General features: G+C 39.0%; 2 protein-coding genes and 1 long non-coding RNA gene across 10 annotated transcripts; 1 reads left to right on the top strand and 2 right to left on the bottom strand.

Moving 5' to 3' along the window:
* Positions 13,388-14,803, bottom strand: LOC109236141. 2 transcript variants are annotated; one of them, XR_002069452.1, is made up of 4 exons: positions 14,457-14,803; positions 14,267-14,366; positions 14,019-14,102; positions 13,388-13,675 (listed from the first exon to the last, which is right to left on the bottom strand). It is a non-coding gene; the product is annotated as an uncharacterized LOC109236141 (long non-coding RNA). The 2 variants fall into 2 exon arrangements; XR_002069451.1 differs by lacking the exon at positions 14,019-14,102.
* Positions 25,110-52,448, top strand: LOC109235150. 7 transcript variants are annotated; one of them, XM_019401125.1, is made up of 26 exons: positions 25,111-25,602; positions 26,104-26,216; positions 26,337-26,463; positions 26,765-26,863; positions 26,936-27,004; positions 27,104-27,238; positions 27,309-27,377; positions 28,107-28,165; positions 28,305-28,464; positions 28,881-29,045; positions 29,267-29,351; positions 30,207-30,443; positions 30,533-30,627; positions 30,733-30,775; positions 42,907-43,064; positions 44,510-44,620; positions 44,921-44,989; positions 45,101-45,244; positions 46,651-46,725; positions 46,809-46,985; positions 47,111-47,196; positions 48,738-48,792; positions 50,119-50,244; positions 50,361-50,474; positions 51,749-51,865; positions 51,953-52,448. In XM_019401125.1, the coding sequence occupies exons 1-26, from the start codon at positions 25,486-25,488 to the stop codon at positions 52,016-52,018; spliced, it is 2,871 nt and encodes a 956-aa protein (XP_019256670.1). In that variant the 5' UTR covers positions 25,111-25,485; the 3' UTR covers positions 52,019-52,448. The 7 variants fall into 7 exon arrangements, with proteins under 7 accessions (XP_019256673.1, XP_019256675.1, XP_019256674.1 ...); XM_019401124.1 differs by having other exon boundaries at positions 30,527-30,627; XM_019401126.1 differs by lacking the exon at positions 25,111-25,602 and having other exon boundaries at positions 26,126-26,216; positions 26,342-26,463; positions 30,527-30,627.
* On the bottom strand, positions 53,570-60,115 carry LOC109235149 (probable sulfate transporter 3.3). The gene is made up of 13 exons (XM_019401123.1): positions 59,248-60,115; positions 58,868-58,916; positions 58,566-58,773; positions 57,822-57,993; positions 57,042-57,107; positions 56,428-56,541; positions 56,210-56,326; positions 55,525-55,651; positions 54,997-55,283; positions 54,629-54,819; positions 54,434-54,522; positions 54,033-54,109; positions 53,570-53,913 (listed from the first exon to the last, which is right to left on the bottom strand). Exons 1-13 carry the CDS (start codon positions 59,536-59,538, stop codon positions 53,755-53,757), a joined length of 1,947 nt encoding a protein of 648 aa, XP_019256668.1. The 5' UTR covers positions 59,539-60,115; the 3' UTR covers positions 53,570-53,754.

The following is a 72,089-nucleotide window of genomic DNA, read 5'->3' as shown; positions in this document are numbered from 1 at the left end:
TTATCGTGAATGAGGCGTGGAAGCATTCTGACTTTTTGTGCAAAAATTATATTCTTAGCGGTCTGGAGGATAATTTGTATAACGTTTACAGTAATGTAGAGACGTCTAAAGAACTGTGGAATGTGCTTGAAAAGAAATACAAAATCGAAGATGCCGGGATGAAGAAATTCGTTGCCGCAAAATTTTTGGACTACAAAATGGTAGATAGCAAGTCTGTTATTGACCAAGTCCAGGAATTGCAAGTGATTATTCATGATCTACTTGCTGAAGGTATATCTCAAATGAATACTGATGTTGAAAGTAAAATTTTAGTATTTTTACTAACGAAATTTTCATTTAAGGTCTTGTCATCAATGAAGCATTCCAAGTAGCAGCAATAATTGAGAAGTTGCCTCCATTGTGGAAAGACTTCAAAAATTATTTGAAACACAAACGAAAGGAGATGTCCCTTGAAGATCTCATTGTTCTATTGAGAATCGAAGAGGACAATAAAGCTGCTGAAAGGAGAGGCAGTGGAAATTCAACAATAATGGGAGCAAATATTGTTGAAGATAACAAAAAGAGAAAGAAGGCTTTTGGTCCGAATACAACCCAAGCAAGAAGCGGTTTAGTAGAAACTGCTACAACTGTGGGAAAACCGGACACAAATCTACTGAGTGTCGTGCTCCGAAGGAAGACAAGAAAAGGGGTCAAGCAAACATGGTAGAAAAACATGATGATGTTGATGACTTGTGTGCCATGCTTTCTGAATGCAACTTGGTGGGCAATCCTAAGGAGTGGTGGATTGATTCTGGAGCCACCCGCCATGTTTGTGCTGTAAGAGAAGCATTTTCCACATATGCTCCTGTTGGACCCGAAGAGACACTCTCTATGGGAAATGCTGCAACGGCCAAGATTGAAGGATGTGGAAAGATATTTCTGAAAATGACTTCCGACAAAGTGGTAACTTTGAACAACGTCCTTCATGTTCCCGAGATTAGGAAGAATTTAGTCTCTGCTGGACTTCTTGTAAAGCACGATTTCAAGTGCGTCTTTGTATATGACAAGGTAGTGCTAAGTAAGAATGAAATGTTTGTAGGAAAAGGTTACCTTACTGAGGGCCTTTTCAAGCTCAATGTAATTGTTGTTGACAATAATAATAAGACTTCAGATTCTTCTTACTTACTTGAGTCAAATGATCTATGGCATGTACGTTTGGGTCATGTCAATTATAAAACCTTGCGAAAAATGATTAACTAGGAAATATTGCCTAAGTTTGAATGCGAAAAATCAACATGTCAAATATGTGTGGAATCTAAGTATGTTAAACATCCTTATAAGTCGGTTGAAAGGAATTCAAATCCTTTAGACTTAATTCACACAGATATTTGTGACATGAAGTCAATATCATCTCGCGGTGGAAAGAAGTATTTCATAACTTTTATTGACGACAGTACTCGATATTGCTATGTTTACTTTCTTAATAGTAAAGATGAAGCAATAGACGCATTCAGGAAATATAAAAATGAAGTTGAAGCACAACTTAACAAGAAAGACAAAATGATAAGAAGTGATAGGGGTGGTGAATATGAATCTCCTTTTGAAGAAATATGTCTAGTGTAACACCCCGTAAATTTGACTTAGGAGTGAATGTGTAAATGAGTGGTAAGATTATATTTTGAACATGTGAAGTCCCATAGGAATGATTATGGGTAAAATAGTTGTTTCAAAATCACGATGGAAAGAGAGGTGCATAAGATTTGACAAAAATCGACTAAGTTTGCAGAAGTTCTGTCTTCCATTAAGTTTTAGTGAAAATGTGTAAGGAATTGAGGAAAACTCAAACATGAAAGTTGTAGGCCTTTGAAATAGCTTTCCAAAGATATATTATAGAGCCCCAACAGACCTCTGTGCAAAAAGTTACGTGCGTTTTACGGAACAGTACGCACATGCGCGCCCGGTAGCGCGCCCATTAGCGCGGCCGCGCTAATTTTAAGGCAATGTTGCTGCCATTTAGCGTGGTCAGTAGCGCGGGCAAACCTCCAGTAGCGCGGGCGCTAGTGGGGGGTCGTTTTAAAGCTATATTTCGTCCCCCACAGCCCCAAACATAAAAACTTGCTCTAGAAAGGGGAACTCTCAAAAACCTTACTCCTTAAGGGTCCTTCCACCACCCAAGGTAAGTTCTAATGGCGATTCTAAGATAATTTCAATTTCCCAACATCTTATTAACATGGGTAAACCCTCCATATCATTAGATATTCGATTGGGTCATCATTGTTGAGAGAAGGAAGACTAGAACTCGAATTCAAGGGTTTGAACTTCGAAAAGGTAATGTCTTCACCCTCTAATTGATTCTAGCATTGGTTTAATGATTATAAACCCTAGTTCATGAGATATGAGTTGATGGGTTTGATAGAAAAGCATGAACGATTATAGATTTGGGGTGTTAAGTGTTGATTATTGGTTAAGGGTGTTGTCTAGCTTATGGGTGATAAAGAATAATATCGATTACAACCATTTGAGACTTTAGAATTTATCTAGGGGCAAGGAAATGGGTTTTTGGGTGTAGAGACACCATTAATAAGGACTATGAAGCTTTATTTTCACCAAGTGTTTGATGAAATGCTTAAGTGACCAAAACATGAGCATTATAGCTAATATGGAATCCCTTTGACTTGTATTGCTATAGATTAAAGTTGAAAGGGTTGACAAACGTTGTATTACGCTCAAGAGCCGGAAGTTAAGGTATGTAAGGCTAACTCTTTACGTTTGGGAATGTCTATGATTCTACCTACGTCATATTCATTATGACCCTTACCGGTTTCCTCAGAAAGTAACTATGACCTAGTTCCCTGAATAGTAGTAGAACTTTTATTCTCTGGATGGCATAGTCTTATAATTATTGGATATTCTATGAGTCTCAGTTATGACAGATCAACTTATTATGAATATTCATCTCAGTCTAATCCTATTCACTATTACAGTATCATGTCACTTGGTATGGCTCTTTATTTCAGTATCATTTATTACAGTATGATTCTCAGTTCTTGATTCTAAATTCCTGAATGTTGAACACTTGTATTTGGGCCTGAGGCCGCAATTTATGCTTTATGCATCTTTGGGCCTGAGGCCGCAGTTATGTATACGTATACTTGGGCCCGAGGCCGCAGTTGTGCACATATATATATATTGGGCCTGAGGTCGCAGTTTAATANAGGTTCCACAAAGATGTATCATGATCTTAAGGAGGTTTATTGGTGGAAAGATACGAAAAAGAATATAGCAGATTTCGTGGCTAAGTGTCCAAATTGCCAGAAGGTGAAAGTCGAACACCAGAGACCTGGCGGTTTAACTCAGAATATAGAAATTCCCATTTGGAAATGGGAGATGATAAACATGGACTTCATAACCGGTCTACCTCGCTCGTTCCGGAAGCATGATTCGATTTGGGTGATTGTAGACCGACTTACCAAGTCAGCTCACTTCTTGCCAGTAAAGGCTACAGATTTGGTCGAGGATTATGCCAAGTTGTATATCAAAGAAATTGTCCGATTGCATGGGACTCCCTTGTCCATTATCTCAGATCGTGGTGCTCAGTTCACATCAAACTTTTGGAAATCCTTTCAGAAGGGATTGGGCACAAGGGTGAACCTCAGCACCGCTTTTCATCCTCAGACTGATGGACAGGCGGAACGCACCATTCAGACTCTGGAGGATATGTTGAGGGCGTGTGTTATTGATTTTAAAGGTAACTGGGACGATCATCTACCTCTCATTGAGTTTGCTTACAATAATAGCTATCACTCTAGTATCAAGATGGCACCGTACGAAGCTCTGTACGGGCGAAGGTGTAGATCGCCAATTGGTTGGTTCGAAGTCGGAGAAGCGGAGTTGTTAGGACCCGATTTGGTCTATCAGGCTATGGAGAAAGTCAACTTAATACAAAGGCATTTGAAGACGGCTCAAAGTCGCCAAAAGTCTTATTCGGACGTGCGGCGTAGGGACTTAGAGTTCCAAGTTGATGATTGGGTGTTTCTAAAAGTATCGCCCATGAAAGGCGTTATGAGGTTTGGGAAGAAGGGGAAACTTAACCCCCGCTATATTGGTCCATATAGAATCTTGCGAAGGATCGGACATGTGCCTTATGAGTTAGAATTGCCACAAGAACTAGCGGCTGTACACCCAGTATTTCATGTGTCCATGTTGAAGAAATTCATGGGAGACCCGTCACTTGTGGTTCCTACAGAGGTTATATGGGTTAAAGACAGCCTATCTTATGAAGAAATTCCAGTGGCTATTCTTGATCGTCAAATTCGCAAGCTCAGAACTAAAGAAATTGCTTCAGTAAAAGTGCTTTAGAGGAATCAAAATATTGAAGAGGCTACATGGGAAGCCGAGGAGGACATGAAGTCCAGATATCCCCATCTCTTTGAAGGGCAAAAGGAAAATGTGGAAGGTAATTGACCTTTCCATTCAGTTCTTATATTATAATCTCCATGTTCTTCAGTATTTGCTCAGCTTAGTATTTAGTGATCACGTGCTCATTCAGTTTGATAAACATGTATTCATGATATTTCAATATTCGCATATCACCATCACACCCGTTTAATGTTCATAGATAGTCGTAGTTGCAACCAGGACCATTATTCGAGGACGAATGATCCCAAGGGGGAGATAATGTAACACCCCGTAAATTCGGCTTAGGAGTGAATGTGTAAATGAGTGGTAAGATTATATTTTGAACATGTGAAGTCCCATCGGGATGATTATGGATAAAATAGTTGTTTCAAAATCAAGATGGAAAGAGAGGTGCATAAGATTTGACAAAAATCGACTAAGTTTGCAGGATATCTGTCTTCCATCAAGTTTTAGTGAAAATGTGTTAGGAATTAGGGAAGACACAAAACATGAAAGTTGTAGGCCTTTAAAATATCGTTCCAACAATATATTATAGAGCCCCAACGGACCTCTGTGCAAAAAGTTATGTGTGTTTTACAGAACAGTACGCACATGCGCGCCTGGTAGCGCGCCCATTAGCGCGGCCGCGCTAATTTTGAGGCAGTGTTGCTGCCATTTAGCGCGGTCAGTAGCGTGGGCAAACCTCCAGTAGCACGGGCGCGCTAGTGGGGGGTCGTTTTAAAGCTATATTTCGTCCCCAACAGCCCCAAAACATAAAAACTTGCTCTAGAAAGGGGAACTCTCAAAAACCTAACTCCTTAAGGGTCCTTCCACCACCCAAGGTAAGTTCTAATGGCGATTCTAAGTTAATTTCAATTTTCCAACATCTTATTAACATGGGTAAACCCTCCATATCATTAGATATTCGATTGGGTCATCATTGTTGAGAGAAGGAAGACTAGAACTCGAAATTCAAGGGTTTGAACTTCGAAAAGGTAATGTCTTCACCCTCTAATTGATTCTAGCATTGGTTTAATGATTATAAACCCTAGTTCATGAGATATGAGTTGATGGGTTTGATAGAAAAGCATGAACGATTATAGATTTGGGGTGTTGAGTGTTGATTATTGGTTAAGGGTGTTGTCTAGCTTATGGGTGATAAAGAATAATATCGATTACAACCATTTGAGACTTTAGAATTTATCTAGGGGCAAGGAAATGGGTTGTTGGGTGTAGAGACTCCATTAATAAGGACTACAAAGCTTTATTTTCACCAAGTGTTTGATGAAATGCTTAAGTGACCAAAACATGAGCATTATAGCTAATGTGGAATCCCTTTGACTTGTATTGCTATAGATTAAAGTTGAAAGGGTTAACAAACGTTGTATTACGCTCAAGAGCCGGAAGTTAAGGTATGTAAGGCTGACTCTTTACGTTTGGGAATGTCTATGATTCTACCTACGTCATATTCATTATGACCCTTACCGGTTTCCTCAGAAAGTAACTATGACCTAGTTCCCTGAATAGTAGTAGAACTTCTATTCTCTGAATGGCATAGTTTTATAATTATTGGATATTCTATGAGTCTCAGTTATGACAGATCAACTTATTATGACTATTCATCTCAGTCTAATCCTATTCACTATTACAGTATCATGTCACTTGGTATGGCTCTTTATTTCAGTATCATTTATTACAGTATGATTCTCAGTTCCTGATTCTAAATTCCTGAATGTTGAACACTTGTATTTGGGCCTGAGACCGCAGTTTATGCTTTATGCATCTTTGGGCCTGAGGCCGCAGTTATGTATACGTATACTTGGGCCCGAGGCCGCAGTTGTGCACATATATATATATTGGGCCTGAGGTCGCAGTTTAATATTCAGTTAAACAGGTTGTTCATCATTCAGGAGAGGGAGTATTCACATCCTCACTTCCTTGTTCAGTTATCAGTTTATCAGCTAGCAGTTCAGTTTCAGTTCCAGTATTTACAGCTCTTTTGTTCAGCATCTATGATATTTCAGTCGGACCTTTTAGCAGATTATCATGTTTTACATTTACCTCTAGCTTATAGTTATACCATATGTTGATCCACCCATACAGTTGGTTCGCTCGGTCACATGCAGTCAGGCACCGAGTGCCGTGTTACGCCCAGGCCATGGTTCGAGGCGTGACATCTAGAATATAGAATTATTCATCAAACAACAGCCCCTTACACTCCCCAATCCAATGGGATTGCGGAAAGGAAGAATCGTTCATTAAAGGAGATGATGAACGCATTGTTGATAAGTTTTGGTTTGCCGCCGAACTTGTGGGGGAAGCCGTTCTTACGGCTAACCAGATACTAAATAGAGTACCCCATAGCAAAACACACTCCATTCCATATGAAAAATGGAAAGAAAGAAAGCCCAACTTGAATTATTTGAAAGTGTGGGGGTGTTTGGCAAAAGTGCAAGTTCCTAAACCCAAAAGGGTAAAAATTGGACCGAAAACAGTTGATTGTGTTTTCATAGGATATGCAATCAATAGTAAAGCATATCGATTTCTGGTTCATAAATCAGAAAATCCCGACATTCATAATAATACGGTTATAGAATCAGATAATGCTGAGTTCTTTGAAAATATATATCCGTATAGAAAGGAATGTGAGTCGAGTGGTGAAGGATCTAAACGACCTCAGGAAGAAACAAAAGAAAGTAAATTTAATCAGGAGAATCCAAGACGTAGTAAACGTCAAAGAACGTCTACTTCGTTTGGATCAGATTTTGTGGCTTTCTTATTGGAAAATGAGCCTCGAACATTTAAAGAAGCTATGTCTTCTTCGGAATCGTTGTTCTGGAAAGAGGCAGTCAATAGTGAAATAGAATCCATATTGAACAACCATACATGGGAATTGGTTGATCTTCCTCCTGGAAATAAACCTTTGGGTTGTAAATGGATTTTTAAAAGAAAAATGAAAGATGATGGCACTATTGATAAGTTTAAGGCAAGACTTGTTGTCAAAGGATATAGACAACGAGAAGGTCTTGACTACTTTGATACATATTCTCCAATAATGAGAATTACGTCCATATGAATGCTAGTAGCTTTAGCTGCAGTTTATGGTCTTGAAATTCATCAAATGGACGTAAAGACAGCCTTCTTAAATGGAGATTTGGAGGAAGAAATCTACATGGAACAACCTGAAGGGTTTGTGGTTCCAGGAAAAGAAAAGAAGGTATGTAGACTTGTTAAGTCCCTCTACGGACTAAAACAAGCACCCAAACAATGGCATGCGAAATTTGACCAAACACTGTTGTCAAATGGTTTTAAGATAAATGAATATGATAAATGTGTGTACATTAAAAATGTTCCAAATCACATAGTCATTATTTGCCTATATGTGGATGATATGTTGATAATGAGTAATGACATTGCCAACATAAATGCGACTAAGCGTATGCTAACTAGCAAATTTGATATGAAAGACTTGGGAGTTGCGGATTTAATTCTGGGGATTAAGATCCAAAAGACTCCTCAAGTTCTGGCATTGTCACAATCTCATTATATTAAGACAGTACTTAAAAAATTCAAGCACTTGGGCTTAAAAGTTGCAAAGACTCCCATTGACGTGAATCTTGCATTAGCAAAGAACAAAGGCCAAAACATATCACAATTGGATTATGCTCGTGTGTTGGAATGCTTAATGTACATCATGAATTGTACACGACCAGATATAGCTTGTGCTATAAGTAAACTGAGTCAATACACGAGCAATCCAGGTCAATCTCATTGGATGGCAATGAAACGAGTTTTGGGATATTTAGAACATACCCAAAACTTTGATTTGCACTACAGTAAATATCTTGCGGTGATTGAAGGATATTGTGATGCAAATTGGATCACCAGTTCAACTGATTCGAAGTCCACAAGTGGATACGTATTCACTATTGGTGGAGGAGCGGTATCTTGGAAGTTGTCCGAACAAACCTGTATTGCCCGCTCTACAATGGAGGCTGAGTTCATAGCCTTAGATAAAGCCGGTGAAGAAGCTGAATGGCTCCGAAATTTCTTGGAAGACATTCCATTTTGGCCCAAACTGTTGGCACCAATATGCATACATTGCGATAGTCAAGCGGCAATTGGAAGGGCTGGGAGCGTTATGTATAACGGTAAATCTCGTCATATACGACGAAGACAGAAAACCGTTAGGCAATTACTCTCTAGAGGAATTAACACAATTGACTATGTAAAATCAAGTGATAATGTTTCGGATCCACTTACAAAAGGTCTAACTAGAGAGGTAGTTGAGAAATCATCGAGGGGAATGGGACTATGGCCGAGAACAAGTCATTGTGGCGGTAACTCTACCTAGAAGACTGGAGATCCCAAGATCTAGGTTCAAGGAGATCAAACAAAGTCATTAATGACAGTTCAACATTGTCAACAAAATTTTGGTCCATTCTCGTGATGAGACAATGTTCAGTACCAAGGATAAAGCATTAAGGCTTTTTAATGATTTCTAAATTTGATACGTGGTATATCAAATAGTGTATCTACAGGATAACACGTTTAGGAATCACCTATGTAAGTGTGAAGTGTTAGCCGCTTCAAGGAGAATTCTGCAAGGTCAATTCTCTACGCACTTATGAAACCAGGCGGTGTTCATGGCTGAAACGAACACAATAATGAGAACCAAAGACTGTTAAGGGTTGATTGTGTGACTTATGGTTGTCTAGGTATACACTAAAGTTCGACGGTTCAAAGATATCAAATCTACCGATTGACCGAGTATATCCTATATAAGTTCACTACGGAAAGTTCAAAGGGAAACCTACTTATCCAGATGCAATTAATTCTTGTTTGCGAATCACACAAGTTTTTCATGCATACTTCCGTGATACAGTCATTCCCCATTCATGTGGGGGATTGTTGAGTTTAATTTTAATATGAAAAGGTATTAAAAAGAGGGTGAATGGGAAATGGAGGGAAATTTTTGAGTAAAATTTTAAGTTTCCCTCTCCTTTTAATGAGACATTGTCCCTCATTGGTAGAGGAAAAGAATTTTGGTGGGTGTCAGCTCAATACTCAGCTACTCATGTTAGTCCAATACTTAGATATTCATGCCAGCTTAGTACTCAGATTACTCAAATATTCGTGCCAGTTCAATATTCATATATCCATGTTAGTTCAGTATTCACATATCCATGGCAGACCAATATTCACTTAATGCAGTAGTCATTCAGTTCAGTATCACAACAGTTCAGTAATCATGTATTCATTCAATTCAGTATACAAGTGTTAATAAGAGTTCATGCTTCCACCAGACCCGTTTAAGGTCCGGAGTTAGTAGAAGTTACAGTCAGGACAATCATTCGAGGACGAATGATCCCAAAAGGGAGATAATGTAACACCCCGTACATTCGGACTAGGTGTGGATATGTTAAAAAGTGCACTTCATGTAGCTCTTAAAGAGTTAAGAAGAAGGCAAGCCTCGCGTCGACGTCGCTCGGCTCGGCTCGGCTCGGCTACGGCTTCGACTTCGGCTTCGGATTCGGATTCGGATTCGGATTCAGATTTGAATTTGGTCAAATGATCGATTGATTGATTAATTTTTTGGACCAAATTTAGTTGTTAATAGTGAATATTAACGTGATATAATCCGTGTTTGTAACGGATGTTAATAGTGCTCCTCCCACCAAGCAAGTGCTTCCTCCACCATGGAGGGTGACGGGTCTCTCCTGACTGCTATAAATATGAGCAACAGTTGGAGTGAAAAAATACTGAAAACTTGAAAGATATCCTCTTCAGTAAGAACTCAACATCGGCTATAGATTGCATTCCTTCCTCTCAGAATTTCCATTCGACTTCTGAGTTTCCTCCCTTGTTCTGCATTGTTTTAAAGTTCAAACAAAGCAACCGTAAGTGTGATTTGCTGCCGAACTTTGTGTTCGCTGAAACATTGAAGTTTGAAGTACCGCTACACCAGTGTGTAATTCGTTCTATCCTGGGAGGAAATAATCCATAATCTTGGGTACTAGGAGGGGATTAAATTCCTTAAGGAAACACTGTGAATTCAGTGGGCTCGAATTAATTACTGTCTCATTTATATTTACGTCTATACGCTAACGTTCTTTTCTCCAGTATTATTATTTACAAATACAGGTTAATTAACAAGATTAAAAGGTTAACACTTCCAGCATATTATGCTGGACTAGTATACTTTGCTGGCTCCAGTATAATATACTGAAGACTGGAGCACCGGTACTCTAAACTCCAGTATATTATGCTAGACCGGTATATTATGCTGGATTATTTTTTTGGATTTTGAACAGTGCTTTCGTTCAGAATTATCTTTCTATGAAAAGCGGCTAAATTTCGATTACTTTTGGAACTCTAGCTATTTTTTAATGACCACTTGTAAATCTGGCTATTTTTGAATTTCTCCCGACCTTTTTGGAGTTTTAATGGGATTCTTTTGACAACTACGTTTGAATAAGAGGCGGAATTATAATTTGAAGTTTTAGAATTTAAATTTTTATCTCTTTTAAGTTATTGATTTTAACTAATAACTGAATATATTAAATAAATCTCTTAAGACAAATACATCATTAGGGTCGGCCGAACCCCCACTATAAACGCTATCTCTACCCTTGTCTTTGATGCTATTTGTTTTGACAAGTTGATTTCGACATTACCAGGAGGCTTTAAATAATGGCACGTCAACCACATCTTCCTTGTTTTTTCTATGGTAAAAATCTTTTTTAATTTAAAATTACGTAATAAAGGTATACTTTGAGAAGTAGATAATAAATCTATCCACTCTAATCATTGGATAGTAATAGCTTATTTGGATGGTTGTTACCTATTATATTATATTGTTACTTTAAATATAAGGTTTGTTTCGATTGTTACTTAAATTATACTGTATCGTATCGTTAAATCAGTCGTTAGGTAATGATGAAAAGTATCACTTTATGGAACGACGGATATGGTGTAGTGACGTCGTAACCTTGCTTTTTTCTCTCTTCTTGCCCTTCTTATCATAGGCGGATCTAGGATTTTTATAACATCGGTGCATCACTAAAAAATAAAAAAAAAATTAAAGTATTAAGTGAGAATTGATCACAATTCCTCTAGGTAAATACCTTAGCATTCAACCAAGTGCACCATTTAACCTTTTTTGGAGCATGGGTGCCAGCAGGTAATATTTGATCAGTTCTAAAAAATATGTACATAAAATACCTAATTTGGCGGAAAGACCATGGGTTCACGTACCCCATACACTAGGCTATAGATCTGCCCCTACTTCTTATTATTAAATAATCATATTTATTCTTAACCTACCTTTTTTATATAATAATTCTATTATGTATCCTATTTTTTTAGTGATATTGCAAGTTTAGTTTTCATGTTGTTGGTACGTGATATCATAAAATGACCCAAACGATACAATTTATCCAAATATTGTATTTATCAAACAATACATTATATATAATAATAATAATAATAATAATAATAATAATAATAATAATAATAATAATAATAATAATAATAATAATAATAATAATAAAATACCCTATAAAACGGCATGTAACAATCCAAACAAGTTGTAAAGTACCGAGGACAAGTGGAATATAAGAATATCACACCTAGAGTTTGAATTTGCAATCTATAATAATTCTTTAACTCCCTTTGTTGTTGCATTGTAACTTTTCCTGTGCGAATGGGATTCAATAATTTATATAGGAAGAATAATTATTTTTGCTCTACTCATATAGTAGTACTCCAATAATTTTTCGATGAAGAGACCATTCAATTAAAACCCATTGCACCCGTACCTCCACCCTTATAAAGTAAAGAGGTTATTTTAAACTCCATAGCAATTAAATAATACTTCTGTTAAATTCAGGGTATATGTAACAAACTAGTAAATTTGTTCTTGCTTCGCGCGGTTATAAAATATCTCATCGAATTCTTTAAAATATTAAAGATATTTTAACAACTCTTGTTGTCTCAAAATATAAATCGATTAGATTTCAAATTTTAATTCGTCTTTACTACTCACCTAAATCTCATATAGATATTTGCTATGACTATGGAGATTGTTAGTAAAGTTTCTGAGCCTAATCGCACAAGAATATTCAAGGGGCTTAAGCTCATTAATAATCATATGGAAAAGCAACGGTATTAAAAGTCATACTCATCAAACTAACTAATAACAATAATTTCCGTAAGAGAACACAAAATGTACAAATGACATGATTGCATAACTTGAAAACAATTTTAAAATGTTGATAAATACATCAAAATCATTGATCCACGAAAAAAATGACAAAAAGGAGAATTTGGTACCAAGCTAAGGACTTGTTACTTATCACAAAAAAAATGCACCTCATTAGCGTATTCAGTCGTCGTCAAATAGAAATATAATAAGGTATAATAACACTTTTCAATTCTATTTTAATAGTTTGGATTGTCCAAAAAATATGATCATATTTTCTCTACTTAGATCCTACACTCTCTAGATTTTTATTTAAAGAAAAGGTCCACCGACTTGATGCAGTTTCAAAAGTAATATTATTTTCTACATAATTCAAATTGTTTCTCAATATTTGATTATTATGAGACCATTTTGATGGAAGAAAGATTTATGACTTTCAAAATGTTACTTTTACTTGAACGTTTTCAAGTATAATTAAATTTCAACTCTTACCTTAATATTATTCCCCAAATAAAATGAGATGGCTCAATTGGGACATAGTAGTAAACTACATTGTTCAATAAATTTGGCATAAGGAATAACTACGATACTTTATCACATCTATAACAAACTTAGCCCGCAGTAGGACAACAAAAATGATATAGGACATCCATATATCAAAATCGTCAAAATCTAATAGAAACCTGCAAAGTTCAATTGATTGAGAAAGTAATAAGACTATTCCTTTTTCTTGATGTACATCATTTTGTTATGGTTCAAGTACTACTATTTAAATAAAGAAAAGCCATACAATATTCTGACAAACGCTTCTCCTAACATACATATTAAAAATAAATAAAAATAAAGCAGCTCGTGTTATTTACAAAAAAGTAAAAAGTAATTCTTAAGATAAACAAATGACAATTACATCACACTAAAGAGGATGTGCAATACAATTCAATATCTATCTTAGACATACATATTCTAACTAACTAACTGACCAGGAGACAATAGCGTTATCTTCCCCTTTTTGGTCTTTCAAAGTATCAGACTATAATTCTTCAAGAATAGTTCATCATGTTGATCCAACCATTTGAGAAAACCACACCCCAGGCCCTACGACAAAACTCGAACAAATTCAAGAAAACTGATTAGAAAACTTTTCAGTTGGAGCATCAATAGAATTCAACAACAAAAATCCAGATAAAACTTCGTGAATAAAGATTTCTGAAACACCAATTAAATGTACATGTAATATCATTAAGCATAAACATAATTAAGATTCTAGTTATCAATATTGCATACAGCCATTCATCTTTTATCAACTTGATGAACCTTACGATATGCAAATTCCACACAAAATGAAACTACTAACTACCGGTAAAAATTATTATTACAGAATAAAGAAAACAATAACTGAGTTTTTTTCTTAAAATTGAATATAAGAAACTGACGATACAGTGGCTCGTGGGCGTTGTAAGATTTAGGTCTCAATTGCATTATGACCTCATTATTAAGCTTTCTTAACCAAAGATGGTGACATCTACAAAACAAAATAATTCAAAATCAACAAAATATCAATAAAGTTGTAATTAGTTCGCTATAGAAAAAAAAAGAGAAGAAAATTGAATGCTTAGAACAATATCATATACTACAATGGTTACAAAATATTTTTATAATTACGTTACGATAAAAAAGGATATTCACCTCAACAGTGCCTGGGGTAATGAATGGATACACACGATATAATTTCGTTTGGCTATTAATTATCAAAGGTCGATCATCATATGTAGAACCAAAAAAAAGCCTGTATAAGAGGGAAGAAAAGAGAAAACCATTTATTAACGTCCGAAACATTGACAGGTAAAAAGATACACAAAATACAAGGGCTTCATACCTCACACAGATGCAGTCATACTCGATGGTAATCAAACACTTACCAGTGAAGTACGGGTCCATGGAAGGAAACTTGTGGATTTGGAGGAAAAAGATTTAATTTACCGCTAAAAATGAGAGAAGGAAGACGATGAGATGTGTTATTATGCAAAAACATTTACCTCTGGTGGGAATAGAAAAAGGTGCAATGTGTGGAAGATATGTGTATTAAGAACGAGCATTCACCACGGAGAAGCCGAAGAGGCGTAATTAATGTGGTTATAATTGTGGTCACTGTTGGCTTTTTAAAATTTATTTAGAGCACTTAGATAAGAGGAAAAAGGGCAAAAACCTAAGAAAATAGATAAATAGAAGTACTGGCTTATGAGATATGCCACGTCCCTCATTCAAAGCCCAGCTTTATTATATATATATATAGATAGGGCGGATGGAGTAGCTCGTCCGTTCCTACAATCAAGTAAATTGTATTTTTTTTTTGTCTCAATTTATGTGGCGGAGCTCGGATTCAGAGAGTCAAACTTCTTAATTTTAATTATGAATTCGGACACAAAATTTTTAAGTTTTTTAAAATAAAATTTATATATTTGAAAATTACGTAAAAGTACTATAAAATACATTAACAATTAAAATATCTAAAAGACATTTAAGAAAATATTGTAAAAAACTCGTTTGACCGTCGAAATTATAAATTGGGACGGAGGGAGTAACAAACTGTAAAGTCAAAGTTGTTTCCTTTGAGTTTGAGCCAAATGTGTGGGAATTGGGAGTTCAAACTGATTAGTTTAGTCTCTTCAACTTTTCAAAGAGCATTATAAATTAGTCTCTCCCATGATGTTTTATTTGAGATTGATTGGATACCTCATATAAAGTATTGATTTGACCTGTGCATAGTATAAAGTTGTACAATATTAAAATAAAGGTTAGTAAAAGATTAGTTTAACAGTGAAATAAATTGTCTAGGAACTATTTGACCAGATATGGAGTTTAAGAAGAAGAAAAAAGAACTTTTGAACTTGTGATATAAAATGAGGCACATACGTTTTGTATGGCTATAAATCATTGCAGGAAGGTAAATTATTTTCAAATGTAGAAAGTGATCATTCTTTTTGGCACGGATTAAAGAGAAAATAGGTTCATATAAATTGTATGGATGAATTCATTTATGAGACATTCCAAAAAAAAAAATTAATTTTTTAGCAACTAACTATTTTATATTACCAAGTGGAAAATATGTACAACTCATTCAAAAAACAAAACATGCAATTATGAGAGCGATCCTAAAATTTTGTTGTGTCTTGAAGATCCTTGCATTTTTTTTCTTGCTAAATGTCGTATACACCTCTCATCCTATAAATCTCTTGGCTAGTAGTTTTCCCTTTTCCATGCTTGATTGCCCATGTCACCTCAGTCTGCCAGTCATTAGTATTCTGCTAATCCCTTGAGATATCTAAACTTGAACTTCGATTAGTACATGTTGATTTAGTAGAATTTTTTTGATGAACTTCGACTGGCCTAAATTTTCGTAAGTTCATTGGAGACGGTTAGTGACCAGTACTTATTCCTTTATCATGATTTTCGGTTTCATTTTATAGCGTTTTGTGGTCATGCAATACGAATTTATGATTATATCTACTTTTTTATATGTATTAGTGCATGTTAATTTTGTAAAAAAATAAATTGACGGACTCTGATTTGCATGAAATTTTGTAGGTCCATAGGAAACAGCTTAGTAACCAATACTCATTGCTTCGCCATGACTTTCGAGCTTATATTATGGCATTTCAAGGTCATACAATACAAATTTATGATTATATACATTTTTCGTGCGTATTAGTATATGTTGATTTTGTAGAATTTATAGATGAATACTGATTGGCCTAAAATTTTATAGGTCCATTGAAAATGGCTTAGTGAACAATACTCATTGCTTCACTATGACTTTAGAGTTCAATTTATGGCATTTCAAGGTCATATAACACGAATTTATGATTATATACCTTTTTTTCGTGTGGATTAGTGTATGTTAATTTTGTATAATTACGGACTCTAGTTGACCTCAAATGGACCAAATCAACCCTCTAAAACCTCCTTATCTTTAGAAATCACCTCTCATTGACTCGAATATAGCTTAAAACAACTCAATAACGTCAAACTAAGCCAAGGAAACAACCCCAAAACAATAAAACTTTGATCTTTAATCAAATATTCAAAATCAACAAAAGTCAGCACGTGCCCACACGATCAAAACCTGATTTAATGGGTAGATCTCAACTATCCATAATGCCACGAGTCCAAATATATATAAGATTCCAAAACGAGTCAAAATCAATTCTCAAAATTCCAATTTTACTTTCTTGAATTGTAGACAAAAACCCCAAATTTTCCTTTAAAATTCCAAGTTTTAGGTGTAGAAATCCATGAGAAATCAAAATATAAAGACAAATTAAAGCGAACATTGCTTACCTCCAATATAGTAGTGAATATGCTCTCTAAAATCACCATACCTTGAAATTTAGGGTATGAGAGTATGGGTAAAATCTTGAAATTATATCACTAATGAGTCTGCCTATTGATACACTTTGCGAATGCGGCCATTGTCTTGCTTTTCCAATGCACAAAAATATATTTCCTCAAATACCTCTTCGTGAACGCGGCCCCAGTCAGCGAACGCAATGCACAAAACTCCACTGACCCACCGAACGCAGGACCATCCACGCGAACGCGAAGGCCAAGCCTTGGCCATGCCCCCAGCTGCCTCAACTTAATGCGAACTCGATCACTTGTTGCGAATGCGGAGACCACCCTGCCTAACCCATCGCCAACGCGATCTCACTGTCGCGAACGTGAAGAAGAAATTCTTCCCAGCACTCAAATGCCTTATGCGATCGCGATACACCTCCATGATCGCAAGGAAGGGCCTAGCACCAACAAATACTTGCATTGCTCAAAATGCTCGGTGTGGTACAAAACTCACCCGAGCCACTCGGGACCCAGTCCAATCATACTAACAAGTCATTGCGCGGACCTATCCAAAGCCTCCAAACACATACGATGTATGATGATCACGACGGAGAACGAGTCAAGTAGGACTGACAGGCTTCTAGGCTAGAAAGCTTCAGAATAAGGGGTGCATATGTCACCTTAGACAAATCCAATATCAGAATGAAAGAGAAAGTGAAGAGTTATATAAGGCAAGAGTTAAGTTCATTTGCTACTCCCGCTTTCGGGCTGGAGATGGCGTAGCCCAAAAAGATAAATATGTGCGGGCCTAGGCCCCAAACTGATAATACGTGCCATGGGCTTAGATCGTGACATATATGATATCATAGCCGAATCTCCATTAGTACGGTGATAGGGCAAACCTCAGCAAGGACGCTGAGTCCCAAGGGAGGTGAATATGATGCCCATAATGGAGGAGGGCTCGATGAGGGCGGGTCAATCATGACTGACAGGCATCTAGGTTGGCAAGCTTCTGAAGAAGGGGTGCATATGTCAGGCAAATCCCACACCGGAATGGGAGAGGAAAGTGAAGAGTTATATAAGGCATGAGTTAAGTTTACATGGTACGCACACTTTTGGGGCTCGAGGTAGCGTAGCCCAAAAAAACAAATCCGTACGGATCTAGGCCCAAAGCGGACAATACGTGCCATGGGCTTAGGTCGTGACACAATAACATCATAACAACGAATCAACGGCCAAAATGCAAATTGAACTTCTTTTAAGTTCAAGAACCTTCATACTTCAACCAAACGTCTGATTCAAGCCCATCCAATCTGGAATGAACCCAAACACAAGTCCCAAATGACAAAGCAAACCTATTCCGACTTTCAGAACTAAAATTCGAATCCAATATCATCAAAGTCAACCCCTGGTCAAACTTAGGAACTCTCAATACCTTCAAATTGCCAACTTTTGGCAAATATCACCAAAATACTCTAGGAACTTCCAAATCTAAATCCGAACATACACCTAAATCCAAAATCGCCATACGAACCTATTGGAATCATCAAATCACTAATCTGAGGTCGTTTACACAAAAGTCGAACCATAGTCAACTCTTATAACTTAAGCTTCCAACAAAGTATTCTAACTCACTCCAAAATCTTTCTGGAACCAAACCAACCACCCCCGCAGGTCACAAAACAAACAACCAAACATATAAGAAGCATCAAATGGGGAAATGGAGCTCAAATACACAAAACAATTGGCGAGATCGTTACATGAAACCTACCCGTGCTATGTACGACCACTTGGATCCTATCGGTGCTAAAAAAGTTGACGAACTCCAATTGACGTGATAGGTCTGTTTGCTCGAAAATTGTTACACATCTTACGAGTACAAAATAATATAAGTAAATTACGGGATAATCATAGAAAATCGTAATAATCCGTTGGACCTAATGAAATAAAAGAAAATAAGTACTCAGAATTAAGGGGAAACATTCGAAACCTTTATTGATAATATTTGTTTGGTCTGCCTCTCCATGGAGAGGTTCAGAGCCTTACAATGGTGTTTTCTTTCCCCATAGGATGGGTGTCTTTCTCTCCTTTCTCTCTCCTCTCACTAGTTATCAAGAAGCAGCTCCCTTTCTAGGGTCCCCTATCTTGGTATTTATAGTTGTGGGCTTCGTGAGCTGGCAATAAGTGGCCGTGACCACGCTGAGATCTCGCCTCTATAGTGGCGGATAGGCCAGGGCCTTATTGACCGAGCCCGAGACGATTGAACGTCGTCAATTCTGAGTGGTCGTGCCACTAATTAATCATGATTAACTTAAAACGGGATTAGCCTCGTTAATTATCGTGGGGTCGGATTCTGACCCATACAGTTAGTCCCTCCGCTTATTGAGGTCGTGTTTCGGCCGAGCTCGATGAGCGGACTTCATCGATTGTGATTGGAAAACAACTCGAATAAGGGGGTCGACTTATTGGCGGCGGTGGCCTTAGCCGTTTATACGTTGGAGATGGCCGTAGCCTTTCGCACATTGGAGAGCCTTTCATATATTAGAGATGGCCGTGGGGAATGAGCATGCGCCGGGTACGTATTTGGTCAAGTCCAAAATTTTAACGGCGTACGGCACATTCTTTCAGCGTTCGCAGGTCGTAGCGATTGTTCTGACGGCGGTATGTTGGCGGATGGCTGAGAAGCCGCTTTGCGGAGCTCGTCATAATGATGCTTGCTGCGACAGAACCGAACCGTTTTACGGTTGGTCGTGCAGTTAATGATGGCTATTGGGTTTCGCGAAAGCCATTTATGTTGCCTATAAAGGTGGATTGAGGCATTCATTTCTCATATCTTCATTGTTCATCTGAGAGAGAGATTCTGAGGAAACTTTTTCGTTTCGCTAATTCACCTTCTCTTTTCTTTCCTTTGATTGTGATAACATTTGTCTTCAGTAGATCAACAATGGCAGGCAGTTCTTCCCACGGTGCTCTTCCGGTAGTTGAAGGGCCATCTCCGGCAATGGGAGGTGCAGAACAGATGGAGTCCGGCGAAATTCTGTCGGTTGACGAGGTGGTTCCTTGGCCCGGAGGTCCGGCGATTGATTTCACCGTCGACGGTGGAGAGGAACCGGTGGATGAAGCCCGTTGATGGGGGAGATCGGGATGGCTCGATTGCGGGAACAGGGGGTCGTTCCTACCCATGCAGACATCGTTCTCGCCAGAAGCGAGGAGAGGGTCCACACCGACCGCAGGGGATACTGCATTTTTTACGCCTATCCTTTCAGGTTGGGGTTCAAGATTCCGCTCCCAATGCTGGTGGTGGATTTCTGCCGTTATTACGGGGTGTGCCCGGGTCAGCTCACTCCTTCCTTCTACAAACTGTTGGCAATGTTCATTAAGTACGCGGAATTGGCCCATAGGGAGGTCACACTGCAGCATGTGCTGAGTCTCTACGCCCCTCAGAGAGTCCGTGGTACCATGATTCAGGCGTGCCCTCGTGGGTCGAAGGGCCTGGTCATGAGATTGGATGACGAGGTCGACCCCCGCCCTTTTGAGCACTTTTTTTATATCAGGACCAAGCACCTGGTGGCGGATGCTACTGGGTTCCCAGAGGCTTGGAACCATGCACGTAAGTTCTTTAGTGGTTGAATTCTCTTTTCCCCTCTTTATGATTTGTGCTTATGAGCGTTAACTCGTGTCTTTTTTGTAGCCGACAGGTCGTCGCCGCCCCCCTTGTCTTGGATACGCGAATGGGTCGAGGCCGTACTCCCCCATACGAGGGGGATACGTACGTGGGCGTCTTTCTGGGAGAGGCATGGCCGTAGGCCCGTGGCAGGTAAAAAGTTGATCTTTTCTTCTGTTCCGCTTTGTTTCAGCTCTATTCATTAACCTTGTTTTCTTGTGATTAGAGAGGGCACGCCGCGTCAGGGCTCCTCAGTTGGCCTTCCGTCGGCCTGATGCAGTTGCTCGACTTACTGCAGCGCCGGTGTCGCGCTCAATACCGAGGGCGGCATCAGTTGAGTCTTCAGCAGTTTCTTCTCCATCACGGACCCGACTTCGGGACGAGGGGCCATCGGGGGTTGCACGCCCTAGAGCGGAATCGTCATCAGAGGGGGAGGAGGAGAGGCCGTTGATAAGGCGTAGGGTCGCGTTCGCGCCGGCTCCTCCTGTGGTAATTAATTTGGACTCCCCGCCGGCGGATGCGGAAAGGAGTGCGGCTGCGGCGCCTGCCCTCGAGGGCGGACAAACAATGGGGGTTGCCCCGGTTGGCTTAGGCCGTGATGATACCGTCGCTTCGGCGACTCAATTGGTGGTTCCAGTCGCTGAGACGGGAGGTAGTTCCTCAGCGGCTGTTAATGTGGGTGAGGATGAGTCTGAATCCGACTTGGATCCCGACGACATCCGTATGTTCCAGGAAGGGTCCACCAACTCAGCGGTGCACGCAGAGGGGCGATCTCGCTTTATCGAGGTTCCCACGGAATTGAACTTATTGCTCCAAGGGGAAAGCTTGGTGCCGCAGTTCGAGCTGCTATGCTCGGAGGCCGAGAATGCGTCGCTGAGGGGCGTTACGGATGTCGGGCTGATGAATGAAGTAGTCGTGATGGGCTTGAGGGTATGTACTGTTACGTCGGTTCGCTTCTTCTTTGCCTTAGGTTTATTCTTTTATTCTGATCGTTGTCTTTGCTTTGCAGTCTTGTCTGTTGGAGGTGGAGAGCATCCGTCGAGCCAAGGTCCGCTCGGGGATATTTTTGCGGGCGCTGGAGAAGTATCGCCGCTACCGAGATTAGTGCCGAGAGTTGTGGGTGCGCTTGAGGAATGATCCTTGTAGTCGGGCCTTGGTCGAAGAGCTGGCGAGGCGGGAGGTTCAGATGCAGCAAGCACTTGACAGGACGAGTGCTCTCGAGGAGCAACTCTGCCGAAAGGATGAGGAGCTCGAGGCGGTAAAGAGGGCTGCATCTGAGTGCGAGCTCCGGGGCCAGGCCAAGGCGGCGGAGGCCGCTGCGGCATGGAGCGGGAAGGTGACCGCGTTGGAGGGTGAAGTCGCGGCATTGAAGCTCCAAGTGAGGGATGCCTCGTCGAGGGCCGGGGCGTTGAAGGAAGCTATCCGCGTGCATGAATCCCAACGGGCATTGGAAAGGGATGCTGCAGCCTTTAGAGAAGCGAGTCTCGAGGAGCGGATTGGTGTCTTTGAGCAGGACGCCCAGGTCATGGCGGACCGAGTCACAGCCTTGGAAGAAGAGAATCAGCGGCTACGGGATCAAGCCGCTTCTTCCAGCCAGGCTCGAGAACTTTGGGTCTTTGCCGAGGCCCAACGTGATGTATATAAGAGTTTATGGGAGGCTGGCGTCGTGACCGAAACTGCTTTTGAGGGGGCACGTCAGAAGGCTCGTGAGGCCCGCGCCGACTGCGGTTTTGACGCGGCGACGCCGGAGGCTGACGCTGGTGCAGATGGTGGCGCAGACGGCACCGAGTAAAAAGATTATGCATTTTTTCTTGTCTTGTTCGCCGTTTGGTTTCTTTTTTTTTTTTAATTTCTTGTATTGATCGGCCTTGGCCGGGTGTAAGCGGGGATGACCCGCAATTTGACTTTGTAAATATATAAATTTTCATTTCTATTGCCTGCCTTGTGCTTGTTTTGTGTCACTGTTTTTCTTTCGTTCTTTAGAGTTTTTGTTGCGCTTTTTGTTGAACGTCGGCGTTGGCGGTCCTAGTCGAATTTAGATCGACGACTTTAGTCGTGATAGAATCGACTGCCTTAGCCATAAAGGCAACTTCGACTGTCGTCGGGTCGTTTACCCACCGCAGTCAAACCTAGGTCGACCGTTGGCGGCGATGGCCTTAGCCATAATATAGTTGATGGCCTTGCTTTTTCAACTCGGTGCGGGCGAGTCTTAGCCGTTATTTGGCGATAGCGGCGCTTAGCCTTAGTCCCAGTTCGGACGCGGTCGAACTACCGGTCGTGATAGTAAAAAATGCGGCCTCGTAGTTTGACCGGGGCCGAACTTTACGTGGCCCGAATCTTAATTCGAGTTGGGAGAACTTACTTGAATGGCGAGGGTGCTTATCCTGCGCTTTGATTTGTTGGAGGTCGGGCTTTGCTTTCACAAATGAAGGCGTTTGGCCTGAGTCTCGATTCAACTGTGGTTGAACTTGCTAAAGTTGAGGACGAAGGCGTCCATCCTTGTAGTTCGAGCGAGGTCGAGCTCGTTGGATTTAATGACGAAGGCACATAGCCTGAGTCCCAGTTCGACTGTTGTTGGACTTTGTTAAATTTGGTGGCGAAGACGCCTAGCCTGTCTTGGTTCAACCGTGGTTGAACTTGTTAGTGAAGGCGCATAGCCTGTCTTGGTTCAACCGTAGTTGAACTTTCTGGTAAAGGCACGTAGCCTGTCTTGGTTCAACCGTAGTTGAACTTTCTGGTGAAGGCACGTAGCCTGTCTTGGTTCAACCGTAGTTGAACTTTCTGGTGAAGGCGCACAGCCTAAGTCCCGGTTCAACCGTAGTTGAACTTGTTGGTGAACGCACGTAGCCTGTCTTGGTTCAACCGTAGTTGAACTTGTTGGTGAAGGCGCATAGCCTGTCTTGGTTCAACCGTAGTTGAATTTTTTGGTGAAGGCGCATAGCCTGAGTCCCGGTTCAACCGTAGTTGAACTTGTTGGTGAAGGCGCATAGCCTGTCTTGGTTCAACCGTAGTTGAACTTTTTTTGGTGAAGGCACGTAGCCTGTCTTGGTTCAACCGTAGTTGAACTTTCTGGTGAAGGCACGTAGCCTGTCTTGGTTCAACCGTAGTTGAACTTTCTGGTGAAGGCACGTAGCCTGTCTTNAGTTGAACTTGGTCGATTTTGACGGCGAAGGCTCATGGCCTGAGTCCCGGTTCAACCGTAGTTGAACTTTCTGGTGAAGGCACGTAGCCTGTCTTGGTTCAACCGTAGTTGAACTTTCTGGTGAAGGCGCATAGCCTGAGTCCCGGTTCAACCGTAGTTGAACTTGTTGGTGAAGGCACGTAGCCTGTCTTGGTTCAACCGTAGTTGAACTTTTTTGATCTTGATGACGAAGTCACAGAGCCTGAGTCCCAAATCGTGGGTATTGAGTGTTGAAACTCTTTTTGGATTCGAGGCCTTGAGCGGCTTATCCATGGTCTTCCCAACCAGGGTGTATAGGCTGTCTTGAGGCGACTCTCGGCTCGAGATATCTCTGTGCCGGTTTCTGGCCGGAGCTCGTATACCTTCTAGAGACCTTCCCTTAGGAAAGGAGGGGGCCCTTTCTTCTTGTTTGCACTATCTGAGATTGGAGAGAGGGAGAAGACTTAGATCTTGATTTGAGATCTTCGAGCTCCCCTTCGAGTTTGGCGCTTCTTTCCTTTTCGGTCCAGGGAAGAACTACGCGATTTTGCTATGAAATCCCCACAGACGGCGCCAAATTGTTTGCTCGAAAATTGTTACACATCTTACGAGTACAAAACAATATAAGTAAATTACGGGATAATCATAGCAAATCGTAATAATCCGTTGGACCTAATGAAAGAAAAGAAAATAAGTACTCAGAATTAAGGGGAGAAACATTCGAAACCTTTATTGATAATATTTGTTTGGTCTGCCTCTCCATGGAGAGGTTCAGAGCCTTACAATGGTGTTTTCTTTCCCCATAGGATGGGTGTCTTTCTCTCCTTTCTCTCTCCTCTCACTAGTGATCAAGAAGCAGCCCCCTTTCTAGGGTCCCCTATCTTGGTATTTATAGCTGTGGGCTTCGTGAGCTGGCAATAAGTGGCCGTGACCACGCTGAGATCTCGCCTCTATAGTGGCGGATAGGCCAGGGCCTTGTTGACCGAGCCCGAGACGGTTGAACGTCGTCAATTCTGAGTGGTCGTGCCACTAATTAATCATGAATTAACTTAAAAAGGGATTAGCCTCGTTAATTATCGTGGGGTCGGATTCTGACCCATACAAGGTCCATCCAGAACGACCTTGTAAGCAATACTTGCCATAATTAACGTTATCTTTTTTGGCATTTTGGGAGGAATTTATTATTATGTCTAATTTTATCGTGTGTTTATATACATGATGTCTAATCAAATTGTTTTTGTCTTTCTTTTTTTGTATAACTTATGTAAAAAAATAACTTTATAACAAAATGGAATTATTCATCTTTTTTTTTTCTTTTTATTTGAGAAAATACCAAATTATTCAGAAGGGTAATATGCAGCAATAACTTTCATTTTCTTGAAATGCTGAATCCCCATTTGTGCAAGCAAAAAACACAAGCGGGGGAGTCTTGTACACCAAAACTCTGTAATGGACACGCATACATAGAAGACTTGAGAATTGAACGTTCATACAGCTTACAACAAACTAGCACTACGTCCCTACTGTTACCTACTGTACAAAGCAAACCCACAAAGTGATCAACAAGATCCTTTTCCCCTTTCTTCAATCTTAATTGATTTTGCAATCAGGGTTTTACAATACCATCCACGAAAATTGAATTTGAAGCCTTGAAATTTGCCCCCAAAAGGAAAAAATTGCGTCTTTATATTTTTCCGCAGGAAAAAAAATTTGCATCTTGAAAGGTGCAAATTAAGTTCTGGGGTTATGGATGATGATGTGGTGCAGCGAGTGTTTCAAGAAGGAGGTCGCGATTACTACCAACAGCAGCCTTCCACTTCCTCGTCTTCCCCTTCCATTCTTCAATCCCTTCCTCTTCACGTGGTATACTTTTTCCTCCCTTTTCCTCTTTTCATTCATTTCTATGCTGATAAGCTTGGACCCTTGTCATCAAATGAGTAAAATGTGCAGAAGGGTGTCCATGTATATAAAATTATGGAAATACGTTGGTAGTTTAGAGCTGTATAGTTTCCAATCTGTTGATTCTTCCATTTTAATTCAGTATATTTTGGTATTCGAAAATCATGATATAAAGGAGATTTTTTCCACTTGAATATCGCAGTTTAAGCGGAGCCAACAGCCTTGGCGTAACTGGTAAATTTGTTGCTATGTGACCAGGAGGTCACACGTTCAAGCCGTGAAAATAGCCTCTTGCAGAAATGCATGGTAAGGCTGCATACAATAGACCCTTGTGGTCCGGCCCTTCCCAGAGTCCGCACATAGCGGGAGCATAGCACACTGCCTTTTTTGGATACTGCAGTTTGGAATTTGTGGTATGTTTAGTCTCAATGACATAGAAATGGTTATCTTTTTGCAATTTTGCAGTCCTTTGATCATGGCTATTACTTGTTGGTAAAATCTGTTCAAGAACTTCGTTCTAAGAAAGAGGGTGTGGTAACTGTTGGAATTGGTGGCCCAAGTGGATCAGGTAAAACGAGGTAAGCTTCGTTTACAGTCCTCTGTTTGCATGTCATTGAGAATGGTAGATTCTGAGTGGAGCTTTTTCTATTGCTAATTAGCTACTTTGCTTGGCTTATGTGAATTCATTGTTTCTGAAGCTTAGCAGAGAAAGTAGCATCTGTGATTGGTTGTATTGTTGTGTCGATGGAGAATTATCGCACTGGAGTCGATGATGGAAATGATATGGATTTAATAGACTTTGATCTTCTTGTCAAGAATCTCGAGGTAAAGTGTTTTTCCATTTTCCATCTTTATCTATTAAGATGAATTTAACTGATGTAGGATTAAATGTTTAAAGCTCTTTGCTCTGAGGTCCAAAAATAGTTTTACTTTTTTTGTGGTTTAGGATGATAGGATTTTTGTTAAAGTCAGCTGTCTGTACATTTCTGTGCTAACAGCCTTCGAGTATGTTAGTTTCCTGAAGAAATTGTTCAATTGGCCTAATAATGTTAGAACAGTATAATCTCTTTAAATCTGTGATGTGGTCCTTTATTTGTTCACTTAAAGTTCGTTTCTGTTTGGGTAGGACCTGATAAATGGTCGCGATACATTTATCCCAGTGTTTGATTTCCAAGGACGAAGACGCATTGGAACTAAAGCAATAAAAAGTAGCTCATCAGGAGTGGTGAGAATGCTTACTATTTGTTTCCCATGGTCCTTTTTTGTATCTATGTTTTAATGATCATCGTTTCTATAGGTAATAGTTGATGGTGCTTATGCTTTGCATGCAAGACTACGGTCTTTGCTAGATATACGGGTTGCTGTGGTAAAATTTCTATTTTTCACAATTCAATCTGTTTAACCGTGGTGCGATTACTTCTATTTGACTCATACAAATATAGTATACTTTGTGCCTGTCACTTAGGTTGGTGGGGTTCACTTCAGTCTTCTTTCTAAAGTTCAGTACGATATAGGAGAATCTTGCCCGCTGGATTCCCTAATCGACAGTATTTTCCCTCTGTTTAGGAAGCATATTGAACCAGACCTTCATCATGCTCAGGTAAAATTTGAAGTCTCCCATGCTAATTTGTATTCCAAAATCTTACTCTTGATTCCCTATATTTTTGCAGATCAGAATTAACAACAGTTTTGTGTCATCATTTAGAGAGCCAATCTACAAGCTCAAGTGCAAAAGTGAGGTGTGTAAGATTCAGTGGTAATTTCTAAATGTTACTCCATGGAATCTAATGGTATGAGTTTTTACTTTCATGTGATAAATTGTCTAGTCCACACTACCTTAATATGAATTGTCATGTTGACATGATTGTAGACGTTTGTGCATTTAGTGTTGCTTGCCTGAAACAATTTGCAATTTCTTAATGAAGCAGGTGTTGGATGCTAGTTTTATCCTCTCCAGTGATAAACTGATAAGACTACTTTTACCTGAGCTGATTTGTGTTGTTTACCTGGGATGTGCACAGGGTTTTTTGAGTAGATTATACATTTGATCATTCTCAGATATGTGTGGAGTTAATAGGCATCTTCCTGAGAATAAATAGCTTTTTTGGCTACATATGGCCTTTTAGAACTTTTATTGACACCAAGTTAGTCACTTGTTAAATGTATGACCTATCCGACTTAGGGGATTAATCTGACAACTCAGGAGGCAGAGTTTTGTTTGTATAATAAACCCCCAGTTTGGGAGAATGCTATCTCCAAATAAAGGTGTGTGCTGCTTAGAATCATTCAGCGATCTGTACTTTAACATGAACAAGTGTATCCCTTGTTTGATGGTGTAATCCAAGAAAGGTTTCTTTTTGAATTCTTTCTACTTGTCATGGTTCTTCAGAGTACTCTACCTTTATATATTGGCGTGTTATTCGTATAAGAAACATAAGTCAGGCTCCGAATTAATTCCCCTAATGCAGCAATTAGAAGATGAACATGCATCTCATGTATTCCATGGAAAGGAAGCACAAGTCGACAAGTGAGTTCTAGACTCTAGATTCTTCCTAGCACTATGGCATTATTGCCATAGTAAATTCTGTCAATTATTTCCTCCATCGTGCTTGTATTTTTCTTTGTAAGTGATGGTCACAGCTGACTTTCTGGAGCTTTATTCATAGTTTTATTGAGATGTACCTAAGACCACCATCTGCCAGTGAAGAAGCACGCATTAATGATTGGATTAAGGTGCGCCAATCGGGTATCAGATACTATCTCTCGTTGGGTGATCAACGGATTGTTGACAAAAATTTCATAATTCGGCCCAAAGCTGAATTTGAGGTAACTGGTTTCTTTTGATATTCAATTAGTGAACTATTTCTCTATTTTAAACTAGTTAAGATTTGTTATACAAATCATCTATATTGGTTATGCTCTATCTAGATATTATTGAATTGAGTGGTGAACATGTAAGAGTGTTTTTTTTTGTTTGTTTGTTGTAGGATGTTAGGGTACATAAAATAAAGAAATCTTAGATTACATGAAATAAAGGAACTTTAGACTAAGGATAATTACCGAAATTCCTAATATCGCGCAGTACTCTGTATCAGAATTTCTTACCGAAGTTTAGACTGCTGATCTAGGTTCGTTAGTCGCCTTAATATTTCATACCATTGTTTCTTGGCGTAATTCTCTCTGTGTGTGACCTAAAAGCATATGTCACTCTTTTTCCTCTTACCATATTAAATTTTTTGTAGGTTGGACGGATGACCCTGGGTGGATTGCTGGCTTTGGGATACAATGTAGTAGTAAGTTACAAAAGGGCATCAACATCAGTTATTGAGGGCAGTTTCTCAATTTCATTGGAAACAATCGACACTCTTGGCGAGACATATCTGGTTTTGAGGGGAATAAATCGGAAAGTATGTACTATTTTTATCTTGTTCTCTCAAGTTCTTGCTTCTAGGATGGTTAACCCATTGTATTCTTCTTTGTCTTCACGCTATCTTCTATATGTCATTTTTCATCTTGTTAATTCTGGACAATGGCATGAAGTCTGTATCAAAATATTATTTTTAACCTATTGCTGGTTGTGCTAGTCTATCTGGTTCCATGTTTATTTGGTGACATCTCCTTTTTGTAGATGGTTGGAGCTGAAGCATCAAGGATGGGTATTAATGGACCTTGGATTACTACATCATATCTAGAGATGATTCTGGAGAGGAAAGGTTGTCTCTTGGATGTAGTTTTCATTGTTTTTTTGTTTCTCCCACTGGTTTGAGTAGCCATTGATTTATCAGTTGAAAGTTTAATTGTTTGAACTCTTGGTCAGTTATAGTAATGAATCCAACTTACTGCTGAGAGAGTTTAATCCGTGTCCAAAGTGCTTATGAATTTATAAAAGATTCTTGAGTTTGATTATGGTGGTTAAGCTATTGATTTTATGTATAGACAGGGATTTCTTAGTTTTGGGTTCTGGCTAGTTTTCATTTGCAATGGCAAATTGACAAGCTACATATGTTCATTTTTTAAGGGATTATCTTAGCAAATTAATGGTGGGTGAGGGAATGCCTTGCATGCTTATGATGGCATCAAGAGCTCTTTGATATTTACTTCATAGATGGAATGTGTTTTTAGAACCCTACCTTTTGCAACCAGAGAAAGTGAGTGGCATGACTCTTGTTGCGAAGGAGGGGGTGATGACATGTATTCTCTACTATCCCTTGGCAAGTCTGTGCAGCGGTAGAAAATTTATATTTCTCTCAGGGAGGGAGGGGGTGGTTAGTAGCACAAGAGAAAATGGTGAAAAAGGAGAATTCATTGCAACAATTGGCTAGTAGAAGCAAATTCTGAAAAGCTAGCGTTCCTGATATTATCACAGGCTACAATATCATGGATAGGGCTAACGCGTGTTGCTCAATTATCATTCCTAGGATCCACAAAGTTAAAACATGGGAAAAATTCACCTTCATAGGTTCTTCACTAACTTTACGATGACTGTGAGACGCTTGTACAAAATTCATGTTGATGTGATTTCAACAATCAGATATTTGCGTTCTGATAAAATTATTTTTCACTTGCAGGTGTACCACGTCTGAATACACCACCGTTATCTAATCAGCCTAATGCTGTTTTAGCTAGCAACCAAGAGAGCATCACAGCTCCAAAGCCGCTTCGTGTCAGTTCAAACTTGGTCAACCGGCTAGAAGATTTATCTCAGCCTTGGACGCGTTCCCCCACAAAGTCCAAAATGGAACCTGTCTTAGCAACATGGCATTTTGTCTCACTGGATCCAGCACTTGCTCATGGCTCTGTTACTGGTATGTTTGTCTTACTGGGAACAAGCAGTGATCTACATGTCGTCATCAGTTGTCCATTTGTTTCAATTCTGCTCATAAAACAGCAACAGATCCTACTTCTTCCAGGGATGTCCTGCAGCTTGCTCCTATGCCTGATTCATATGATTTGGACAGAGGATTACTTCTTTCTGTTCAAGCAATCCAGGTTCAGATTATGTGATTAGCCATTTTTGCATTTTTTTTCGAAATCTGAGAATCTGCTCGTTCTTGTCACAAACAGAAGCTTAGCTTCATTACTGTTTTTTTGCAGGCTTTACTGGAGAACAAGGGTCTTCCAGTTATAGTTGGAATTGGTACAATGAACAACAAAGCTCTCTCTCCTCCCCCTCCCCCAAAATATGTACTGATATTCATCTTATGAAGTAACCTTTTTCTTTAATTATCAAAAACTGTTGCCACTAAGAAATTTTTCTTTAAGGACTAAGGATGTTATGCAGTTCAAAAATGCTTGTTAGTGATACTTAATAGGGGGGAAGCTGTCATTAACCCTATACAGCTTTTGGAACTTCCGTTTTACCTCCCTATGCCTCCCTATGATTGAATAGGTTAGCAACCTCCTTGTAGTTTTAAAAATCATGTGGTATATCCGTCTAACCAATCACATGCATGTCGCAATTTTTTCCTCTAACACCTCATTGAAAATGTCTCATATGCCCTTAATTCTTATGTCTGGCAACTCCATGCATCAACTGGCCACAACTCCCATAGTTGTTTTAATGGTACTTAGGCTAAATTAAACATGGAATATTCTGAGGCCCTTAAATCTGCTGCAAAATTGTCAGGTGGTCCACATCCTCCCATACATCGTGCAACACCAACTTACTACAATTTCTTGCATCATCCTCAATTTATCAGCTGTAAGGATCACATCCTTCATTACGCACCATGTAAAGAACACAACTTTCTTGTGTGTGTTAGTCTTCTGTCTTGGACTCGAATTACCTTCATTGAGCACGAAACTCTTATATGACTCGCGGAAATATTTTTGCTACATGTCCTTTTTCATATCATTCTTTATCCTGAACTACATCCTGAACTACATGTAGCTGTTTATCCTCTCTAGGGAAAATATCATTAAATGGGTTTCCTAGTAGTATAATTTCTCAAGACACTCTTTTCCTTCCCCCTGGGCATTTTGGCAACTGTAGCATGCTTATTGCCTGTTATAGTGAATAAGTTGGGACTTGGGAGTTTCTTCATTATTGTTGAGCATCTGCATAGTTAATCTAACCAGAATCACATTTGATTGCCGGTTTGGACTGTAAACCCAGCGACTCTAGAGAACTCCTTCATACCCCTCATAGTTCCCTCAGCACTACTCCATATGAGGTTGTAAAGTCATTTGAAAACCACTGGTGCTTACAACATTTAGCATGCATCACCTTACTCATAGTGCTTCTTCTGCATTCACATATCTCGACAACCGCTTGCCCGAAAGGCTTGGTTGAATGTGGTTAATTTGCGAATGGCACTGTTCTCTAGTTCCCGTTGGGCTCGTCAGCTTCGCCTCCCTGCAAGTGATATTTCTTTTACTTTGTTTTGTACCCTCGACCTTTCCATCATTTAGCAAATTCTTTTTCGTTCATCCTTTTGGTATTTTCTCAGCTTTCTCAAAGAAAGGGTGCTAAAAGTCCAGCATCATTGCATATTCCGCACAATGTTACAACCACAAGCCATTATAAGCTCATGAACATTATGCACCTCTTCAATGGGAATGATCTTAGATTTTCTCACGTTGACTCGCAACTTAAACACTTCCTCATACAACACCGGTAATAGGAAATGAATATGTCTCGTCTGTGGCTCACAAAAAATCAACATGTCACTTGCGGACATGAGATGTGATATAAAGGTCTCAATATTGCATCCAAGGGTGTGACTTACCGGTAATTGAACTGGGTGAAAACATCGGAGATCAGGGTTCAAATCCCAATAAAAACAAAGAATGCTTGGTCATTTCATCCCATTTGCCTATGCATTGGTGGGCAAAGTTCTCCCGCAGCCGTGCTTATGGGAGGGGTGGAATAGTCGAGGTGGACGCAAGCTGGCCTGAGCACCAGAGTTACCAAAAAAAAGGGATACGAATATCTCATTACTATTCTTATCTACTATGAAGTCGCGATATTTCCTTGTGCCATGGCCTTCTCCAGAAATATTACTAAAAGCTTCTATCACAAATAAGAAAAGAAGTAGATGGAGGGGATCTCCCAGCCTAATTCAGCTTTTGCTACCAAAGAATGAGAATGGAGTTTCATTGACCGTAATGAAATATCTTATTGTAGAGATTCATTGAAAATTGACTTTCTTCGTCTTTTCCTGAAACCCATATATTTCTTTAGAAGGTAATGATTTCTTTGTATTCCAGAGGATGCATTCTAGTATAAGAGTTAGTTACTCTTATGTAGAAGTTAGGACTTCTAGGAGAACCATAAAGTCTCAGGTTCAAATCGGCAAAAAATGCTTGGTGGTTCTATCCAATCTGTCTAAGCTTTGGTGGGTAGAGTTACTTGATGCCTTTACCAAGTACCAGATGAAATAGTCGAGGTGCGTGCAAGTTGATACGAACACCACTGTCATAAAAAAACAGGTACAATTACAAGAAGTTCCCATTAAAATGGTCATGAACTTTCTTCACATCCAATTCTCAGAATAACCTCGATTCGTTGCTCCCCACACATTCTATTTCCATAATCATCATCAATCTATGTAAAAATTTACAAGGTGGAATAATATGATTTGGAAAAGAAAATCAAGTGTTGCCTTTCTCAAATTGAAGAGAATTGCTTTTGGAGGGTATTAGGGCTTTTATCTTAGTTGTTGGATTAAAATGGGGTTTAATGTTTATATATAAACCGAGGAACAGATTATTTTCAATACCACAAGGGGGCTCATAGCTTATTTCCATACCACAAGGAGGTACTAATTTCAGAAACCAAAGGCGATAACATGCTTCTTTTCCCTAATTTTTTTTGAGATGGTAACATTTGTGTGTATTAATATATAACAGTACATAGGTTGTACTGAAACCATATTTACAAGAGAACAAAAGGAAAGACTATCTGCAATCTCAGCACTATTCTAAAACTTCTAAGATTGATACAATATCTTATGGCCACTTCTGTTTACGCCAAAAATAAAAAAGAAGCACACAATTCAGTTTGATCTTCTGTACTGAATTGCTACTGTCTTCAAAACATCTAGAGTTCCTCTCCTTCCAGATTGTCCGCCATGTACATGCGGGGACAGTCCTCCATCTATCTCTATTTCCAACTCCAGTTCCAGCTTCATCCCAACTAGTAAGCACTTCAGTAATCTTAGAGAGCATTGTCCATGAGATACCTCTGAGATTAATAAATATCTTCCATAGTTCATCTGTAATTCTGCAGTGTAAAAATAGATGGCTAACTGTCCAAGGTGATTAAAATCTTTCAAACATGCTACATTCACCTAGAGCACAGTGGGATCCCTCTCTTTATGAGATTATCCTGGGTCAGAACTGCCTCCTTTGCTAGTAACCAAGTGAAAAAATGCCTCCTTTCCCTAATTAAAAATATCAATGCTTTAGTTTGCTCCTGAAAAGTACAGTTTTTAAACAATAAAATTTGACTATGATGGTAATTGTTTCCTGCTTGTGAGAATGCACGGGAGAAAATATTGTTGATTAATGTTTACAATGTTACAATGAGCCCTATATATATATATATATATATATATATATATAATACATGTCCTACTCCTAATACATATAGGATTAGAGTTATTTACTACTACTATCAAACTTACACTCCCCTCAAGCTGATGCATATAACTAATATGTACCGAGCTTGTTACATATATAACTAATACGAGGACCAGTGAGGGACTTGGTGAAAATATCAGCAAGCTGATCATTCGACTTCACAAATTTTGTAGCAAGCTCTCTCGGGAGTATCTTTTCTCTAACAAAGTGACAGTCAATCTCGATGTGTTTAGTTCTCTCATGGAACACAGGATTTGACGCAATATGAAGAGCAGCTTGATTTATCACACACAAGTCCAATCTGACTAATCTCACCAAATTTCAACTCTTTGAGCAACTGTTTTATCCAAATTAGCTCTGTGAGAAAGCACGGGAGAAAATATATTATTGATGTGTTAAGACAATGATACACTGAGCCCTATATATACACAATACATGTCTACTCCTAATACATGGGATTAGTGGGTATTCTACTACTAATTTACATAATAAACTAACACTCCCCTTCAAGCTGGTGCATATAAATCATATGTACCGAGCTTGTTACATATATAACTAATACGAGGACCAGTGAGGACTTGTGAAAATATCAGCAAGCTGATCATTTGGCTTTACAAATTTTTGTAGCAAATATCTCCTGAGAGTATCTTTTCTCAAACGAAGTGACAGTCAATCTCGATGTGTTTTGTTCTCTCATGGAACACTGGATTTGACGCAATATGAAAGCAGCTTGATTATCACACACAAGTCCCATCTGACTAATCTCACCAAATTTTAGCTCCTTGAGCAACTGTTTGATCCAAATTAGCTCACACGTGGCCATAGCATTGCTCGATATTCTGCTTCTGCACTAGACCGAGCAACCACATTCTGTTTCTTGCTCTTCCAAGACACCAAATTTTCCTCCTACTAAGACACAATATCCAGACGTAAAACGTCTATCAGAAGGTGATCCTGCCCAATTGGCATCTGAGTATCCAACGATCTGCTCATGGCCTCGATCTTCAAACAATAAGCCTTTTGCCTGGAGCTGATTTTATATAACCGAAGAATGCGAACAACAGCATCCCAATGACTATCACATGGAGAATCCATAAACTGACTCACAACACTCACAGGAAAGGAAATGTCAGGTCTAGTCACTGTGAGGTATTTAATTTACCACCAACCGCCTATATCTTGCAGGATCGCTAAGAGGCTCCCCCTGTCCTGGCAGAAGTTTAGAATTCGGATCCATCGGAGTGTCAACAGGTCTACAACCTGTCATTCTCTGTTTCGCTCAAGAATATCTAAGGCATACTTCCGTTGTGAGATCACAATACCTGAGCTAGACTGAGCGACCTCAATACCCAAAAAATATTTTAATCTGCCCAGATCCTTAGTCTGAAAATGCTGAAAGAGATGTTACTTCAACTTACTAATACCATCCTGATCATCGCCGGTAATAACAATATCGTCAACATAAACGACCAGATAAATACAGAGATTTGAAGCGGAATGTCGATAAAATACAGAGTGATCAGCTTCACTACGAGTCATGCCAAACTCCTGAATAACTGTGCTGAACTTACCAAACCAAGCTCGAGGAGACTGCTTTAGACCATAGAGGGATCGGCGCAACCGACATACAAGGCCACTAGACTCCCCCTGAGCAACAAAACCAGGTGGTTGCTCCATATAAACCTCATCCTCAAGGTCACCGTGAAGAAAATCATTCTTAATGTCCAACTGATAGAGAAGCCAATGGAGAACAGCAGCCATGGATAGAAAAAGACGGACTGATGCAATTTTAGCCACGGGAGAGAAAGTATCACTGTAATCAAGTCCAAATATCTGAGTATATCCTTTGGCAACAAGACGAGCCTTAAGTCGATCAACCTGGCCATCTGGACCAACTTTGACTGCATACACCAAACGACAACCAACAGTCGATTTACCTGAAGGAAGAGGAACAAACTCCTAAGTACCACTCGTATGTAAAGCAGGCATCTCGTCAATCATAGCCTGTCGCCATCCGGGATGAGACGGTGCTTCACCTGTAGACTTAAGAATGGAAACAGAGGACAAAGATGACACAAATGCACAATGGGATGATGAGAGACGATGGTAACTTAAACCGATATAATGAGGATTAGGATTAACTGTGGACCGTATACCTTTTCGTAGTGCAATCGGTTGATTAAGAGGAGACAAGTCCGCAGTATTAGCAGGGTCAGGTGCAAGACGTGAATCAGCTGGGCCTGATGCTGGGGGCGGACGACGATGATAAGTCAGGAGTGGTGGAGCTGTAGACGGTTGAACTCGACTAGGTGGTGGCACTGGAGCTAGAGTTGGTGGAACTGGACTAGGTGGTGGCACTAGGGATATAGTTAGATACTGGAGCTATAGGTGGTGGCACTGGAACTGGAACTGTAGGCGGTGGAGCTATGGAGGAAGATGAATGGGAGATAGGGACTGAATCCCCAAAAGAAGGAACAGGTAGCACCTCAGAAATATCTAAGTGATTAACTGGACCTGTGAAGTATGATTGGGTTTCAAAGAAGGTAACATCAGCAGACATAAGAAATCGATGAAGGTCAGGAGAATAACATCGATATCCCTTTTGCGTTCTCGAGTAACCCAGAAATATGCACTTAAGAGCACGGGGAGCTAACTTATCTTTTCCTGGAGTAAGGTCATGAACAAAACACGTACTCCCAAAGACACGGGGTGGAAGAGAGAACAAAGGTAAGTGGGGAAACAGGACAGAGAATGGAACTTGATTTTGGATAGCTGTAGATGGCATACGATTAATAAGATAACAAGATGTAAGAACTGCATCCCCCCAAAAACGCAGCGGAATATGAGATTGTATGAGTAGGGTACGAGCAGTTTCAATAAGATGTCTATTCTTTCTTTCAGCTACCCCATTTTGTTGGGATATGTACGGACAAGATGTTTGATGAATAATCCCATGGGAGTTCATAAATTGCTGAAACCGGGAAGACAAACACTCTAGTGCATTATCACTACGAAATGTGCGGATAGAAACCCCAAATTGATTTTGAATTTCAGCATGGAAGGTCTGGAAAATAGAAAACAACTCAGATCGGTGTTTCATCAAAAATATCCAAGTGCACCTGGAATAATCATCAATGAAACTGACAAAGTAGCGGAATCCTAAGGTAGAGCTAACCCGACTAGGACCCCAAACATCTGAATGGACTAAAGTAAAAGGTGACTCTGCTCGATTGTCAAGACGTCGGGGGAAATGGGAGCGGGTATGCTTACCGAGCTGACACGACTCACATTCTAGAGTGGACAAGTGAGATAAGCCAGGTACCATTTTCTGAAGTTTTGACAAACTGGGATGTCCTAACCGTTTATGTAATAAATCTGGTGAATCAGTAACGAGAGAAGTTATTGGAGGAAGACAAGATGCGAGTCCATGTGATTTTGCAAGGATAAGGTAATAAAGTCCATCTGATTCACGTCCGGTACCAATGATCCGCCCTGTACTGCGTTCCTGTATAAAAACAAGGTCATCAAGAAATAGAACAACAGATTTAAGTGATTTGGCTAAGCGACTAACGGCTATGAGATTAAAAGGACTACCAGGAACATAAAGAACTGAGTCTAAAGGTAAGGAAGGAAGTGGACTTGCTTGACCTATTGCAGTTGCCATGGCTTGAGACCCATTGGCCATTGTGACTGTTGGAAGAGATTCAGAATATGAGATACTAGTGAAAAGAGATTTGTTACCAGAAATATGATCAGATGCACCTGAATCAATGACCCAAGACTCAGAAGGTGAAGATTGGGAGACACCAGTCATGCTACTATTTGTTGGAACAACGGAGGTTAATCCTGAAGATGTCTGTTTACGTGCTTTGTACTGAAGGAACTCAATATAATCCGGTAAAGAAACCATCTGGATTGGGTTTAATGCATTCGATCCGACGAATTGTGAGTCTAAGGCTTCTAAGAATGACATTATAATGTTCACGCCGGAAAAGGTCAGAAAATTGTTTGGAAATCACTGTTTTCACTGTTACTGTTCACCGGAAACACTGTAGCTCGCCGGAAAATAAAAAAGTCGTCGGAATCTGATGTAAACTTGATGGGTAGGATCGGAAAAACAAGACGATTACACTGTCCAAAAGAAAGTTTTTGAAATTCTGGCCGGAACAGCCCTTTTACGCGCCGGCGCGTGGGACAGACGCGCCGCCGGCGGCAGAGCTCCGGAGGGCGCGTGGGGGCGCGTGGATGAGTGTTTTCAGGTGAACTTTTCTGGGGTTTGGTAGGATCTCTCTTGGTGACCTTTTGGTGGTGTTGGATTTTGCACAACACTGATAATTAGTGACTTTGACGCAAATAGTCACTTAGGTCACCGGAAAATTGCACGGTGACTGAGTTCTTTCTTCCCAGATATCGCTGGAATGACGCACAACGATAAATTTCTCACGGTTGCTCTGATACCATGTGAGAAAGCACGGGAGAAAATATATTATTGATGTGTTAGGACAATGATACACTGAGCCCTATATAATCCTAATACATATGGGATTAGGGTTATCTACTACTATTTACACAATGAAACTAACAAGCTCAATAGCCATTGCTCGATATTCTGCTTCTGCACTAGACCGAGCAACCACATACTGTTTCTTGCTCTTCCAAGACACCAAATTTCCTCCTACTAAGACACAATATCCAGACGTAGAACGTCTATCAGAAGGTGATCCTACCCAATCAGCATCTGAGTACCCAACGATCTGCTCATGGCCTCGATCCTCAAACAATAAGCCTTTGCCTGGAGCTGATTTTATATACCGAAGAATGCGGACAACTGCATCCCAGTGACTATCACAGGGAGAATTCATAAATTGACTCACAACACTCACAAGAAAGGAAATGTCAGGTCTAGTCACTGTGAGGTAATTTAATTTACCAACCAACTGCCTATATCTTGCAGGATCGCTAAGAGGCTCCCCCTGTCCTGGCAGAAGTTTAGAATTCGGATCCATCGGAGTGTCAACAGGTCTACAACCTGTCATTCCTGTCTCTTCAAGAATATTTAAGGCATACTTCCGTTTGAGATCACAATACCTGAGCTAGACCGAGCGACCTCAATACCCAGGAAATACTTTAATTTGCCCAGATCCTTAGTCTGAAAGTGCTGAAAGAGATGTTGCTTCAACTTACTAATACCATCATGATCATTGCCGGTAATAACAATATCGTCAACATAAACGACCAGATAAATACAGAGATTTGAAGCTGAATGTCGATAAAATACAGAGTGATCAGCTTCACTACGAGTCATGCCAAACTCCTGAATAACTGTGCTGAACTTACCAAACCAGGCTCGAGGAGACTGCTTTAGACCATAGAGGGACCGACGCAACTGACATACAAGGCCACTAGACTCCCCCTGAGCAACAAAACCAGGTGGTTGCTCCATATAAACCTCATCCTCAAGGTCTCCGTGAAGAAAAGCATTCTTAATGTCTAACTGATAGAGAGGCCAATGGCTGCTGTTCAACCATGGATAGAAAAAGGCGGACTGATGCAATTTTAGCCACGGGAGAGAAAGTATCACTATAATCGAGTCCAAATATCTGAGTATATTCTTTGGCAACAAGACAGCCTTAAGTCGATCAACCTGGCCATCTGGACCAACTTTGACTGCATACACCCAACAACAACCAACAATCGATTTACCCGAAGGAAGAGGAACATGCTCCCAAGTACCACTAATATGTAAAGCAGCCATCTCGTCAATCATAGCTGTCGCCATCCGGGATGAAACAGTGCTTCACCTGTAGACTTAGAAATGGAAACAGAGGACAGAGATGACACAAATGCACAATGGGATGATGAGAGATGATGGTTACTTAAACCGATATAATGAGGATTAGGATTAAGTGTGGACCGTATACCCTTTCGTAGTGCAATCGGTTGATTAAGAGGAGACAAGTCCGCATTATTAGCAGGGTCAGGTGCAGGACGTGAATCAGCTGGGCCTGATGCTGGGGGCGGACGATGATGATAAGTCAGGAGTGGTGGAGCTGTAGAAGGTTGAACTTGACTAGGTGGTGGCATTGGAGCTATAGTTGGTGGAACAGGACTAGGTGGTGGCACTGGGGATATAGTTGGTGGCACTGGACTAGGTGGTAGCACTGGACTCGGTGTTGACACTGGAGCTATAGGTGGTGGAGCTGCAACAGGAACTGTAGGCGGTGGAGCTACGGAGGAAGGTGAATGGGAGATATGGACTGAATCTCCAAAAGAAGGAATGGGTAACACCTCAGAAATATCTAAGTGATTAACTGGACCGGTGAAGTATGATTGGGTTTCAAAGAAAGTAAAATCAGCAGACATAAGAAATCGCTGAAGGTCAGGAGAATAACATCGATGTCTCTTTTGCGTTCTTGAGTAACCCAGAAATATGCATTTAAGAGCACGGGGAGCTAACTTATCTTTTCCTGGAGTAAGGTCATGAACAAAGCACATACTCCCAAAGACACGGGGTGGAAGAGAGGACAAAGGTAAGTGGGGAAACAGTACAGAGAATGGAACTTGATTTTGGATAGCTGAAGATGGCATACGATTAATAAGATAACAAGATGTAAGAACTGCACTACCCCCCCTACCCCCCCCCCCCCCCAAAAAAAAAAAAACCGCAGCGGAACATGAGATTGTATGAGTAGGGTACGAGCAATTTCAATAAGATATCTATTCTTTCTTTCAGCTATCCCATTTTGCTGGGATGTGTACGGACAAGATGTTTGATAAATAATCCCATGTGAGTTCATAAACCGCTGAAATGGGGAAGACAAATACTCTAGGGCATTATCACTACAAAATGTGCGGATAGAAACCCCAAATTGATTCTGAATTTCAGCGTGGAAGGTCTGAAAAATAGAAAACAACTCAGATCGATTTTTCATCAAAATTATCCAAGTGCACCTAGAATAATCATCAATGAAACTGACAAAGTAGCGGAATCCCAAGGTAGAACTGACCCGACTAGGACCCCAAACATCTGAATGGACTAAAGTAAAAGGTGACTCTACTCGATTATCAAGACGCCGCGGGAAATGGGAGCGGGTATGCTTACCGAGCTGACAGACTCACACTCTAGAGTGGACAAGTGAGATAAGCCAGGTACCATTTTCCGAAGTTTTGACAAACTGGAATGTCCTAACCGTTTATGTAATAAATCTCGTGAATCAGTAACGGGACAAGTTATTGGAGGAAGACAAGATGCGAGTCCTTGCGATTTTGCAAGGATAAGGTAATAAAGTCTATCTGATATACGTCTGGTACCAATGATCCGCCCTGTACTGCGTTCCTGTATAAAAAAAGGTGATCAAGATATAAAACAACAGATTTAAGGGATTTGGCTAAGCGACTAACGGCTATGAGATCAAAAGGACTACCAGGAACATAAAGAACGGAGTCTGAAGGTAAGGAAGAAAGTGGACTTGTTGACCTATTGCAGTTACCATGGCTTGAGACCCATTGGCCATTGTGACTGTTGGAAGAGATTGAGAATATGAAATACTAGTGAAAAGAGATTTGTTACCAGAAATATGATCAGATGCACTTGATTCAATGACCCAAGACTCAGAAGTTGAAGATTGGGAGACACAAGTCATGCTACTATCTGTTGGAACAACGGAGGCTAGTCCTGAAGATGTCTGTTTACGTGCTTTGTACTGAAGGAACTCAACATAATCCGGTAAAGAAACCATCTGGATTGGATTCATTGCAATTAATCCAACGGATTGTGAGTTAAAGGCTTCAGGTATGAATGCCATTATAATATTGCACCGGAAAAAGTAGAAATTTTCTGGAAATTATTGTTCACACCGGAAAAATATAAAAGTGGTCGGAATTTGATTTAAATTGGATGGGTAGGCTTGAATTTGTGAGGAGAGGACACTATCCTGAAGAAACTTCCTCGGAATCTGACCGAAAACAGCCTCTTGCCGGAAAACACTTTTCCGGTAATTGAGAAACCACAAAATCTTGATGGGTCGAGTCGGAAGAGGCGGGCGACCAGTCCAGTAGAAAAATCGAACTTGAAAGATGCCAGAAAACTACCTCACGCGCCGGCGCGTGAGGTGACACTCTCGCCGGAACCCTAACTGACGGAGGCGCGTGACGGCGTGTGAAATATTCTGTCGGAGATCTTCACTAAGGTTTGGTCGCCGGTGACAGGAGAACCTTGTGGTGGTGTTGGAATTTGCACAAACCCCACTGAAACTCAGATTGAGGAAAATTGCACGGTGACGACTGATTTCTTCCCGGATGTCGTTGGAATGACGCATAACGATAATTATCTCACCAATGGTATGATACCATGTGAGAATGCACGGGAGAAAATATTATTGATTAATGTTTACAATGTTACATTGAGCCCTATATATATATATATAATACATGTCCTACTCCTAATACATTTTGGATTAGGGTTATTTACTACTATTTAACTATCAAACTAACACTGCTTATTCCTGGTAACTATAGTTTTGCTATAATGCAAATGGATCCTTTGGTTAAGAATAACTGTTGAGAGATGATATTTTCAGTCCTAATTGTCATTAGGTATCTTAAATAAAAAAAATCAAGATATTTTGAATTGATTAGCATCTTATTTAACCCCCCTCCCCCTTCCCGCTTTTGTTGCCACTATAGGAGGTCCGAGTGGATCTGGAAAAACGAGTTTGGCTCGTAAGATGGCAAATATTGTTGGCTGCGAAGTTGTTTCCCTTGAAAGCTATTACAAGTCTGAACATGTAAAGGACTTTAAATATGATGATTTTAGCTCTCTTGATCTCGGTTTGCTGTCAAAGGTACAAAATCATCCTTTCTTCTCTTCTGCTCTGTACTCTTTTCTTGAAACTGCAGCCTAGTTTGTTATTGAAGGTAAATAAGGTTACCAGCAGAGTCCTTTTTGTTCCTTCTCTTTTTTTCCCAGCAAAGTCCTTCAAATAGATTGATTAACTGTGATAGGAAATTCAAGTCTTAGCTTTTTGCTCTGGGAAATGTCATTGTGGATGCTAACTACTTGCACAGAATAAGAGAAAAAAAGGAGAGAGAGTTTACCTGAACGTTTATTTCATTGTTATACACCTTTTAGAGTTTGGAATTGAATCACATACTTTTCTTAAAATTAATTATTTCATTTCATAGTCTTTGCTTTCCTCTTATATCTCACTTCAGAACAAGTGGGACTGTAGAAAATCCTTAGGGAAGTTTTCGTGGCTGCTCAATAAATTTTATTAAACTAGTTATAGAAGTAAACAATAACCAATGCTTTCATCTGCCATTAAGTTGATCCTTATATTGGTAGAAGTGGTTTACGGTGCTACACTTTGATTTTTCTTGGTGATCATTGGGTTGGGAAACTTTAACTTCTTATCCACTCTTACATTGCTTGCTGCGGGTTCTCACTTAAATAACATGTCTATTTCTCTTTCCCATATGTTAATGAAGACAATGTATGACCGTTACATCCTCTACAATATGCTTTTAAGGGGGATTTGTTAGGGGATCAGGATTCATAGTTGTCTTAGTTTTTTTTTTTTTTTGAAGTAGATAAATGAGATTCATAGTTGTCTTAGTTATAAACATATCTTTCTTATTTTTTCCCAGTTTATGAGAGCTTTTATTTGGTATACAGAAGTTCGTCAAAATCAAGACTTTCATTTGGTTGTCTTTGTGATAGATCCAATACCGAAGGCCAAATTTAGTTTCTTAGCAAGACCTACTTTCTAGTTTCTACTGTCTCTGAAATTAACTTCTGCACTGAGATTGTCCAGTCCTTCCAGGAAGCTTGTGTTTTGTTATTCGCTTTATAAAATCCTTTGCAGGTTCAAGTTACATTGGAAATTTTTTTTTACTTATTTAAAAAAAGAAATGATAAGAGCAGATACTACACTTGATCTTAGTCAAAAGGCCAAGAATGTATTACTTTCAAAAAAGACCCTAACATTCATTGAGATGAGTCCGCCTCAGCTATGGTAATGTGTATGTAACTTGAGAATAAAGAATGAACTGTCAAGTTAGCATGTTCTTGTAGTTGTAGTGCTTGTCTTATACGATGGTTTCCAATTTACTCTTTGGTGTAAACCTGTGAGTCTATTGCAGTATCTGAAAATCTGCATCTATATTGGAAGTCTTACTTTTGGGGTTATAACTTTGGACTACTTGTATTTGGCATAGCTTGTGCTATTCCTGTATGCTTTTCCTTCCCCAGCCACGTTTCTCTGTTCCTGAATCTGTTTGTCATTTGTAGAATATCAGTGACATCAGAAATTGCCGAAGAACGAAAGTACCTATCTTTGACCTTGAAACAGGCGCTCGTAGTGGCTTCAAGGAGCTTGAAGTTTCTGAAGAATGTGGAGTGGTATGACTATTAACCCCCCCCCCCCCCTCCCACACACACGCACGCACGCACAAAAAGAAAAAGACATGACAAAGGAATGAGGAGTGGTGTGTGCGGATTTTCTTGCTTTTACTGAGTAAGTTTTGCACGATATAAATAAGAAAAGAGACGATGTATGTTTAATTAGGTAAGTAAAATGAAGACACAATTGATTTCTTTCCAAAAGCTGTGAAGTTTATTGTTGGTATAGCTATTGCTTTTTGCTGTTTAATCTTCTACAGTAATTAGAGAAGCTGAGTAAGGTCTGCTTAATTTGACTAGGTTATCTTTGAAGGTGTTTATGCTTTGCACCCTGACATCAGAAAATCACTGAATTTGTGGATTGCTGTTGTAAGTATGATGATGTTATATATGATTATCTTGAATTTGCTTCACTTCGTTTGTCAAAGTATTTAGGTAAGAAATTTATCACCAATGATTTAATTGCCTGTTTTGGAACAGGTTGGAGGTGTTCATTCACATCTTCTTTCTCGAGTTCAAAGAGACAAAAGTAGAGTTGGCTGCTTTATGTCCCAAAATGAAATTATGACAACAGTGTTTCCAATGTTCCAGCAGTACATTGAACCACATCTTGTTCATGCACATGTTAGTCTATTCTGGAAATCTGTTTACTTTTCGTATTTCCTATATAGTTTTCACTAGATAGTTTAAATTTAGATTGGGCTTTAGAATTTAGTGATCTTCTAAATCAAGCAGAATTCGCTACTAGAAATTTTAAGTAATTGTTGTCATCTCTTGGTAATGTTCATTTTGCATATTTACTATGTGGAAGTTTATGTAATTACTTCATGGTGCAAATCGCCTGATATTTTGTAACAAGTAGCAGTGCATGAGACAAGCTTTGTACAATATCGTGCAACTTAAAACTGCTTTTAACATAAAGTGGCAATAGAAATCCCATTATCTGTTATTAGCAAATTGCTAGTAATATTTATGGTGGTTTGGGGTGGAGGAGAATGCACTTTGGATGGGGTTGGTTGCGGAAAAGTATAGTATTATGGAAGGGGGATGGAGGACTAGAAATATCACAACACCGTTTGGGTGTGGCTTATGGAGGAGTATACATATTTCTTTCAGGGTTGGGGATGAACACGGAGTCAGTTTTTGGGCGCATAAGTGGTGCGGAAGAACGAGTTTAGTGAAGCCTTCCCTAACTTATATAGAGTATCTTGCCAAACAGAGATGACAGTCCAACAAATCCGTAAGTCTCACAAGGAAGGGGGAAGTTCATTAGGATTTGAGATTCAGGAGGAACCTTCTTCCATCACTTGGTTGAGATATTGTGAGGCGTATGGAGATGGCGAGAGTAGAGATGGGTTACTCACTATTAAATCTTATTATTAGAGATTGTTAGGGAGAGAGGAATGTATCTTCCATCGTTACTCTATTTAGATTCCCAGGTCACCAAGAAAGGTTTGTTTCTTCGCGTGATTGGCAGCAAGGGGAGTGATTTTGATAGCAGAAAATTTGAGAATGAGGAGGATCACCTATGTATGTTGGTGTTTCATGTGCAAAAGCGCGGGCGAAGATGTAGATCATCTCCTATTGCATTGTCAAATAGATAATTGGTTATAGAGGGTGGTCCTTAATTTGTTTGGTATGCAATGGGTGATGTCGGGCACAGTAAAGGAGGCATTGCATAGTTGGACTCACGGAAGGGGAAGAAGTCCAAGGGCATCGAATATTGCCCCCTTACAATCATGTGAGTTGTTTGGAATGAGAGAAATAGGAGAGCATTTGAAGGAGTGGAACAAGATTTTGTAAAATTGCAAAGTAGTCTTTTGTTTCTAGTTTCTTTTTGGTGTACCCATGAGGTCCCTGTTTGTATAGAAGATTTGGGCTCTTTTTTTGAGAACCATATTTTGATGTAGGTTCTCTTCTTTTTGGTCTATGGCTTATTTACGGGGTTTCCCCCAATTGCTAATAAAATTGTTTACTTATTAAAGAAAGTAATTTTTATGGTGCTCTGCCTTTTTAATACCATTCTGCAGCTAAAAATCAGGAACGACTTTGATCCTGTGCTCTCCCCTGAGAGTTCATTGTTTGTGCTGAAAAGCAATAAACAGGTCAGTTGCTTCCTTTAAGCTACTACGTAGGACTCAGAACGAGTCTTTTCCTTTTGCTGCTTTAACTAGCAAACTGTTTACAGGTTGCATATCAAGATATTTTGAGAATTCTTGACCCTACCAAGATATGTAGTTCCGTCCAGAATTTTATTGATATATACTTGCGGCTTCCTGGAATACCTGCCAATGGCCAGTTAACTGAGAGTGATTGCATTAGAGTCAGAATATGTGAAGGAAGATTCGCATTGCTAATACGCGAGGTGTGTGATTTAACATGCATACAAATGTATTTATCGAAGGACTTGCTGTACAGTTCCTTTTTTTGGAAAATTTTGTGCAAATGCTTGACCATACTGGCTTATATTTTCTACTGCTACATCTGAAGCCTATAAGAGAAGGAAATTATATTATTCAGCCGAAAGTGGACTTCGATATCAGCATTAGTACTGTCGCCGGCCTCCTTAATCTTGGGTATGTGGAGTATTTGACAATGGAGCTGGTTTTTATTAGGCCATTTCTTGCATCGTCCATCCTTTCATTTCCACGCTTCATAATTTCATTTGCTTTCAGCAGATAATGTGTATGATTCTGTTGTATCAATAATTCATGCCATTCAATTGCATTAGAACTGTTTTTTGTGTATACTCTGCTGTCTATTGCATGCTTGGCCTGTCTTGTATGAATTGATCTCAAGGTTCGTGAAATAGACTAAAGGATGTACAGTTGAATAATTATGTATGAGAACAAAAACTGCATCTTCTATATAGATTCTGTAGATCCTTCTGAGTTTGACATGTCTTGGATAGTTGATTACTGTACTGCATGTTGAGTTTGTTTTCTTGTTATAAACAAATAATGGTTATGAAAGGATAAAATGAAAGGAAGGATTGCGGGGATATTAGACAATATCTGGCACTTATAAAAGTTGAACACCTGCAGAGTTTAAGTCTCAGCAAAGACAAAAAACACTAGGTGGTTTCTTCTCATCTCCCTAAGTTTTGATGGGCAGAGTTACCCGGTACCTGTGCTGGTGGGAGCTAGCAGGTACCCCGGTGGGAATAGTTGAGGTGCACGCAAGCTGGCCCATCCCTACCGTTGTCAAAAAAAAGAAAAGAAAAAAGATGTTGAATGCCTGCTAGTGAAAGTAACAACCAGAATGGCAAGTCTTTACATAATAGAAAGACTACGGAGAGTTTTACATAATAGAAAGACTATGTTTGATGTCCCAGTTTGGGTAGTTCCGATGGTTTTCATTGAAGAGGAGGAAGAGAGAATGCAGGGGGATGGAAGGGATGAGTTATTCTGGGGCTACTAACAACTTTAATGGAGAAGATGAGGGAAGAACCAGCAAGACGATGGTTGTAAAGGCCAAAATGGGTGGGGAAGTTCTTTAGAAGTCTGACTTGGTTAAATGCATTTGTATGGGCAAAATAAGATTCAGAAGCCAAGTACAACATCTTGGACTGATCTATGTTGCAGAAAATACCAAGTCTTTTCTGTTTGATGGGTTTAACTTCTTCCCTTTAGTTGGTTTTTGGACGTCAAAGGACAATTGCTGGATGCAGGGCATTAATCTACCTTTTCCTCACCAGTAGCTGGGCTAAGCTTTGTCCTAACCTTTTTCCCTCCTTTGGTGATAAGTAAATAAAATACTTCTTTCCCATATAGGACACAATCTGAGGGCAACCTACTACTTGATAACCCCTCAAAAAAGCAAAACGAGAAAGCAAGAAAAAAACAAGATACAAGGATAACAAACCCAGGCACACTTTCCTCAAAATGACCCTAATGGAAATACTGAATGTCTCTGTTATCGCTGCTTCTACCCTTTCCTTTTCCATTTAACACTTTCTTATTCCATATTATATCTATCCTTTCTCATAAGTATTAGTAAACATAACTCTAATTCATATGTGACTTGGCTCATCATCTGCATTTATATCTTTTCTAGGTTCTTTCCTAGTCAGTATATTTTGAATCAAATTCTTATGCTTCATAATTTCTGATTTCAGGTATCAAGCAGTTGCATATATTGAAGCATCAGCTTATATCTACCAAGATGGGAAGGTACTCTCAGTTTTCTGGATACTTTTTTATCATACTGAGATACGCTAAAGACTTGTCTACATTACTAGAATTGTAATCTATATCATCTGTGAGGAATAATAGAAAAGGAATGCAAGACACCTATTTCTAGGTGTGGTATACAATTCATATCTTAAACTGACGAAAAACTGGCTTAATAATAACACTTGATGCTAACTCAACCATTATAACAGACAAGCTCTTTACTTCTAACTCGTCCCTTAAAGTTAAAGTGGAGAATCAACTTGAGTTTACTTATCCAGAAACAACACACAAATTCTTGCTGGAATGGTTTATAGAAGGCATGTCGGAAGGTCATTGACAAAGTTTTGATTCACTAGAATCTTGCCAAAATTATGATAGATGGGATTTCGGCAGAAAAATTTGGTCACTGAAAGAGAAAAATGACTGGAAATATGAAATGTTGCCGGAAAGCGGTATGCTGCCAATGCAACTGTTACCAGAGAAGAGGCAAATTAGTCACAGGTAAAAGGTACTGCTCATTTGGAATTGTCACAAATAATTGGCATGTTGTTAGAACGTTCATCAAAAAGAAGCACGGATGCCACCGGAATGGTCACCCAAAAGAGTCTTTTCCGGGAGAGCAGTCACTGAGATTTGCTCAATATTACTCCTTATTCAAAAAGAAATAAGAGTGGTGACACCAAAATGGTCACCATAAGGAGGAAAGACTGTACATTCAGAAGATGGAACAAAGAGGACTTTAGGAGATTAGAAGAGAGGAAGAAAAAGATCTTGGTAGAATCAAAGAATTAACAGTAATTGAACAAGTGGAAGAATTAACAGTAATTGAACAAGTGGAAGGTTTCAGAGATTTATCACAAAAAGGAACTCTCAAGAAGGATTTCTTTAATAGGGGAATAGGAACAAATAGCCCCACAGAAGAAATTTTGTTGGGGGCAGAAATCAAGATGCTTGTGGTTAAGTGAAAGAGATAAAAACACCAGATTTTTCCACCGACAATACAACCTCATTGTCAATTTGCTAGTAGAGAGGGAAGTAGCATATAGTATACAGTCATGATCCCTATGTGACTACTGATAGGAGGCTTTTCAGTTGCACTGCAGGTTTTCAGTAGTTTTCCTAGGTGTTGGTACGAATCTGTTTTACCTATTATCCAATGTGCTTCGGATCTGATTCCTGATAATTTTTGTTTCCTATTCGTATGCTGCACTCGACCTCCTCAGTTTATGTGTGGTTGATATTACATGTTAAGGTTTCCACTTTTTTCATGCATTACCTCTTATGTGACCTGCTTTCGAGGAAGTAAAGGGTTCTTCATTTTAGATTCTTATAGAGGTTGATCATCTTCAAGATGTGCCTAGCCCTTACATACAAATTAAAGGGGTCAATAAAGAGGTTGTGGCAGCTGCTGGTTCAACGCTCAAATTAGATGGTTCATATACGACCAAGGTTTTGACGTTCATCTTCCTTTTTTCTTCCGATTTGACATTACTATTACTATCAGAATTGTCTTACATCAGAAACAGTCCAAACTGATAGCTTACATTTTTTGAATTTCTTCACAGAGTTATCTTCAAATAGTTTTAGAAAGGTTGCCTGCATTGGAGAGAAGTTCAAGTGGTATCCATTCCCAACAGGCAGCAAGATTGCAAGAACTTGTGGAATACATACAATCTCAGGTAATCTTATTTGGTGGGCTGGCATACCTTAGTTTTGTAGTTATCATTGATATATTTATATGAGATGAAGGTAGAAGGGAGCTTCGGAAACGCTGATGCTTGGTTTTGCATATAGAAGGGAGCTTCAACATGATAATCTACTGCTCTATCTTTCCTGTTATAGTTTGATAACCAAATAGAAGTGGTTGAGGCCAATATTTACTTCAATCGTTTGTCTTTCAAGTTCCTCATTGTTTATGTGTTTGCTGAGCACATTTTTGTTCAACATTGTGTTATTTTTCACCCGTACAACTGAAATCTGAGAATGGCTCAAGTTAGCATTTGATACAAATATAGGAAACATATAAGATTTTGGCTTTACCTTCAACCTGAAAACTTGATTAGGCTGTTCAATTAATGATGGTAAAGCCCACTGGTTGACTTGGACGCTAGTCTGGAGTCTGGACATGGTTGTTTAAATTGTTTTTTCTAATTAAAGAAGAATGGTTGTTGAAATTGGTTTGCACTAGAAATTCTCTCTTCTCCAAGCTTGAAATTCTTCAAGGCCATCTATGAGGTTTTCATTTTCTTGTTTTCTTTTGTTTTATTTTTTTCTCCTTTTCCTTTAAAACTATATAAAGTTCCTTCTTGGTTAATTTTTTCTTTTAATATGGAAATAAACATTTTTGGTCAGAAGAAACACATTTTCCAACAAATGAGGAAAAGTGTTTTCCTTCACAACATCTCAACTCTTAATTTCATCAAAACTTTACCTATCTCAAAAAAAAAAAAAAGAATTCATCAAAACACTCTCCGGTTTGTTAAATTTATCATCGATCTTTCATAATATTTTCTTTGGAAATGTTTTCAACTATCAAACCAAACAGCGGAAAATGTTTTCCGGAAAGTCATCTTCCAGAGAACATTTTTCAAAAAATATCTTCCGTCGTACCAAACAGACAACATAATTGCAGGAGTACCAAGTTTTGATAGCGAAGGCCATATGGCTGACAGTATCCAGTAAAGGAGTTTTTTCGCGTGCTTCCCATTGATTCATGAATCATATATGCCTTCATGTGATATGCCACCTATTTCCCTCAGCTACACATACTAGTATGACATTATGGTATACTTCTACAGTGTTATAGTATGTAGATCGAATTCACCCACATATTACTTCAGCGTTGTGGAATGTTGACACACTGTTATAACATCTAGGTCGAGCTTACTGCATGATATCAAGTCTAATGGTTAGTCAGCCTCTTATTGATTAGTGTTTTGTTTATTGCAAGCAGGGAAGCAGTTCATCTTCAGAGTCCTCGCCCAGTAGAGAGATTTCACCATTGGATGGTGTAATTGAAGACATGCAGTCAAGAATTAAAAGGCTTGAACGATGGCAAATGATCAATACGGTATTTCCATTTCTCTCTTGTTTTCTTGACTGCCTTTCTCACCATAAAAGTTTGAATTCTGGCTTAAATTCTATCATGTAATCACAGGTTCTATGGACATTTTTTATGTCTGCTTTTGTTGGTTATTCACTCTACCAGAGGAAGAGGCAATAGAAGGGTTATAGAGTTGATTCAGCAAAGCTAATGCTTGACCATCGGTGACTGGCTCCTTTGAACAATCTCATAGCTTCTTGTGATCGTCACATTTTTATCGGGTGATTGATCTACTTCTAATTGACTTTCGATTTTATGCCCTGAAATGTATGATGTGTGGCTCCACATCTGTAAATACTAATCTGCAACTGATCAAAGAAATGTGAGTCATTCGTAGTCAATCTTGCAGAAGTTTTCTAATCAAAACTATATTTTTCTGTCCTTACTGCTTCTCTGTGTGGTTTCATGTATGATTCCAGCCAACTCTTAGGGGTCGTCTAGTAGGATGTATTAGGGAAAATAATACATGTATTAGCTTTGGTATTATTAATCCCTTGTTTGGTAGTGTTTTTCAACCTATGTATAATTAATACTTATATTATTCACCATATTCAGGACTGTTCTTATGCATAGCAAATCATGGTATTAGCAATACCATTGTTTTCAATACATGGATAAGCATGTATAAAGACAAAACTGCCCTTTCAAATCCTTTCCAAAGAATGTGGAGGGTATTTTTGTAAACAAAATAATTTTTAAAAAATTATGCAAATGCTATTTTTAATAAACCAAACCAAATAGTTGATAAGAAATAATTCTGGCATAACTAAACCCAGCATTACTAATCCCAACATTACTCATACACTCTATTCAGTACTATTCTTATACACCTTACCAAGTGACCCCTTAGGGGTCGTTTGGTATGAGGTATAAGAAGGTATTAAGGGTGTTATAAAAATTTAATACCACCTTAATACTCTGTTTGGTTAGCAAACTAGGTATAAGTTATCCCGGTGTTAATTTTAACACCGGACTAACTTATACCTTATAGAGGGTGGGGTAATTAGCACCGGTATAACTTATACCTTCTTCTTAGAAATTATACAATTGTCATTCTTAATACAACATACCAAACAGTGAATAAACAACAATCCCAGCATAACTAATCCTAGCATAACTTCTACCGGCATAAGCCCTATTCCAACCAAACAACCCCTTATAGTTTTAAAAGCTAAGGATCCTTTCACTTAGTTTATTTATAGGGCAGAAATGCTGCTAATTAAGATAAAGAGGCTGTGATGGTCTGAATCAGTTCTATTGATAGAAGATTTCTCATGTTTCTTGTTGTTTTGGTTGGTCAAATGCTGTTTGCTAGAAGAGAAAACTTGAATAAGAAAGGTGAAGGGAAAGCAGAAAATAACTTACTTTCAATTGCTTCTTGGCCAGATCACATAGAGTTGTTTTGTTTGTTGTAAGTGCATGCATAACTTCTAGTTTTTAGAGAACTTTTAATATACCTTAAGCAACAACAACAATAATTATGCTCAATCTCAAGTAAGATGGTATTGGGTATATGAATTCTTGTTGAACATTTTGACTTTGTATTATTCAGATTTATCATAAGTTGATTAATTATATGCTAATCATCAGCATTGCTGTACTCCTCCTTTATTCGAGTTTGGGACTGGCAATGTGAGTAGCCGCGCAAAAGTGGAGTTACCTTAAAAGAGATTGAAAATATAGCGGTTGCTTGAAAATTCTTTCTTAAAAGTCAATAATTCTCTTAGCTAATTTTGCTTGTACAATTCAAGGATTCCATAGGTTATTTTTATGCTTTTGATTGAGTTCTTGATCAACCAAATAGAATTACAAAGGTACAGATGAAAGAGCTAAGCAACAGCAGCTGAAATTATATCTCAAACATTGTCTGGTATTTGGTATTTTATTGTTGAGGAAAGTGAAGCTACTGCTTCTTCGACTGTTAAAAAGAGGCAATCTGGTCTCATCATATCTTTAGTTTCATCAGCCCTCTGTAATTTTTCCACTACTTCTCCTATTGGATTCACCAATACAAACTGCAATGCCAAAATCATCAAGGAAATGAATATCAGAATAAATAAAAAAGAAAATGGTCTTGATGATTTTGACTTCATTTGAAAAGAAATAGTGACTCTAAAAGCTATAGTACACTTGCCTCAAGGCCTTTCTTTTCCATTGCCATACTCAAATCCTTGAACAATGAGACTCCACTTGTATCAATGGCAGTCACAGCTGAACATAAAAAAAAAAACAAGCCACAATTACTTTTCAAGTCGAAATTAATTTGTGGGAATTTCTTGATGTCCTAACTGTTTCTTGGTATTATCTAAGTAGGGAATTGAAAATAAAAGGGGGGAGCTCGGTGCACTAAGCTCCTGCTATGCGCTAGGCCGGACCACAACGGTTTATTGTACGCAGCTTTACCCTGTATTTCTGCCAGAGGCTGTTTCCATAGCTCGAACCCGTGTTCCGAAAGTCACGTGGCAGCTAACTTTACCGATTACGCCAAATTGGGATTAAATGACAATATTGAGAACCATGTCTCTATGAACTTACCAGACAAATCAAGGACCACAAATCTAAGCCCTGACTGTTTCTTGTTTTTTCCTCCCTCTGCGTCATAGTCTTCTATCCATCTTGAAATCCTTTATTTTTTGGCAAATAAAAAGACCTAAATAAATATGGAAGGAAGAAAAAAAGAAGAAAAATGAATGCCAAAATGGTCAATGCAGCAGTTCAACTAGTACTGACCTTTCTTTAAGATAAGTTGCATTGGCAAAGTTGATTGGAGCTTCAATACTTAAAATGAGAAAACCAGGAATACTCATAGCCTCCTTATAATGATCAAGATTTCTATAAATTCCAGTACCAGGTATATTTCCTAACATTACTGTTTTTGGCCTTGTAATTTGCAGCAACACCTTTAGAATTGATATTCCAATCTGACATTCATTATAAAAGAAAGTAAAAAACCAAGTAACGTAACAACAACAACATACCCAGTATAGTCCCACAAGCGGGGTCGGGGAAGGGTATTGTGTATGCAGCCTTACCCCTACCTTGTGCAGGCGGAGAGACTGTTAAGAAAAAAAAGGAAAGGAACTTGAGAGGGAGCTTACAGCAATGGCAAGACCATTTTGAACAGAAATGAAGATGACTCCGAAGAATGCACATAACAAGACTAGGAAATCGAATTTATCGATCTTCCAGATCTGGTAAGCAGCTGGGACGTCAATAAGGCCAACAACAGCAGTGACGATGATGGCTCCGAGCACAACATTGGGAGTATATTGGAAGAGAGGCATTAGGAAAAGGAGTGTCACCATCACGGTCACTGCCATTACTATGTTAGAAACTGCAGTTTTGCTTCCTGCATTATGATTCACTGCTGACCTAGAGAATGCACCTGAAAATGTAGAGTTACATTTAACCCGTGTTCTGCAGTTTTAGAAATTCTATAAAAACAACAACAACAAACCCAGTGTAATCCCACAAGCGGGGTCTGGGGAAAGTAATGTATACGCAGACTTTACCCCTACCTTTTAAAGGTAGAGAGACTGTTTCCGATAGACCCTCGGCTCAAGAAACAGTGAAATAAAGCAAACAAACAGTTTTAGAAATTCTAAACTGTTGAAAGATTTATGTACCAGTTGTGACATAGCAGGAAGTTGAGGAACCAACGATGTTCATGACCCCAATAGCAATCATCTCTTTGTTTCCATCCACTTGGTAGTTCTTTAAAGCAGCAAAAGTCCTCCCCACTGCAATTCCTTCCTATGTTTTTTAACACAACACATTAAGTAGGCAGGCGTTTGAACAAAAAAATTGTAAATTTTGAAAAAAAGTAGTATAAGGAGATAAGTCAAAAAGATATTTGAACTTGAAATTTGAAATTTTATGTTTGGGCATACAAGGTAAGGCTGCGTACAATAGACCCTTGTGGTTCGACCCTTTTCCGAACCCCGCGCATAACGTGAGCTTAGTGCACCGGGCTGCCCTATTTTTTTTATGTTTGGACATACATTTCACTTGAAAAACTATTACAGCTTTGTGAGTGCGGAAAAAACTTTTTTCCCAAAAAATTGAAAAAGTGATTTTTAAAAAACTCATTTTAAAAAAATCTCCAAAAACTTACAGAATTTTATGGGCAAATATATTTTTGAAAAAAAAAATTCGGAAAGAAGGAAAAAAAAGATCTATGGACAAATGGGTCCTGAGCGTTATATGCTACGAGCTTTATAGTCATTATTTATGGGTGTTATATGCCAAAAACTCATAATTTCAGTTCTTTTCCTTTTTCATAAAAAGATAGGTAAAAGAGAAAAAAATTACAGTAAGTGAAAGGACGCCAGTGACAATTCCAGTTTTGATTACAAGTCCCAAGTAGCTTCCACTGAAATGTAACATGTTCCATGAAGGAGGGTTCAACCCTTCTTGTAATTTGCCAATCTACCAAAAGACAAAAGGAAAATAATTAAATAAATATCAAGATTTAGAAATATAATAGATATTAAAAGTATAGATGAATTTCCTTGGGTTTAGAAACTTACAATGCTGATACCATGCTTTTGACCTTTCATTGCAAAGACCAGAAGTGTAGAGATAATGACGGAAAGAAGAGGGGCTCCTGCCGATACCCAAAATAGCTTTGGCTTTCTCATGCTCTGTACCCAAAAGTTTATCATAATAATACTAAGAGACATAGTCATAATATCGCTATATAACAACCATTCATTATAAAAGATAAATTTCTTATGGAACTAACATATATATTCACTATAACAATATTTTGCTATAAGCTAGAAAAATCCGGCGCAAATAAAATTATTATAAAGAGGTTTGACTGTATCAAAAATATATAGGGATTTACAAAAAAAAACATGAAAAATGCTTGATATTGCAAGATTCTTGTACTTTAGCTCGGAATCATTTCTTACTTCAGAAAAATAATTGGTAAGGAATTTAAGAAATTCGAACTTATCTACTGTGCAACAAAACTTTGAAACCACAGTCAATACATTATTATATACTTAATTGTGAACTTCATTAGGACTTGCATTTAGAATTCAGTAAATTACATCAACTAAATATGACTTTTCCTTACATTTTAAAAGTGAAGAAAGAAAAATAAAAGGACAAAACAAAGCTGGAAAAGAACACTTACAATGTGTCTGGTCAATAGGAGGAACACCAAGAAGCAGAATGCCATGAGTATAGTTTGCCAAGACCACTGCACATATACCATATAGAATATTATATACACAAAAAATATACATTATTTCGACTATTATTTTAAAAGTGACTATACGATGTCATTTTCCCTTGCTACTTCAGTTACATCATCAGGTCAAACCCTCAAACCTTGACTGCTTTGACTTGAGTGTAGTCAACTCAGATTGAAAATTAGAAGGTTTGTGGGGATGTCTTCTATAAAGTTTCAATACTTAATAAAGAAATAATTTTTGTCAAACTATTTTGGGAGAAACTTAAAAAAATTCGGTGCATTACTAGCTTATATAATATGCTACACTGGTCAACATTTTTTCTTGCTGACTACATGTTTCTCATTCTACAACACCATTAAATTGCTATTTATTTGTTTTTCTACCATCAATTATTTTCAAATTATAATCACCTTTTTAGACGATTTTAAATTATAATGAACTTATCCACATCAAAATTTGTATTAAAAAATTTTAAAAAATGGGGAGACAATTAGTACTTGATTTTAAGAATCTTGAATTCACATGACAGCATCGAAAGCCAAGTCAGCACGTGAATATTCTTATAATCCAAATGTAGAAAAGACACAGACAAATACAATTCTCTGAATTTGCTCCAAAAAGCTGAAGACTAAAGACAGATTTAGTTTTATATAATTCCAAGAAAGAAAAAGTATAATTATCAGTTACATTTAAGAAGAGGGTAAAAAGACAGTAATAACCTCATTAGTTCTGTGGAAAACAGAACTTAGAACAGGGACTATCGCCATTTGCTTGGTAAAATTTGTGATACCAAGAAGACTCTTGAGTTGCTGCAGTGACACTATAACAGCAGCTCCAGCCATGAATCCAATCAGTGTTGCTTTTGAAAGAAAATCAATAATAAAACCGAGTCTGCAATTTCCCAAAAAGATCAACAAAAAAAAAAGGTTACTAACCAAAACCAATCTCTACACTTGTAATTTTCCTTGTTTTTTCTTTGAAACTGGTAACTTTGTAATTTTCCTTGTTCTTTTTAGGTAATCGTAGAAGGAAAGTCTTGGAGCAACGACAAAATTGTCTCTGTGTGATTCATACGTCACGAGTTCGAACCGTAGACACAAACACTAATACTTGCATTAAAGTAGGCTATATACACATAGGCGGACCTGTGCAATAGATAGAGGGGTCATCGGAACCCGTAAAGTTCGGCACTTCGGCAAAAACTCTATGTATACATGTATATGTCTTTAGAAAATAGTGTGAGCACCCTATATACAAAGCAGATTTTGGTTGAACCAAAAAGTGCACCAGCGAGATTCAAATCCTGGATCGCCTCTATATATACATCACACCCGTTGGGTTCGGTCATTTCCTGGACCCTAGGTGAACACATGATGCCTTGTGCACCGAACTATGTGTTTTTTTTTCTTTAGGGAATTTGCAATTCAGAAGAATGAAATTAAAAAAAAAAGAGTGGGAATTACCTCAAAAAGCCTAAAGAAGCTTGGAAAAGGCCAGCAAAGAAAGTAGAAGAGAAAGCAAGTTGAAGGAACAAGATTGGATCTTTAGTTGGGGACACCACTTCTCTCAACATTGATCCTAAAACAAGTGATGCAATTGAAACTGGCCCTACTGCAAGATCCCTTGAACTTCCAAGAACAGCATAAACAAGAGGAGGAACAAAACTTGAATCTACACTCCAAAAAAGCAAATTAAAAAAAAAAAAATTATTTACTTAAGTACCCCAACAACAAAAAAAATGCATGATGACAATGAAAACACTCACAAAGACCAACAATTGGAGGTAAGTTAGCTAGTTTTGCATAGCTAATTCCCTGCCAAAAAGTAAAAAAGGAAAGAGTTAGCAAAGTAACAATAGTAAAAATGAAATTTACCATAACTTTAGAAGACAAAATCAAGAAAACGGTTACGCCTGAGACGATAAAAGAACCAACAACAATGACGATGACGACCCAGTGAAATTCCACTAGTGGGGTCTGGAGAGGTTAGTGTGTACACAGACCTTATCCCTACCCGAGGGGTAGAGAGGCTGTTTCCGAGAGACACTCGCCTCAAGAAGATGAAAAGAAGACAGAAAGAGGCAATATATCAGTAGTACCATCAATAAAAACCATAGAACGAGACAAAAAAAAAAAAAAAACCAACCTGAGGAATTGCAAGGCTAGCAATGGTGAGGCCAGAGATTATATCAGATTTGAACAGCTTGAAGCTATAATTAGGACCCCATTCTAGTATAGGAAAAACATACTGAGCACCAAGAAGTAGCTTCTGTTTCAATGGCTGACCTTTGAATTGACGTAAAGGGTCATCAGGGAAAAAGGTTTCTTTAAGCCTATTTTTGAGTTTTTGGAAAGTGCTTCTATGGGGTGGAGAAACAACTTTGTGTACCTCCATAGCTGTTATGTCTATAACTCTGTTCTCATTATTTGGTTCCATTTTGGTCTAATTAATGAGAATGGTTTGGAATGCAAAATGACTGTGGTTCCTTTCCTCCTATTTATATTTCCATCAACTTTCAAAAAGACAACTACCAAACAAACTAGTACTACTCCACTTGATAATTTCTATACCTTGGAAAAAAAAGATAACCCTAAATTTGTTTTTAAGGAGGGACTGAAAATAAGAAGAATGTAACAGTAGTGGTGTTGAATATTTTTCCTTGACCAGAGACTTTGGTGCTGACTAAATATATAGGTAAAAAATGGACATATAGAATCTAAAAAGGTGATCACAAAATCTACTTAATATTTGAGTAGAAATATCAAACAAGTAAACTTACTAAAGACTTGGAATTTGTATGGAAGGTAATAGTTAGTGTTATTGTTCAAAAGATGGAGAAAGTGAAGTTGGATAAGATTCTGATGAAAATAAGGTGAGATTTTGTGATAGGTACATATCCAAGTAAATATGTGAAATGGGAAAATGAGAAAATTAATAGAGAAATTTCATTAAATGGAAGGGTGCACTTCTCTAAGAAGGTTATGAAATTTATACAAAAGATGTAGAGTTAAGGATCAAGATTATAAATGAAGAGTACTCAGAGTTTCAGAGGGATAGTTTTAGATAAAGTGATATGTGGAGGTCGGTATGGCGGCAAACTGCTCTTCACTAATTTTTATTTTTATCTCATCATATAAAGAATTTTTTTTTGTTTGTAGAAACATCGCAGTGGGAAAAAATACAAATAAAATACGAGATCACATAAGGCTATGTGTAGTAATTACTTCTTTATTCTCTTACTAATGCTGGGAATAGTTCAAGTTTAATTTCACCTTTTCGATCAAATTATTCTTTAATAATTATATATCTTCTATTCAAGATCTCAGTGTTGTTTTAGGAAAGATATTTTGTGAATTAGAAAATATTTTTAAGGATAAAATAATATAAGTTTTGGTCAAATAAAAATACTCATAAGTTGAAAAGTCTTGGGGTAACCAACTTAGCTCAATTTATGACTTTGGCTGATTTTAATTTATAAGCATTTTAGAGAGTTATCAAACGCATAAATAAGTTAAAATATACCTTATAACTTAGTCAAACACCCTCTACGTTAAAACAGTGAAATAACAATAGGATTGATCAATAAGATTTATGTCCAGAAAGGATCTTTTAACTTGCTCTGAATAGATTATAATAATTAGATATTCAGGGATTTCTGGATGAAAATTCTCAACAAGATCTATATAGGAGTACTTTTATTGATTTTGCATTAAGTAAATATACCTTCTTATTATGTCATTATATGGTGCAGAGTTGCAAAATTCAGTGCTAGAATGACGTCGGCTTATTTAATTTTACTTTTGAAAGTACTGAAATACGAACAAAATGTTGATATGAATTGATTACTCCCTCCGGTCCAAAATAGGTGATTTTTTGTCTTTTTTTTGTGGTCCAAAATAAGTGATTTTTTCAGATTTCAAGAATGAATTAATTATTTTTTTCCTATATTATCCTTGGAGTAAATAGTGTTGGAGTATGTGTTAGGAGTGTTTATGTGAGATAGTAAAGGTTAATATGGTCAATTTCATTGCTAATTAATGCTAAAAGATAGATTTCTTAATCTGTGTGAAAATATCCAAAAAATCACTTATTTTTGACTGGAGGGAGTATATCTTTTTCTTTTTATATTTTGCTTTATTAATAAGGCACGAAAATAAAGTAAGACTTACACATGTCTGAACAAAAATAAAGGACACTATTAGCCAAAAACTCTGTCTGAATACCATGCACAAAATAGAAAGTTCTCAAATTTGTTAGATTTACTGGCTTGTTTATTCCTCGCTAAAATCATTGTTACACAAATAGCCAATCAAATTTACCGTTTACTTTTTTCTAGTCAGTATAGATTATACACAATTATACACGTATTATATACGAATTATACATATATATTATATATCTGTCGGCTATTTAGGTTAATTCTTCATTACAATTAAAGGAACACTAAAAGGTAATTACCTACAAAACTAACACACCCATTCCGCAACAAAGATTGTCCTATGTACTTTTCATATTAAACAAATTATTTTTGATCCTCAAAGATTGAATTTTTCGGTGCGAATACGATTAGTCGGACCTCAAAATGAATCTCAAATATCGGGTGGCAAAAGAAAAAAGACTATCAAAACACAAATATCCTAACCAACTCCTAGGAGTTTACCATAATTTTTCAAACTATAGAAGTCATAGGTCAAAGATGAGTAGAGTAAAGCTAATAGTCTCGAATAAGACACTAATTACTTGCACCTTTTCCAGTCCACGAGTTAGGAAACACAAATACAACATTTTGAATAAGACCATAACTTAATTATACCAAATAGGCACATTCTCTATACTTTCTTGTTCAATAATAATTAAGGATTATTCTAACTGTGAAAGATTTGCATGATACATCCAACCCTACATATAAGAGAAAAGCTAAGTTAGGTGTCCAAATCTGGAAGTAGCAATTAATCACGCAATTGGAAGGAAGTAAAAAGGAATAAACTAATTGAGCAAAAAGGTAGGAAAGAATAGAGAGGCTTGGTTCCAGAAGATCACATGGGAACAGATTCTTGATGTTCTGCGCAATTATTTGGATGTACCAATCAAATTTTGATATATTTGGCAGGACCCTATATTTTGAAATTCAATTATTCCCATCCATGAGGTTGGTCTGCTACATAAATTAAAATAGAACACCATTCTTGAATTAAATTTGTCTTGTCATTAGATGCATAATCTCTGGTTCAACACAGTTCCCTACTTGACCTGTATATTTGTCACTAAAGAGTCAACTTGGAATTTGGTTTTTTCCTATCATTTTTCTGTCTATATTGGAGTTTTTGTTCAAGTGCCAACTTGATTTTCTCCCGTGATATTTTCCTTGTTTTATACTGTGCTTTTCCCTTCTCCGTTTTTAAATCCTTTTGGGGTTGGGAGATGTCGAGATCAGAGATGTAAGATAACAACTCTATCAGCTGGTTGTCGAGATGTGTAACCATCTCATCTAAAAATTTAATTTGTTAGACAGAACATACTTGTTTACCTCGAAAGTACGAGTAACAATTAAATTTGATTTGTGGTTTTAAAGATATGTGATTAAATTCAATACCAATTAATATTCAAGAAATATGAGTTAGAAATGAAAGAAATAAGTGAATCAAACCAATGTTACTCAGCAGTGGTGACCTCGAGATGGATTAAGAGCAATAAAGTAAGAACAAGAACAATTCTGATGATAATTCTTGCCAATGATGAGATGATGTTACAAATGATTGGGGTCCCCTTTATATAATAAGGGAACCCTAAATAAAGTATTTCTATTTACAGTAAGGAATATTCTTGATACAGCCGTCGAACCGCCTAGTACGGAATCGTACAATCCTATTTCGAGATTTGCGCCACGATCTTGGGGGCGTGGCAGGAATCTAGCTCATTCTGTTGAAAATCCATAACGGTACCATTTCGGGGTCGAGCACACTTGCCTTCGGTATTCCTCGCACTCCTATCTTCGGGCATTGCATTCCATCCTCGAGCTCGAGTGTAGTCTGTCGACCTCGAACTCAAGCTTATTTGAACTCGGACCTAAGGCGATCCCTCGAGCCCGGGAGATCGGTCGTGCCTGATTTCGATCGTATACAGATAGTCCCCGCGTTTCTTAGAGCAAGGTGATAAGAAATGATTTGGACCTCGATTCTCCGGAGTCTCTAATGATGATGTCATTCTCGTGACGTGAGCGCTCGAAGTGACTGAAACGTCGCTTTCGTGTAGTTCCCAAAGTCATTAATTGGAGGCAGCTGACGGTCGGCTATTTGGCTTCCCCAATACGCTTAAGTGACTCCTATAAATAGGCCAACCCCACAACTTTGCGAACTTTATTTACCGTTTTCAAAATCTCATTAGCTCCTTCAACTTCTCTGAGTTCATCCTTCTTTTTAACTTGCCCTAACTTTATTTTCTTTTTGAATCTCTACACCATAATGGCCAAAACATCTAAATTTGTTCCTCATAAAGAAAAAGCCTCTTCGTCATCGCGACCGACCAAAAGTAAAATGGTAGTGCCACCTCATATCGAGGAATGTATTCCCCTGCCGTGTGAAACAACATCCGATTTCAAAATTGAAAAACCTGTATCGACACCAGGTCGATGTGAGCCCATGTCCCAATACGTCTGTTTGATAACCGAGGACGAGCTTGAGCAGGTAAAAAGGACTACAACTGGGAGAACAAAGACGTAGTGATCCCTTCCTCCGAGGAGGACATCACTACATATAAAGCGGGGTACTTAAGCGTGTATACCTACCCATTCACACTGGACCCTGCAAATCCAGCTCTGGGTCCCATAGATCCAGTTATTCTTGACTTTTGCCAACAATACCAAGTGACGCTTGGCCAGATCTACCCTTCATTCTGGCGAATCGTTCATTTGCTCAGATTCTTCTCGAGCCAGGTCGAGGGGATGCCTTTCACCCTCGACCATCTGATCAGGCTGTACAGTCCTCGCCTTTATCGAGGTGGCTTGATAAAACTGCAACGTCGATCCTCGAAATCTCTCTTCTCCAGCATCGATGAGGACAAAGACCGAGGACGGAAGAGCCGGTTTGTCCGAGTCAGGACCTCTAACCTGATTCCTGCTGAGAGGATGCCATTCCCCGAGGAATGGAACATGAAACGTAAGTAACTTTATACCCTGCTTCCTCTTCTCTTTCTCGACTTTATCTTTTTCTCGATCTAACCCCCTTTTCCGATGGTACAGCTGTTGCTTGGTTTCCCGGTGCTGTCCCAGACCTCGAAGGTTGGGTCCGAAAACTGGCCTCTACCTCCTCATACGCGGAGCGTTGCTGGCGCGATTTAGCCAAGGGCCGATGGGAGGCAAAAAACCACGGTAAGTTATCTTGTTTGTTTACTTGTATTTCTCGATGAAATACGTACTCTGTCTTTATGCAGGCCTCGGAAACGCTGTTGCTATGCGGTCGCTCCCGCCCGATAAAGAAGAGATCCCAAAGCCTTCCAAAGAAAAGAAAAGAAAGAGGGGGTCACCTGCAAATCCCCTGAAGCCTAAGAAAAGCGCGACTCAAAAGCCTAAGGCCGATACTGTGGCCCTATCTCAAAAAATGGTCCAACGCCTTCGGGACCAGAAAGAAGAGGAAGATGATGACTGCCTGTTGGTAGTTCATAAAAGAGGAAACACCGGTGCTTCGAAGTCTGCCGAACCGGTGGTGGCAGATGCGGTTCATTCTAGAACCAAAGTAATCTCTTAGGGGAGTTCGAGCAGAGTCCCCGAGCCATCGGGCAGCAAAAAGGCACCTCGTCTTGGAGGTCATTTAGAGGGTGAGGCCGAAGGGCCCGGTCCCGAGGCTCTTCAAATAGAAGAGAATGCCCCGAGTGGATCACTTGGGGTAATCAACGTGGTTGAGTCGCCGCCTGGTCCTGAGTTCTCCGAGGGGCAATTCCGAGATGCTTGGAACATGAGATCTCCTGATGTGGGGACGAGCCACGAAGGGCATGATATCGTTCGAGAATGCCTTGCCCGGATCGAAGATGGCCTCGATCCAGATGCTTTTTTTTATTTTCGACGAGGCGTGTCGGCTCTTCAAACAAGTAATTTTTTGTCCTTTAAAATTACGCTTGCACTTTATCCTTGTCGTTCTGAGTTTGACCTATCCCTTTTTGTGAAGGACGTTGTGCTCCATAAAGAAGCGTTCTCCAAGTCTCGAGCTGAGCTTGCTCGATGTGAGGCCGAGCTTAAGAAAATCTCGGAAGAGAGGGACGGTCTTAAAACCCTCTATGTCAAGAAAAAGGAGGAGATGAGCGATCTTCGAGCCGAACTGGCAAAGGCTCGTCTAGAACAAACCAAGCTTACCGAAAAGGTAATATACCCTTTGATGTTTTGTTATAAATTTGCCCGATCAGTCTACTAACACTTCTACTTTGCAGTTTCAACAAAAAGGGCGAGCTGGTGGATCAGCTCCGAGAGGAGCTCAAGATGAAAGAGACTGAGACCCTGGGGTGGAGGCAAGGCATGGACAGTCTTGCCTCCGAGAAAGATACTCTTCGGGAGCAGCTGACTTCACTCGAACGCCAGTTTCAAAGTGTGAAGGAGGAGGGCCTGGCTCGAGGCCGCAAGATCGAGGAGCTTAAAGCTAAATCCGTTGCTGAGCTTGCCAACACCAAATCTGATGCTGAGGCAATTATAACCTCGTACCGAGCTGACGCTGAGGCAATCATAACCTCGTACCGAGTTGACGCTGAAGCAACTAACACACGGGCAAAGGAGATCTCTACAGCGGCCGAAGTTAAGTTATCATGTGCACTTAACCACGCCAGGCGACAGTCCCGTAGGGAAACCCTCGAGGAGGTGCATGCTCGCGGCTTCGATCTCTCAGCCGATATTGTAAGGTCGAAGACTTTGGAAGAAGAGGCTGCCGCTTTGATTTCTGATGAGGACGACTCAGCTAGTGGGTCCGAGAGCGGAGAAGATGAAGATGAAGTCCCCGAGGAGGAGGCTCCCCAAGATGCAGCAGCCGAAGATGTGGCCCCGGAGTAGTTTTAGGTTTCTTTATTTCGCCTTAGTGTTTTTTGTGTAAGGACCCCTCATGGGTATTGTAAATATCTTTTGGAAATACAAAGGAACTCTTTGTTTCAACTTTGGCTTGTGTTGAATCTCATTTTGTCCTTATTTATGGAAAATTCAATTGTACAACCCAAATGATCAGTCTGAGTATTGGTTTGGACTCAGAATATAATAAACCCTTAGGTTTTTTATTGATCAACATAATGCCTCTTAAGGTCTTAGGTAATCCTCGAGCTAATCTTAAATCAACTGGATGCGAGCTCGGAACAATGGGACTCTTGAGTCCGAATTGAGTGAGAACGAGGTCTCAAACTCTACATGTTACGGACCTTAAGCTCTTTTAAGTTGGCCCTTAGGCTCTTATATATCGGCCCTTAGGCTCTTTAAGTTGGCCCTTAGGCTCTTATATATCTGCCCTTATGCTCTTTAAGCTGGGTCGATTCGACCTCTAAAGTGGCTATAATTTTTCCCTCCTTTTCGGCTAAAAGACTTAGTGAAAATTTAATTATGCCTTGGCATGTGCTTTTCGTACCCATTGGGTTTTTCGAAGGTTCGACGAATCGGAAACTTATTAGTAATTTATTTGTGTAAACATAATCGAATACCTCTTGAGGTTTTTTTGAAGGCTGATGTAATCGAAGCCTTTAAGTTATTCGAGGGCTGATTTTATCGAAGCCCTTTATATTTTGCTTTTGTCGAGGGTAGCCCGATTTAACCGGTTTTTCAAAGTGTTTGAAGGCCTTTAATTTATGGCGGAAGTCAGACGTCTTCGAGCCGCATTATTTCGTCCGTAGCCTTTTATATGATCGTCATCTTTAATGTGGCCGTAGCCTTCGGGTACGCCTCTTGGACTTGTTTCCCGATGACCTTTCGAACTTGTTTGAAAAGTTAGTCCCCGAGTATATTGGCCTTGGCCTTTGTTTCAAGGGGATGCCTCTTTGAGGTCTTATGAGTTCGAGCTTTCGATGACTCGGCTGTGCTGACTGTCGACGATAGTCCCCGAGTATCGCGGGTTACATTCGTGCTTTGGCTCTTGAGCCGTTTCCCGTAGGATTATAAGTGTAGAGCTTCGTATAATAGTAAACTTCTTCGAGACACAAAGTGTTTTTGATATAAACAGAATGCTTCTTCAAATAATTGATACATGCATACATGTTTTGCCGTCGGGGCTCGACTATTCTATATGGACACGGTTCATCTGACCGTCTGGACCACTACAAAGTTTTCCTATCGAGGCCCTCTTAGGCGTGAAGTATTTTCCTCGAAAATATGATCTCCGAGGGTGATGCCCCCCAGTATTCGAGGTTTATTGAAAAGAAGCCTTGGATGCTGTTGAGTTCTCCTTAGGTAGCATATAGTTGTTGCCTCGTTAAAAACCTTGCCGGTAAGACCCATTTGGGACAAAATCCGGTCTAAGGGAAAAAGAGTGCAACGCATACTTTAAAACCTAAGGCCTTCGTGTAAAAAGGGGTGTCTCCGATAGCTTCGATCGAAAATCTGCAATGAGTTAGTTTTAAACTCAAATGGACAAAAGGATAAAGTCATACCTTTGCAGTAGTATCGTTTGAGTAATGATATGTTCAAATTATTTGGCAGTTGTTCACCTTCCATCGTGCTAAGTTTGTAAGATCATTTACCGACAACTCCGAGGACTCGGTACGGTCCTTCCCAATTCGGGCCCAATTTTCCTTCATTTGGGTCTCGAGTATTGAGGGTGACTTTCCGTAGAACTAAGTCCCCGATTCTGAAATGTCGAAGATTGGTCCTTCTATTGTAGTATCTTTTGATCCTTGCTTCTGCGCGGCCATCCGAACAAGTGTTGCTTCTCATTTTTCGTCTAATAGCTCGAGGCTGGTATTCATAGCCTCGTGATTTGACTCCTCCGATGCATGTCTAAACCTGGCGCTGGGTTCTCCGACCTCGACAGGGATAAGGGCCTCGGAGCCATATACCAAAGAAAACGGGGTAGCCCCAGTGCTAGACTTTGACGTTGTTCGATATGCCCAAAGAACCTCGGGTAGAACTTCTCTCAGTTTCCCCTTTGCATATATATGTGTGTGTGTTCGATTTTGGTTCAGATTCTTTTGGTAACATTGTTCTGAACCAGACATTGGTATCATAATTTTAATATTTTATACTCTTCTCTTTCCTTGGTTCATGAATAAAACCATACATGCATTCTACATTTTTTATTCGGTTTGATTTTTCAATTTTTCTATTCTCCATGGGCCATTCCCACTTTTTGCTGGCCTAATGTGTTATGTCCTTAGCTTCTTTTTGTTGGCTTTGACCCTAAAAGGTTTTTCAGTCAATATTCATGAATACTGCCACTGTGTACATGTCATGCTTATCCATACAACAAGCTCAAAATTAACAGAATATAAAGTAGCTTTTTAGAGACACAAAGGTTGAGTAAAGGCTCGAAACTGAAGGCACAAAAGATAAATTGGTGTCAAACCACAAATGACACAAAGTAAGAACAAAAGAAGAAAAAGTAATGATCAGTAGTATGTTGTGGTTCAGGAGAACTAAACCAAAGTAAGACAAAGAAACATGGTAAAGTAGAATGGGTAGGACCAAAAGAAAATGATTATGAACCTATAAGGAAGCTAAGGTCCTTATCTTCTCATATTATCTTCAAGAAAATTGATTGTGCATACAGTGCACTTTCGGTTTCAATAATGTGGTTTCTGTTCACTGCAGTTTCTCTGTCTTTTTCTTCTTCTTTGGTTTCAGAGAAAGAAAATAGAAAAAGGTAAAAAAAAATTAAAAAAAAAGATTGTACTTGGTATAGGGATCATGCCAAGTAATAATCAATTTCTATCAATGGACTTTATGGGTTTTCTTTTTCGAAAAGGAAAAAGGAGAAAGAAAGAATAATAAAAGATTCCTTCGTATTTAGGGGAAAAATCATAAATAGTCTGGTTTACAGATTGCTAATTGAAAATAAGCCATAATTTCAAAAGTAATCGAAATTTAGTCATTTTTTTAATATAAAAATAAAATCTGAATAAAAACTCCCTTAAAAATCGGGAAAAATTTCAGCATAATTTGCAGGAATTTCATAATGTGCTGGAGAACTTTTCGTGTTTCAACTAGGGTATCTTTGTCCAAATTTTATCTACGCTTAAAATAGTGAACAATTTTCAATGACTTTACAAATGCTGGTTATTTTTCAACTACCACTCCGAAAACGGGCTAGCCCATGCAATATATTTTCACTCGTGTTTACCTCGAAAATACGAGTAACAATTAAATTTAATTTGTGGTTTTAAAGATATGTGATTTAGTTCAATACCAATTAATAATCAAGGAGTATAAAGTATAAATGAAAGAAATAAGTGAATCAAACCAGTATTACTTAAGCAGTATCGCCCTCGAGATGAATTAAGAACAATAAAGCAAGAACAATAAAGTTTAAAGGACAATTCTAATGAACGATGAGCGAAAAGTTGAGAGTATATTCTTTACCAATGATTAGACGATGTTTACAAATGATTGGGGTCCCCTTTTGTCACGACCCGGATTTCCCATCCCCGGGAGTCGTATGGCGCCTACTCATGAAAGCTAGGCAAGCTGAGTATTATAGATTCATTAACCTTTTTGCTTAGCCTTTTTAACAGTTCAATATAGCAGGTGATCAACAGCGGAATAATTATAATAAACAGAAATGCGGAAGACGAAAACTAATAGTTTAGCCATATACTAGTGCAGAATCAACATACAACTCTACCCAAAATTTGGTGTCACAATGTCACGGACTATCTACGAATACTACAAATAGTGGTCTGAAAGATAAATACAAAGCTGTCTCTGAAATACATAAAAGAAACAGAATGGAAAGATAGAAGGAGACGCCAAGGCCTGCGGACGCCTGCAGGACTACCTCGGGTCTCCACCACTGGACTGAAGGCAGCAACCTCACTGTGGTCCAAAAGCTGCAGCACCGGGATCTGCACATAGTGCAGAGTGTAGTATCAGCACAACCGATCCCATGTGCTGGTAAGTGTCTAGCCTAACCACGGCGAAGTAGTGACGAGGCTAGGACAAGACTACCAAATAAACCTATACAGTTATATCATATACATCAAGTAATAATGACAGAAACTAGCAGCTAAAAAATGGGAAGGGGAAACATGCACGGCATCACCCTTCGTGCTTTTACACTCTTCCTTACCCAAGCAACAATCACAAAGCAATACGGGCAAGGGAATCACTAAAATCACAATAGAATCCCGGCAAGGGAACAATAGTATATCAATAATATCCCGGCAAGGGAAACAATATCATGAGTAATAACATCCCGGCAAGGGAGATAATATCCAAATCAATAACATCCCGGCAAGGGAGACAATATCAAAACCAATAACATCCTGGCAAGGGAGACAATATCATAAACCTCTTCTCTTTTCCACAAATTACTCCATAACTCAATTCTCAACTTGAGCAATGCTCTACAATGTTCAATTACCAAGAATACTTCCATAAGCCTTGTTCAACATTAGAAATCATCATATTAAGCATGGACAATACAAAACGGAGTCACATCAATCATAGTATAAGACTCACGGGCATGCTTGACACGGACGTACAGATACTCGTCACCACACCTATACGTCGTACTCAATAATTAACACATAGCAAATAAGACACAACTCCTAATCCCTCAAGCTAAGGTTAGACCAAACACTTACCTCAATGTCACGAACACAATTCAAGCCTCAACTTACCACTTAACTACTTGATTCCACACCAATTCACTTGTATCTAGCCATAAATTTACTTAATGATATTATTAAATGCTAAATGAGTCAATTCTATAGCATGAAAACTAGGTTTTCTAATGATTTCCCCAAAAAGTCAAAAATCGAACCGGCCACATGGTCAAACCTGATTACCCATTCACCTAAAAACCCAAATATATAATTGTTTTGAAATCGGTCCTCAAATCGAGGTCCAAATCCCAAAAATTGAAAATTCTAAGTTCTACCCAAAAACACCCATTCCCCATGAAAACCCTTGATTTTGAGTTGAAATCATACAAAAAGATGTTATAGATTGGAGAAAATGAGTTAGAGACGACATACAATTGATTTGGAGAAGCACTTTTCTTTAGAAAATCGCCCAAGAGAGCTTAGGGTTTGAGAGAGTTTGAAAAATGAAGAAAAATCTGTCTAAGTCCCAATTAACTGGTCGCAGATGTCGCAATTGCGACAGGAGCATCGCAATTGCGAAGCTCGCAAATGCGAACAAGGCCTCACATTTGCGAACCTAGGCATTGTCTGCTAAGCTCGCAATTGCGAACAAGTTGTCGCAATTGCGATACTGGCCCTCCCCTGATGACTTCGCATTTGCGAAGGAAGGCTCGCAATTGCGAACACTGGCAGGCCTGGGCTTTCTTCGGAAATGCGATCAAGCCCTCGCAATTGCCAAGCCTGTTAGGCTCGCAATTGCGAAGCCTTATCTCGCAATTGCGAGATCAGAGCCTGCAACACAGCTGAACCTGCAACAGCCATTCCTCTAAGTCCAATTTCAATCCGTGGCCTATCCAAAACTCACTCGAGCCCTCAGGGCTCCAAACCAAACATGCACGCAAGTCTAACAATATCATACGGACTTGCTCGTGCAATTAAATCATCAAAATAACATCAACAACTATGAATAAATTCTCAAATTCATGAAATCACTCAAGGACATCAAAATTACTATTTTCTCAACTATAGGTCCGTTCTATACCAAACCAATTCCGATCTTTACCAAATTTTACAGATTCAACTTAATTATTATTTTAAACTTGTACCGGGCTCCGGAACCAAGATACGGGTCTGATACCATCAAGAAAATGCATCAATTCACTTCTAAAAACCTTTATATTTTCTAGCAAATAATTTTCTTTAAAAAATTTATTTCTTGGGCTTGGGACCTCGGAATT

The sequence above is a fragment of the Nicotiana attenuata genome, chromosome 12 (assembly GCF_001879085.1).
Source record: "Nicotiana attenuata strain UT chromosome 12, NIATTr2, whole genome shotgun sequence".
NCBI lineage: Eukaryota > Viridiplantae > Streptophyta > Magnoliopsida > Solanales > Solanaceae > Nicotiana > Nicotiana attenuata.
This window is presented reverse-complemented; position numbering and strand designations above follow the sequence as displayed.

Coding starts and splice junctions, on each gene's coding strand:
- LOC109235150 (XM_019401124.1), top strand. CDS start 25,486: ATGGATGATGATGTGGTGCAGCGAGTGTTTCAAGAAGGAGGTCGCGAT. Junction 47,197..48,737: donor GCCGGCCTCCTTAATCTTGG/GTATGTGGAGTA, acceptor TTCTGATTTCAG/GTATCAAGCAGTTGCATATA. Junction 50,245..50,360: donor ATGGTTCATATACGACCAAG/GTTTTGACGTTC, acceptor ATTTCTTCACAG/AGTTATCTTCAAATAGTTTT.
- LOC109235149 (XM_019401123.1), bottom strand. CDS start 59,538: ATGGAACCAAATAATGAGAACAGAGTTATAGACATAACAGCTATGGAG. Junction 57,994..58,565: donor GCTTCTTTAGGCTTTTTGAG/GTAATTCCCACT, acceptor GGGAAATTGCAG/ACTCGGTTTTATTATTGATT. Junction 54,110..54,433: donor TGTGGTCCTTGATTTGTCTG/GTAAGTTCATAG, acceptor TTTTATGTTCAG/CTGTGACTGCCATTGATACA.